At 42.2% G+C, this 71625-nt stretch overlaps 5 protein-coding genes across 6 annotated transcripts; all 5 read left to right on the forward strand.

Annotated features, from left to right (window-relative positions):
• The first annotated feature begins 1346 nt into the window (after window positions 1-1346).
• Window positions 1347-14572, forward strand: LOC308074956 (inositol-3-phosphate synthase 1-A-like). The gene is made up of 11 exons (XM_080414523.1): window positions 1347-1484; window positions 2413-2535; window positions 3481-3642; window positions 4627-4756; window positions 7706-7899; window positions 8910-9059; window positions 10401-10616; window positions 11312-11476; window positions 11737-11850; window positions 13444-13661; window positions 14051-14572. Exons 2-11 carry the CDS (start codon window positions 2422-2424, stop codon window positions 14229-14231), a joined length of 1644 nt encoding a protein of 547 aa, XP_080270649.1. The 5' UTR covers window positions 1347-1484; window positions 2413-2421; the 3' UTR covers window positions 14232-14572.
• A 1004-nt stretch (window positions 14573-15576) lies between these two features.
• On the forward strand, window positions 15577-18212 carry tpgs1 (tubulin polyglutamylase complex subunit 1). The gene is made up of 2 exons (XM_080415226.1): window positions 15577-15907; window positions 16845-18212. The coding sequence occupies exons 1-2, from the start codon at window positions 15585-15587 to the stop codon at window positions 17497-17499; spliced, it is 978 nt and encodes a 325-aa protein (XP_080271352.1). The 5' UTR covers window positions 15577-15584; the 3' UTR covers window positions 17500-18212.
• A 918-nt stretch (window positions 18213-19130) lies between these two features.
• On the forward strand, window positions 19131-22304 carry LOC308074489 (uncharacterized protein). Its single transcript, XM_080413941.1, has 4 exons — window positions 19131-19388; window positions 20027-20575; window positions 20733-20893; window positions 21404-22304. Exons 1-4 carry the CDS (start codon window positions 19224-19226, stop codon window positions 21825-21827), a joined length of 1299 nt encoding a protein of 432 aa, XP_080270067.1. The 5' UTR covers window positions 19131-19223; the 3' UTR covers window positions 21828-22304.
• Window positions 22305-24220: 1916 nt separating this feature from the next.
• LOC308074332 (guanine nucleotide-binding protein subunit alpha-11) lies at window positions 24221-59061 on the forward strand. 2 transcript variants are annotated; one of them, XM_080413744.1, is made up of 7 exons: window positions 24221-25133; window positions 42007-42191; window positions 44431-44585; window positions 46495-46623; window positions 50868-50997; window positions 51579-51732; window positions 53954-59061. In XM_080413744.1, exons 1-7 carry the CDS (start codon window positions 24998-25000, stop codon window positions 54142-54144), a joined length of 1080 nt encoding a protein of 359 aa, XP_080269870.1. In that variant the 5' UTR covers window positions 24221-24997; the 3' UTR covers window positions 54145-59061. The 2 variants fall into 2 exon arrangements, with proteins under 2 accessions (XP_080269870.1, XP_080269869.1); XM_080413743.1 differs by lacking the exon at window positions 46495-46623 and adding an exon at window positions 47849-47977.
• Window positions 59062-61990: 2929 nt separating this feature from the next.
• Window positions 61991-69758, forward strand: LOC308075314 (TLE family member 5-like). Its single transcript, XM_080415110.1, has 7 exons — window positions 61991-62365; window positions 65045-65142; window positions 65503-65566; window positions 67194-67238; window positions 67874-67936; window positions 68437-68511; window positions 68902-69758. Exons 1-7 carry the CDS (start codon window positions 62339-62341, stop codon window positions 69139-69141), a joined length of 612 nt encoding a protein of 203 aa, XP_080271236.1. The 5' UTR covers window positions 61991-62338; the 3' UTR covers window positions 69142-69758.
• The last annotated feature ends 1867 nt before the right edge of the window (window positions 69759-71625 follow it).

The raw sequence follows: 71625 nt of genomic DNA on the forward strand, positions 1-71625 counted from the left end.
ACACACACACACACACACACACACACACACACACACACACACACACACACACATACACACACACACACACACACACACACACACACACACACACACACACACACACACACACACATATTACCTCACACCCCGGGGCCCATACCCCATCTTCCTAGCAGTTCATACCTGAAAGCCCCCCTATACCGCACAAACAAACCATACTTTAGCATGGGGTCAAGTGCCTTTCTGTCTCGGTTCAGAGGTATGTAGAATTCTGGGCTGTCTGTTAAGTCTGTTTACTGATGAGTCAGAAGATTAGAGACTCTGAATGGTTGATGAAGTCCTCAGGCACATTTCTATTTGTGGTGTGGAATCTGCATCTGCGAGCATTCTTCCCTTATTAAATAGAACTTGGGTAAAATTATCTAAATTTTAGAAGTAGACCTAAATCTAAAGGATTCATCTTTATTTAAATCTTAATATCAAGTGTATGCCGAGTTTGGCCCAACATTCATAATGTTATTGTCCTACTTCAGAGCTGTGGAGGACACTAAAAAACTCATTGCTTTTTTTTTATTTAGCCTCGGCTAAATGATTGATAAAATGTTAACAAATTATGGATTTAGATGAGAGAGTACTGCACGTGGCCAGTTGGGGGAACGGTCATTGCGTCGAGAGGCAAGCATGCAGCCAATACACAACAACGATTGCGCAACACAATGGGAAACGGACATAGGAAACGGTACGTTGGGAAAAATAAATAAATAAATAGACAAGTCGATCGCAATAGTGTCTCCCAAATAGTGGGGGGATATTCAAGCCCTTTTGCGCTTAAGCCCCATTTGAAAATAGCCGATCTAGCCTACAAGCTTTTCATATCAAGATTTTATTTATTCGACATTTGAGCCACGGACCACCATTTGATAGTATAGCGGAGTGAGAGGTTCGTAATGGGGCTATCTCCCCTAAACTTTAAATAAATACAGGATAAATATTTTGTTATTGTTGGATTAGGATACGATTTTGTCCACAATTCCATGCTGTATTGATGTTGGTACCGATGCCATAGGAGAGAAGTTGATCAAACATAACAATTATTTAATTAAGTAATGCAGATGTTTAACATTAATTTAACTCGCGTAAAATGAAACATTTTCATTTCATTTTACGCTCTGAAGAAAGATATACCTAATAAGGGCCCATTTTGGTTTCCAACTCTCCATCATTTAGCTGGGGACCACTTGGAACCCCCTCAAGGACCACTGGTGGTCCCCGGACCAGTGGTGGAGAACCACTGTCTTGTAATAAGACACTCCTATCAGCCTTGGACCAGGATAGAGGAGTAGAGGAAGATCAGCGCAGCACTCCTCTTCTTGCTTTCTATTCAGATGCTGAGGCTCAGGGGACGAACAACAAGTGTACACTTTCTGCGAAGAGTTGGCCTACGGGGTATTATCAGCTTTATTTAGAGAACATTGTGTATCTTGCTGCATTTAGAAGAAAGGGTAAGCAAATACTCTCGTTTTACTTGTTTCTTGTGTAAACCTTTAACTACTAGGCCTATAGCCTATCTAACTACCTCCCGGCGTCAGTCTAACGAACAAATTCGTAAAGTAACTAAGTACATTTACTCAAGTACTGTACTTATAAGTACAATTTTTCACTTAACTGGAGTATTTCCAATTTTCTGGTAGGTAGCCTACTTTTACTTCTACTCCATCTCAGATGCAAACATTGTACTTTTACTGCACTACGATTATTTGCAAGGGCCTTACTTTGTAGATTTTGATTATTATTACAAAACATAGATAACCACATCAGCCTTATATATAGCCTACATTTCGGCCATTTGAAAATAGCCGATCTACAAGATCTCAATGCGTCGCCATGCAACACATTGTGAGCTTATATCTGCTAATGTCAGATTTGAAAACTTGTGGACATGGACATTCTGCACAATGAGTAGGCCTACTTTCTAGTTTTGGTACTTTAAGTACATTTTGATGATGCCAATACTTTTGTACTTTTACTCAAGTATACTTTAAATTCCGGACTTTTACTTTTAACAGGGTATTTCTACAATGCAGTTTTGTGTTGATACTTTTACTTAAGTAAGAAATGTGAGTATTTTTTCCACCATTGCAGTGCAGTGGTTAGTGTATAGCCTATAACCTATTCGCTATAACCATCCTCTTAATCCATTTTTTTTTTACCATGAATAATTTGTTGGAAGAGTGCATCTAGCCTACTGAATAGCCTGCTCTACACAGTAGGTTATACCATGACTAACGTGTGGAAGCTGCCAATTTTTTCACGACATTATGGAAATTAAATCAACATTACAATTGCAGGTTTGTTCTGACTGCAGTCAGGTTGATCTGACCCGCTGGTGCGTTGACCTGTTTTTAAATCCTCTTTTTTATCTCTTTGCAGACTGCAGCCATGTCAGAGAACATTCACATCAACAGTTCTAATGTCAGATACACAGACACACACATTGAAGCTCAGTACTCCTACCATACTACAGCGGTACACAGAGATGGGAACAACATCACAGTAAGTCACTATTAGGGCCTATATGTAGGGTTGCGAACTACCTGAAATTCAAATAAGGGACACCCAGAAAAATCTCACTGTGTATATGTACAGTTTTTGTATATTAGCCTATGTTAACCACTTGAACCCCAGCATCCACATTCTGGTGGGAAAATTAGCCATAAATAGCAGATCTGTTGTGTTGCGATGTGTTGTGTGCTTGTAGATGGGCTATTTTTGGCCAAGACAAGAGATTTTAGTGTGTAGAGTATAGAAAAAATATGTCCAAGGTTCTCAAAAAAAAAAAAGGTCTCCCTGTAAATAATGTTTTCATCCACAGCACCCCTGAATTGTTACAAACCCTTTCACGAGGAAAACTTGAGAGAATATCAGTTTCCATTAGGACAGATTGAACTTTATACTTGACATTTAACCACTTGAACCCCAGCATCCCTATTCCGGGGGGAGCATTGGCCAAAAATAGCCAATCGATTGGCTATTTTTGGCAAGGAGACTTGGTGTACTGTAGATCAAAAAAGAAAGCACAAAGTATAGTGCAACCCTGTTTTACTAAGTATAGAGGGTTTAAGTGGTCACGACACCCACTTTGAGAAACCCTGGTAGGCTACTATGTATATGAGCTGTTTGAGCTTGTAAGATGTGTGTCATTGATTAATTCCCCCAAATAAGGAACAAAGTGTGTTCAATAAGGGTCTTTTAGTTTCCAAATAAGGGACGATTCCGTATTTCAACCCTGCCCTGCCTACATGCAAGCATGCATTTATGAAATCGCACTCTCACACATGTGAGCGCGCGCATGCACACACACACACACACACACACACACACACACACACACACACACACACACACACACACACACACACACACACACACACACACACACACACACACACACACACACACACACACAGAGAGATTCACATTTGAATCTTCTTGTTTCAGATAACCCCGACCACCAGCGAGGTGACATTCCACACAGAGCGCCATGTGCCCCGACTGGGTGTCATGCTGGTGGGCTGGGGGGGAAACAATGGGACGACAGTCACTGCTGCCGTACTGGCCAACAGACTGGGCCTCACCTGGAGGACCAAGACTGGAGAAAAGGTGTGAGGAGAGAGCGACACACACACATGCAAGCAGTGTGTGTTGGACAGTAACTAAGTACATTTGTTTTGTACTTGAGTACTGTAACTAAGTAAAACATTTTGAGTATTTATTAACCCATTAAGACCTGAGGTTCCGATTCCGATTCTACAGACCCCCATCGGACCCCCATCTCAAAATATTTTGTGCCAGGGACCCCCAGAAGCAAAGATTTGAGTTAAAAATTTTTGCTTGAAAAAATATATATATTCAAAGATTTGCAAAATGTTCAAGATGTTCAAGCACCGAGTGCCGCATTACGAGCTTGTAGATCTGCTATTTTTGAACAGCCAAAGTATACCCATTACCTGTGAAATACATTACCTGTATTTCACAGGTAATGGGTAGAGATTCGCGGCTAATGTTCCGCGGGTACGGGTATAGCTTGGGCCAGAATAGAGCGGTGGTATGCGCCTTAACCACTAGGCCATCGGTGTCCCGAAATGATTGATATCTTATTGACTAAAAAGTTTAATTTGCCATTTGCTTCTTCTGCTGTGCACTTACATTTTTGGTTGTTGAAATCAATTAACTTTTTACATGTTGTTTAATATGGTATGATAATTTAATAGACTACTGTTTGGGAATTCCACCCTGCAGCGCCAGAGAGGAGAAATCTCATTAATATCTTTGACATGCTGACAGGTCCACTAGACCGTTTGGAGCTTAATTGACTCTAGGTCTTCACATCTTTACCTTAAATGGCCATTGTTACTTCTCTTTCTCAGCTATGCAGCGTTCACTTAAATCTGAGTGTTAAATTGACAGATGTTTTTTCTGCGCAGCTTTCTTCAACTTCATTGTCTTCCCCTTGATATAAAATATGAATAATTTGTTAAAATGATAATAAACATATAACATATGATGGGTGATGATTCAACTGAGAGTAGAGTGGTTGTTATTGTAACCTTTTCCCTTTTCCTTCCATTCTTCCACATTCTTTAGAGAGCAAACTATTTTGGCTCACTTCTGCAGGCGTCTACTGTTTGTCTGGGGTCAGGGCCGGAGGGAGAGGTCAACGTGCCCTTTCGTGACCTCCTGCCTATGGTGCACCCTGATGATATCACCTTTGACGGTATGGGTGATCCTACACAGCCAGCATGAAGTCTGACCTTTCACCCGTTAACTGATAAGTGGCAACGTGGGTGAGGTGATATATGTGTGAGAGAGAGAGAGAGAGAGAGAGAGAGCGAGAGAGAGAGAGAGAGAGAGAGAATCTCCCTTAGACAGCCAGAGAGGTCAGAGTTGTCTTTTTACATAATGTTGGTCATTCCTTAGGAGAAGGGTTGGGAAATATTAGCTCATAGAGCAGTGGTTCCCCTAGGGAGCCAAAGGCCCTGGTTGCCCCAGGTACGATTCCAGGCCAGCAAATGTGTCAAATGAAATGAAATATGTCCCTGAGCAAGACTCTTAACCCCTAATTGCTCGCAGGCCCTCATTGGAAACAAGACTGCAAGGACTTTCATGAATGGACCTGTTAAAGGAATTATCCTTATCCTTATCCCAAACTAGTGAACATTGCAAGCTCACAGTGTGTTGCGAGCTTGTAGATCTGCTATTTTCACTCCTTCTTAAAAGTTTTTTTAATTTATGGAATGTTGCATAATGTATTCTTAAAGCTACAATCGGAAAGTTTCATTTCAGTCAGACAACTCTTGGATTAGATTAGAATATATATTTATTGAGCATACTTGAGCATAGATATATGAAGCATATAAGAAGCATATATGAAGCATAGTTTGGCGTCAGGGCTCTGAGTCTATTAATTCCCTGTAAGCATGAACATTTTAATAAATGTTACATGCCAAATAGAATTTACAGGGAATGAATAAAGACCCCCATGGGGATCTAGAAACAGAGCCTACAGGTGAATGCCGGGGAGGCGGTGGGATAAGAATATTCATGGTGAGCAGCATACGCAGGTAAGCGAAGGCAGCAGATGTCAGCAGAGGAGCAACAGCTGCAGCGCGTCAGCACGTCAGCGCAGCCAGACAGAGAAGCCAGAATGAGCAGGTAGGCAGAGCAGTATATATGACCATCCAGATCAGGAGAAGAGTGCATGTGACTGGTCACCTGATCGGGATGGCGCGCTCCCTTGAGTTGCCTGCCTGAACTAGCTCCGCGAGCTGCGCCTCATGTCCTAGCCGGGATTCGAGCCTGGGCCTCCCGCGTGGGAAACCAACCTTCCATCGCTCGGTCAAGTGGGCATCTCCACTTGGCCACTTGACCGTGCTTCAGGCAGTACTACTTGTCAACCAGTAGGTATGGAGACCACTTCCAACCACTGCAGATAAACAAGTTATATTGTATGAACATACTCTATCATGCACATTGGTTAAAATAACGTTTATTCATTGACTATTTGAACCCTACCATCCCTTTTCTGGGCATATCATAAAAGGTGAACATTCTGCAAAAATAGCTCACAACACGTTGCAATGCGACACGTTGTGAGCTTATATAGATCAGCTATTTTATTTGGTGTCGAGGGAAAAAAGGAGTGGGCCATATATAGGCCCCTGGGGTACACCGGTCAACAAAGTAGATCGGGTTTAATTGGTGACAATAACTTCTGGTGGGTAGCTTTAATTCTTTAAATCTTGTGCCAGTTATTAAGGACAAAGCTGGGAAAATAAATAGCATTGATAATTACAGACCCATTGCTTTAGCTAGTATACTCTCTAAAGTATTGGAGAAAATCCTGTTGGACAGACTGGATAGGTATATTACCACAGCTGACAACCAGTTTGGATTTAAAAGGAAACATGGCACTGATATGTGTATTTTTGCTTTAAAGGACATTATTGCAAAATATAGAAGCCAGAATTCCACCATGTTTCTTTGTTTTATTGATGCTTCTAGGGCATTTGACCGGTTGAATCATTTCAAGTTATTTGACAAAATGTGCCAAAGAGGGGTACCCAAGTACATTATAAGGATACTAGCCTTTTGGTATGCACACCAGACTATGCAGGTGAAGTGGGGAAATACTGTGTCCGAACATTTCTATGTTGGTAATGGTGTTAAGCAAGGGGGGATTTTGTCTCCACTATTATTTAATTTATACATGGATGGGTTGTCTAGGAAACTGAACCAGTGTAAAACTGGATGTGTCATAGGTGACTCTGTAGTCAATCACCTTATGTATGCAGATGATTTGATTATCTATTCCCCGTACAGTGCAGGCTTACAACAGCTTCTCAGGGTTTGCTCCCAGTATGGCATTGATTTTAATATAAAATATAATGCCAAGAAGAGTAGCATCATGATCGTGCGAAGTAAAGATGATAAAAAGGCAGTATTTCCTAATTTTATTCTCAGTAGCAACATACTACTTGTGTGCAGTGAGATTAAGTACCTAGGACACTGTATATCCGATGATCTCTCTGATGACAAAGACATCCATAGACAAAGATGCAAATTGTATGCCCAGGCAAACATACTAATGTGGAAATTTCACAAATGCTCTGTACATGTCAAGGTTTCACTCTTTAAAGCATTCTGTACACCATTGTATACGGCTCACTTATGGAGTAACTACAAAGCTAGCAGCATGCGAAAACTAAAAGTAGCATATAATGATGCTCTACGGTTGCTGGTAAGGGTACCAAGATGGCACAGTGCCAGCCAGCTGTTTGTAAACCTGGGGGTACCTACATGTCAAGCCCTGTTAAGAAATTTAATGTACAAATTCATATGTCGTCTTGAAAAGTCTGACAATCATGTTATTAAGATTTTAATTAACCCTGTCAAAAGTTCTACTCGGTACTCCTCCACGATATGGAGACATTGGCGTAACAGCCTCTACGGACGTTGAAAAGCTGTAGTTGGACTGTTTTTATGTGTTTTTCTTTTATTTCTTTTTATTTTATTTTATGTTTTTATTGCTTTTACTGTGTGATTGTCATGTTTTGCTATATGGACCCTGAGTCTGAAATAAAGATTGAATTGAATTGAATTGAATTGAATTGAATTGAATTGTTTTTTCATTTTTTTTGTGTGTGTGTGCATGCTTTATTATTAGGATGGGACATCTCATCGTTGGACCTGGGTCGTGCGATGGAGAGAGCTGCAGTGCTTGACTGGTCAGTGCAGGAGCAGCTCCGTCCTCTCATGTGCTGCCTGAGACCCAGGGCTTCCATCTATATCCCAGAATTCATTGCGGCTAACCAAGAGAGCCGAGCTGACAATGTGCTCACAGGGACCATGGCTGAGCAGGTTAGCCTCAAGTCTCTGTGTCATGTTTTAAAGGGACATTTTGCCGATTTTGTATCAAACCCCTATTTCTATCTAGGTCTAGGACCCATAAACATGATCCTGGTGTGTTTTTTGTGTTTTATCTGTATTTTTTGATTTTTATCCATATCCTCAGAGACTATGAGTCAAATGACTCATAGTCTCTTTATCTCACCTTATTTCCTGACTACAATGTAGACCACACCCCCACGCAGACTCCCCTCCCCACAAGGAAGGGCAGTGCCCCAAAGCATTATGGTCATTGTAGTAATGCAGCAGTCCAGTCAAACCCCAGTCAAACACACAGACTTCTATATTTTTCTGGCCATAGGGTGCAAATTTCAATTTTTTTCTACTGTTATCTACTACAAATATTATTAACATTGAGTGACTGTAAGTTCTTCCAGGAGTGAAATGCTCCTTTAACGGCGTAACTTCGCACCATGGCCTTATGGTCTAGCCTACCATCTACAGGTCCCGAGATTAGCTGCTCACAGACAGATGGACAGACAGACAGACTCACAGGACCGAAAACAATCCCCGCCCCCGGCCGTTCCGGCCTGGTGGAGATAAAAAATAATCATGTTATCTCAACCTCAAGCGTTGCCTGCAGTTATAAATTATAATCCAGGATGCACAAATTACCCACACCCTCGAACCTACACATAGCCTCCCTGTGTCCACAGTAGCTACACAGATTCAGATGCATGTACACATCCCAGGGCAATTTATAATATTTCAAATATAATCACACATTGTTTCAAAGTGAGAGATGAGAGGCTGCCAATGTTTATGAAAGTTCTCAACAGATTCATGGACAACAAATTGAATGCCAATGCCAATTTCAGAAATTACACTATAAGTCCCGCAACCAAGATGTGTTTGAGGGAGATGTTTTTTCCCATAAGACGAGAATTTGAGGATGAGTAAGGAGGCAAAAGAAATGATGTTCCTTTGTGTGGTGTTCACTCTAACTACCTCTTCGTCTCTAGATGGAACAGATCAGAGATGACATTAGAGACTTCCGGCGGTCAAGCAGTGTGGACAAAGTCATCGTCTTGTGGACCGCCAACACTGAACGCTTCTGTAGCATCATCCCCGGGGTCAATGACACAGCTCAGAACCTGTTGGCTGCCATTAAGGTAACCACTAAAGTATACGTACTGTGTACTGTATACCCCCCCCCCCATCTTTTTATAGTCCCTGTCACTGCCAGCCAACCCCTACTGTTGGTCTGGGGAGAGTGTAGACAACCACATCTCCTCTGATTCACATGGAGTCGCTAGTCACTTCTTTTCACCTGACAGTGAGGGCATAACGCATGCAGAGGAACACACTATCTCTGTTATACCCAGTTCTGCTCCCTGCTGAACAAGCCCATTGACCAACCTGTAGAAGTTGCTAGCCTGGGTGGGAAGCCCTCCCCCTCCCCTGCTGGCCTCCCACCCACGAACATGGCCAGTTGTGTTTGTTGGAACGCCTGGCCAAGCCAGAGGGAGGCACTGCGGAGGAATCAAACCCCAGTCTCCATGGTGGTGGAGATCAAATCTAGCTCTTGACCTGTGTTATATGTTACTTCCTTGCTCTCTACAACTCTTTCCTATTTCTCTCCACTGTACTGTAAAATAGATCAGCAAACAATGAAAAGGTGTATACAAGAGTTATACAAGCAAAAGCTTTCTTCCCATGACATTCAAGGGCTACAGGTGTAATGGGAAACAAGACTAAATTATGTCAATGCCTAGCGGTTATGAGCTACCCATTCTACTTTAATCTCAAACTAATTCTAGGAACCAGTAATCCTACATCACATTGTGTGATTAATAAAGCTTAAAGGATAAAAAGATTACTCTTCCTAACACTTTACTGTGGGCACACGCACGCACGCACGCACGCACGCACGCACGCACGCACGCACGCACGCACGCACGCACGCACGCACGCACGCACGCACGCACGCACGCGCCACACACACACTCACTCACTCACTCACACACACACACACACACACACACACACACACACACACACACACACACACACACACACACACACACACACACACACACACACACACACACACACACACACACACACTAATTCAAAACTCACCGCAGGCCTGAAATAGTCGTCTGTTTCTAATCTCTGATGGTGGAGAATGAAATTATGATTTGCTCTCGCGCTAGTGTTTATTTTATCTCCAGTCTGCAGTACACCTGTTGTACTGCTGTCAGCATTGATGATGTCTTTCAGGTGTATTACCTTCGCCAAATCCCATAACTTTACATAATCACCACAGACTATGCTACAGTTGTGCTACAGAGATAGTGTAAAGACTGTCCTGGGAGAAACATGTCGCCTTGCATGCCTGGTGGTCTCTCTGCTCTGTGTTCAACTAATGAGACAGACAGGTGTTGTCAAGTTCTGCCACAATTATAAGTTTAATAGGAATAAACGCTGGTTGTTTCCTTATATCTTCAAAGTCTGGTGCAGAGGTTTCTCCTTCCACACTGTTCGCGGTGGCCAGTATACTGGAGGGCTGCGCGTACATCAATGGGGCCCCGCAGAACACCTTTGTCCCTGGGGCTGTGGAGCTGGCGGTGCAGAGAGGGGTGTTCATTGGTGGGGATGACTTCAAGTCCGGTCAAACAAAGATCAAGTCAGTGCTGGTGGACTTCCTGGTCAGCGCAGGTATCAAGGTGAGAGGAGATCTAATCATTTAACATGATTTGATAATTTAACATAAATCTAACATTGTGTCATTGTGTTACATGACACAATGACTATGGCAGAGATGAGCATTTTATGCAGGAGGCATTCCCTACATGGCACCATATCTGTGGTGAAAATTAATGATAAAATCAATTTTACTTCGGTATCAGATAATTACTCTGACTAGTATCAGATAATTACGCTGCTTCTAATGCAGGGGTTCTCAAACTTTTTTATACCACAACCCATTTTATGGGGGAATTTTATTGGCGACCCCACTCTTTATTTATAGTGCAATTTCAAAGTGGAAATAAAGAATATCTTAAAATAAAAGCATACTTTGCTGGCCTTATATATGAATATGTATTAGAAAATGAAATTACAGCAGTAAGCCTATCTTATCAATGAAATTAATTAATATTGTAGCGATCGCAACTCGCCCCCACGTGAGTTTTCTTGACGCAGCTGACACTTGTGTGTGTTGTCTTTCCTGTGTGCTGCTGGTTCTCTGTATGTTGGAGCTGTATGTGTGTATGAGGAGTCAAATGGTCGTCTTTGACGCTGGTCACGACGAGTCGACGACCCCACTTTTTCCCGTTTCTCGATTAAAATAGTCGAGGTTGGTGATTGTGATGGTATGTACTCACTGACTTGAGATTTGAGTTTCCTGTCTCCACAACAGCCTACCTCCATTGTGAGTTACAATCACCTTGGCAACAATGATGGGAAGAACCTTTCGGCTCCGCTGCAGTTCCGCTCCAAGGAGATCTCCAAGAGCAATGTGGTGGATGACATGGTTCAGTCCAACCCCATCTTGTACCAGCCTGGAGAGAAACCTGACCACTGTGTGAGTTTCTGCGCACTTTCTTCACGTGCGTGCGTGCGTGCGTGCGTGCGTGCGTGCGTGCGTGCGTGCGTGCGTGCGTGCGTGCGTGCGTGCGTGCGTGCGTGCGTGCGTGCGTGCGTGCGTGCGTGCGTGCGTGCGTGCGTGCGTGCGTGCGTGCGTGCGTGCGTGCGTGTGTGCGTGCGTGCGTGCGTGCGTGTGCACTTGGGGTGCAGGTAGGTAGTACCTACCGGCCTAACTAACAGATAATGGAATGTTTACAGGTGGTGATTAAGTATGTCCCCTATGTCGGAGACAGCAAGCGTGCCATGGATGAATACACCTCTGAAATCATGATGGGAGGGACCAACACCATTGTACTGCACAACACCTGTGAGGTTAGTTGTCACTAAATGTTCACACGTCTACGAATGTAGAAGTACATTTGTATTTATCCGTGAAATGTGCGCATACAGCATTTAAACTACTGATGAATTTCCAACTTGAATGCATTGGTGCCATCCCGTTATAATATATAATCTTCAGTCAAGTTTCCAATCTTTGATGCTAATGCACTTATACGGGCACCTCATATAATTGAGGAATTACCCACTGACCTCCGTTTTTGCAGCTCATTCACATGGGAGTAAGCCAATTCTGAAATGTGCTTAAATGTACCACTGTTTTGTCAGAGTGAGGTAATAGGTGAGCCATAAGAGCAAGACAATTCTAGGCATTGGACACATGATTAAACTAATTAGTGAATGGGGTGAACCCCACTACTTATGAGAATGTACAACTGACGTGTTGTATCGTGTGAGTTTGGAATAGGCACTATGGGTATTAAAGCCCTATTCACAGAGGACTAGTATCACCTGGGGACCTCGTAATTGTGTGCAGTGCATTTGCACGAGATAAGCGAAGACTGTGTTATACTCACATTTACTTTCCAAATTAGAGACCTGGTCCATTCGCAGAGGATTAAGATTGCAGATAACCTCCGCAATTATTACTAATTCCCATTGGTCACCAGGTAATTCTAGCACTGTGTGAATAGGGTTTTAAGATGGCAACTCTCTGTATGAAACAGAAGTCTGGGGAAGAGCCTTTTTGCTCATTCTAGTCTAGAAGATATTAAAAAATCCACCGGAGGTTTTTGGTGTGTAGATTATTCTGTTTCAATTTCATTAGGTATGTCTTGATCCAGCACCCATCCGATTGGGTATCGTCTTTTTTATTGTTTATCCGTGAACCGCACTTTCAGCATTAATTTGAGGAGATTATTCATAACCACATAGTCTGGGGAAAAAAATATTTGGTGGTCCTGCTCGGGTGCCCATCCATAAAAGAGAGAAGTGTGCACTGAAATTTCTGCATTAATGTCACCACTACATCCATTTAAAATGCTGGAAGATGGAAACTGCACATTAAAAGGCAAATTACAGCTAAAATAACTTTTTAGCTGTTTTGATTGAGGATAATTCCTTTTAACAGGTCGTTCATGAAAGTCCTTGCGGTCTTGTTTCCAATGAGAACCTGTGAGCAATTGGGGTTAAGAGTCTTGCTCAGGGACAAATTTCATATCATCGGCACATATGCTGGGATAGCCTGGAATCGAACCTGGGGCAACCAGGGCCTCTGGTTCCCTAGGCGGGCTCACTAACCACTCAGCTATGGCCGCCCCTAATATAGGGGACCTCTATCTGCACAGAATTATAGTAGGTAATTGCTGTTGGAATTTTTACTTGACAAATTACAGACATGGCAGTTTCACTCTGGACAAAAATGACAAACAACTTATTACACATTACTGGATGTCCCCAGTTATTGTTAGTCCTGTATGAATAGGGCTTAGTTTCAGTACCAAACCCATTGTATTTCACATGCTTTTCAATGTGATATTAAAGGCAATCTTACTGCCTTATGTACTGCATTCTCAAAAGTTCTGCCACATTTTCACACTCACTCACTACTGTACCTTTTGTCCTAAGGACTCACTGCTAGCCAGTCCAATCATTCTGGACCTGGTGATTCTGACTGAGCTGTGTCAGCGGATCACCATCCGTCCCCAGGGGGAGGAGGACTTCCAGTCCTTCCACAGTGTCCTGGCCCTGCTTTCCTTCCTCCTCAAGGCTCCCCTAGTCCCCGCCGGGGCCCCGTTGGTCAACGCTTTCTTCCGTCAGAGAGCCTGCATAGAGAACATAATGAGGTTGGAGACAGCACTACTGTGGGGTGCTGGGTTTACTCTAGATGCATATACTGTAGGCTAACTGCTTTTCCCTGCGGCTTACAGTATATAGACCGCCAGTGTACCAAATAAATCTAAATATCTATTTTATTGTGTTATTATAAAACTTTTTTAAGATGACGTTTTTGGCATTTTTGCTTTGTTTAGGGAAGACAGCGAGTGAGACAGTCAATTAAGGGAAGAGAGGGGGTGATTAATGTGGGTCCAAAGCTAGACATAGGAAACTATATGTGGTAGAGTGGTAGAAGATGATGATAGAGATGATTTCAGGAACCATGTCTAAGGTGACACACATTTGAATTTCTCATCATATAGGCTAATGCGGATTGCCTCCTTTTTGTTGGTTCCAGAGCATGCCTCGGACTTCCCCCACAGAGCAACATGCACCTTGAGCACAAGCTGCAAAGAAGCTTCCTGCCTCATCACAGCAAACTCATCCATGGTGTCAAGAAAGAAAAGGCCCTCAGCAACGGCAATCTACCTCAGGAGAATGGAGTTGGTGTACATGTCATTGAGGCGACAAAAGTATAATCACTGCAGATGACCTTACTTGCCCTTGATAGAAAGCTAAAGTGCAATTATATCGTCTCTCATGGCAAAAGTTAACGTTCTGCATGTCATGACAACTGAATCTGTCTGTCTGTCTGTCTGTCTGTCTCTAGTTGTCTTCTATAAGTGACTGTTACAAAAATATTTAGTAAGACTTGGTCTGTGTTTATTAGAATGATATATTTTTGCACAGGATAGGCAGTTATAACATATATGAAAAAACAAATAAGCAAAAACCATTAGTCTAAACTAGGCCTACTTGAATATTCTGTGATATCAGCAATGGCATTTATAGTTGATAATAAACTTTATTTGCTTAATGACTTTTTGTAATTGTTTGTAGCCTACTTTGTGCTTGCTAGTTTGCTTTACACACGCACACATGCAGGCGCGCGCGCATTCGTCAGACAGCGTCCTTAGCAACCAGCAGCCAACAAGCAGGGATAAAGTTATCCCTTTTTCTACATCCTCTTAGATCTTATCATCATATCGATTTGGATACGGAGTCATACGTTTATTCGACACTTGTGTTTGATTGATTGATTGATTGAAATTTTTATTAGGCAAAATAATGTAAAACAACACAGTTACATTTATAATGCTTTTGTCTAAAAGGTCCGGCCAAAAAAGTCCTTGCGGACTTGTTTCCGTTGGGGTCCTTGAGTTAATTTCATAGACATATATAGTAGTAGCAACCAAACAGTTCAAAAATCAACATGAAAATACAGAATCCAGTGGTGTAAAGTAACTACATGTACTCAAGTACTTAAGTACAATTTTGAGCTATTTTTACTTTACTGGAGTATTTCCAGTTTTCAGTACTTTTATTTCTACTCCACTACATCTCAGAGGCAAATATTGTACTTTTACTCCATACAATTATTTGGACATTTTAGTTACTCCCACTTTGTAGATTTGAATTATTATTACAAAACATGCATTAATACTTTATCCCTATATACTTCGGCTATTTGAAAATGTATATACAATACATACATGTATTGTGAAACGGGACATTCTGCATAATGAGTACTACTTTTACTTTTGGTAAGTACATTTTGATGCCAATACTTTTGTACTTTTACTCAAGTACATTTTAAATTCCAGACTTTTCCTTGTAACAGAGTATTTCTGCATTGCAGTAGATCGCAGATACTTTTACTTAAGTAAAAAAAATGTGAGTATACACTGCATCCACCTCTGTCTGGGAAACGACTACATTTTCCGAACGGCCGGGTTCAGTAGAGGTATGATGAACCACTTCCGTTGTCGTTTCTTCCCAGCAGCAGCAGCAGCAGCAGCAGCAGCATCATCATCATCATCATCATCATAGCAATGGCGGAGAAGCGCAGGTCCGGCGTTACTTCGGCGATGATGATGTCTGAAGTCAAGACGACCAAATCAGAAACCGAGAGGGACGTTCTCTCGCACATGGGTGTGGGGGAGCTGCTTCGCGGAGCGCTGCTGAAGCTGGTGGAGTCCAGATCGGACGACCCCATTGGGTTTTTAGCCGACCACTTTTGCAACCTCGCCTCTGTGACAGAGAACGGGACGGTTGGTGGGTGCAGGGACGGAGATCAGCCGAACGGCGGCGCACGAGAGCAGCAGTATCTCAACAGGGCATTGTGGCACCTGCGGCTGGCGCATCACTCGCAAAGGTCTGTTCAAATGTGGACGTACCGTAGACTGATTTACATTTCGTCATACAACGACATATAGCCTAAGTTGAGCTTTAATTAATGTGCTGAACACCATATGTGCAGACATGTCATTTTAAAGAAAAACGCAATAGGCTACATCCTGATTTATAGATATTAAAACCATAGGCCTATTTAATCTCATGTGGCTGTAGACAACATATTTTTTAAAGCAAGCATACTCCATAGGCATAGGCTATGTGTGACTGTATGGTGGTGGTGGTGGTGATGATGATGAACTACCCTGAAGCATCTAGTCCAGAGGTCTTCAACAGGGGGTCCGCGACCCCTAGGGGGTCCGTGGAGGTACTGCAGGGGGTCCGCGAAATTGTTGTTTGATTAAACAATATTTTTGTTTGGGAAAAAAAAAAAAAACTATATTTTTTCCAAAAATGTCAAATTGTCTTTAAACATAACATGAATCCATAGCAAACAGATAAATGGAGGCACAATGCACAATAACATGGTATGTTTATACATATTTTGTAGAGAGTTTTTATTTTGCACACCTACTGGGGCAGGTGCGTAGGAGCAGGCAATATAAAACAATTTTATACATAAATATACAATATATGTGGTAGCCCCCCTACCCTACGAGGTAGGGGGTCCCTGCTCCATCTACCCATCAGTTTGGGGGTCCCTGGCCTGAAAAGGTTGAAGACCCCTGTCTGTTGTACTCTGCAGAATTCTGAGATTCAATTTAATTTCTGAGACTGTAGAAATGGACCCATAACTATACATTTTTACATAGATAGATTTTGCTGTGTATAGTGCACTGTAGTCCAACATTTTGACGATTAAAAACTGACAAAAGGGGCAATGTTAGCAGTGAAAGGCTGTTTCTTACTAGACACCCCTATGATTTATTGTACTTTTATTTCTCATTCATTATCTCAAGATCTGCCTTCAGCAATAATGTGCGTGTGGCCTATGACATCCTGGCTCAGACTGGTCCCCAGAGACGGCTAAGTGTGGCTCCTGAGGGCCCTGATGGCCCCGATGTCTCCAGTACTAACAGCCCCACAGGTGGTGGGGTAAGAGGTGGCCTCTACTCCCAGACACTCCAGTGCTTGTGCAGTGAAGGCGGAGTCCCTGCATCTACCTCTGCTCCTCTCCTCCGACGCCTCCACTGCCAAGACCATGAAGCCGTCCCCTACGATGTCTTCCGTCACGGTGTGCTCACGTGCGCTGTGTTCTCAGACTATATACGCCAGGCACAGAGACTTTATGCTGAGGTGTGTTGCCCTGATGAGGAGCCTGCGGGTCGGGCACTTTGCGTGGCTGTACTGGGGACCCTCCAGGAAGCTCTGGAGACCTCCCAGGGCTGTGATACGAACCGCAGTGCTAATGCTAACACTAAAGCCAATCCCTGTCTGGAGACTAACCTGAAGGCGAACCGCTATCTGGAGGCCAGTGCTAAAATATCTCCCTGCAAGCTGGCCCAGGCAATGGCTGAGGCCCAGACAGGGGGGGCAGGTGGAAATATGGATGCAAAAGAGTTTGAGAATGCTGCGGCAGAGCTCTTTATCACCAGAGTTAGAGTTGTGTCATAGTCTTAATTTTACTATGTATTCTCATCACTTACAGTTTAACTAGTAAAAAGGGCCCTGCGAGTGTTTGGCCCCATCCTAAGTGACCCCCCCCCCCCCCTTACTGGCCCAGGCCCCCCCAACATAATTCCCCCCTATACCCTGTACCCCCCATCTCCCCCACCTCCATACCCCCACTCCCACAACTCCCCATAGGGAGTTATTTTTTTTTATTTATATTGTATTTATGAAAATAATAAACAAGCATTTAATGGAATTATGCATCCATCCAATTCCCATAAAGTTAAGCTTAATTTGGGCAACTTTTCATCATTTCAAAAAGAGGGGAACAATAGCACAGCCTGCCCCAGTTATGAGACAGAACATTGGCGAGAAACAATATGTAAATGTGACATTAATGTACAGATTCATAAGGATGCGTTAAAGAAGATGAACTGAAAATGCATTTGCTAGTGTGGAACTGAAAACATGATATAATATGTTTATTGGTTAATATGTTTATTATAAAAAAATATTAAACATATAATTATTATAAAGATATATAATATGTTTGTAATATGTAACATATAAAAGTCCAGACAAATATTGTATGAGTTTGCAGAGTAATTTGTTGTTAATGCTGTTGCTCCTGCTTGTACATTGGTGGTTGTACATTGGTAACACAAGCCAGAGTTTTTAATGCTGTCTCTAACTTTGGGAGCGTAGTTCACTATATATTGTCCAGGGTCATTAAAAAAACATTATGTAAATGTGTAGACTGAGTGGCATTGCCCTTTAATTGGCTAAGTTGAACATGTATTGAACCTAACCCCAATTTACACAAAGCAGCTGGATGCCAGAAAATAAGTGGTGGGGGGGATAATAAATGAATAAATAAATAAAATAAAAGCCTTCTATCCTTTTTAATGGGCTATAAAGCTGTCAGAGATGAGACTCTGGAGAGTTTTTTTTCCATAATAAATCAAAGCCCCCAAAGACGTAAACATAAGGCCTACAAGAGCTTAATTCCAATTATCACTGTGAACCCACATACTGCTTTAAAAATGATGACTAACCCTCCAGTATTTCCTGACTCTTTTTTTGTTTGTTTTTTGTTAAGAGTGACGTGATGTGGAGAATAGCCATATATGGTCAGTGTGCCTATGAGCTTCAGGCAGTAGGTTACTAATTGACAACCAGTAGGTGGCCCCAGCACCATGGTCTAAATGTGTCAATGTAAGAGTAGTAGAGAGACCACCTCCAACCACTTCAGAAGTACTAGCTATTTGAATTAACATACAGATTGTTTAGAATAAAAAAATAGTCTATTCATTAAAATGAGCTCTGGTTTGCAGCATTAAATATAATGTTACCCCCAATCCATGCAACCCTTGATGCTGAGGTATGACCCAGCCAGGCGGCCAGGGAATTGAACTCTGACCTCCCAATCTCAGGGCGGATACTCTATCCACAAGGCCTCTGAGCTGGTTTGTTAGTAGTTTACTTGATATGCTCCCTAGTATATAGAGCATAAAAATAAAGATCTTGTAATACTTTCATGTCTATGATGTGATTCCAGCCGCTAGGTGGCAGCACCACACTTTGGGATTATGGGTGAGTCCAACAGACAAATAAGAACAGCGGAAATCAACCATCAGCAAACCAGTTAACATGTCAACAAAGCGCTTGCTATTAGTCACCGTTGGGCCATAAATACATGTTTAGATTGCTGCCACTTGGTAAACGAAATGGAAACAGAAGACAGGCTTCGGTCTCTAATGTTCCTAACGACTTATCTGCTCCTGAAACGTAGAAGAGATGTAAACAATGCTAACATTCAGAGACGCAATGAGATAGAACGTCGCATCCGCCATAGACAGTACTTCTTCCAGAGACAGAGGAGGATGCTCATGGTGAGTGAGCCAATGCTCTCTCTCTCTCTCTCTCTCTCTCTCTCTCTCTCTCTCTCTCTCTCTCTCTCTCTTATTAAAGTGAATTACGTGATAATATATATAATATATATACTGATAGTAACCATTGCTAAAGAGGGGTCTCCCAGCTCTATAGTAAACAGAAAAAGGATTTACAGTTTAGAATAGGATACCACTTTTATCCATTCAGGAGAAATAACTCATAAGGGATACAGGAAATAAACCATGGGACAAACAGGTGAAATTGGACATGATGACACAAAGAAATGAGCAGACACAGATTGGACGAAATTGGCAACCCACCTGGATTTTTTTTCTTTCTGTTTATTAAAGAGCTGGGGAGACAGGGAGACCCCTGTTACTGAACAAATAACAAACACGCTATAGAGCAACGATTACTATCAGAATAGCTTTAACTTTTTCACCAAACATTTTTAACTCAAAAATATCACTTTTAATTTGTTTTACCCATGGATCAATCCTTTACACCCATTCATTTGCATTTCTTCATCCATAGGAGCCTAACAACATTGCCTTCTATACAACTGTAAGGAACTAGTGCATCTACTTTACTGTATAAGTTGATAGATCACAGCTTCGTGTTTTTTTTCTGTCCCAAGGTGATGATAGCCGGAGGGCTTCACTCCAATGTCCGCATCCGCACCCGGCCGTGGACCAACACTCAAAGCACTGATTGGTGGGAGCGGGTGGTGATGACAGAGTTCCAGCCTTCCGATTGGCTGGATAAGTTCCGTATGAGCAAGGAGACTTTCTTCTATCTGTGTGAAAAACTCAGGCCCCGTCTCGCTCGACAGGACACCAGCTTCCGTCTGGCATTACCTGTGGAGAAACGTGTTGCCGTCGCTCTGTGGCGACTGGCGTCTAACATTGAGTACCGCACTATTAGCAGCCTGTTTGGTGTGGGTAAATCCACTGTGTGTAGGTGTGTCAGAGACTTATGTCATGCCATCGTGGCACTTCTCAGCCCGGTGTACTTACGGCCCCCCAATGAACAGGAGCTTGAAGATTCAGCCCAGTTCTTCCTCTCCCGCTGGGGTTTCCCTCACTGTGTGGCTGCTGTGGCCACACTGCACACAGCCATCATCACACCATCAGCCAACGTGTCTGACTATGCTAACCCTGCTGGCTGGCTCTCAGTGCTGTCTCAGGTGAGAGAGGACACACCCCTAATGACCATATTCACACGGCCGCTGGGGTGGTCAAAAGTTTACCTCAACACATGTCTTGACATAGTCTTTGTTTGTTAGCCTTTATCCAGTCATGTAATTTGACAGATTATAGCTTTCTGTCCCTCTGATGGTTCAGGTATCTGTCAATGGACTGGGGCAGTTCTGGGATGTGTGTGCCAGTTTCCCTGGTGGTACAGAGCCCGCAGACATCCTGCAAAACTCAACACTGTGGGCAACAGCCTCAGAGGGCGGACTGAGCCCTGACCCTCCCCGTCTCTTCAATGGCAAACCACTCAGGTATGGTTAAGGGTTTTTACATTTAAAGAACAATTGCCCAGGTGGGAATTATTTAAAAAAAAATCTGCTATTTAGAAAAATTTGAGTGATAATTGAATGTATGATCTAGTTAGCATGAGGTTGTTTTTTTCAAAATTGACTTTTAATATTTACTGAGCCTTCTGAAAGTGATAAAAACAGTTTCCTGCCACCTGCCACAGGTTAATACAATTTTAGGGCATGGCCCATATTGGATAAAGATGCTATATCTTGTGAACGCAAGGTCAGATTTTCATGAAACTTAGTTGGAATAATTGGCATGGTGTTTCTTCTTGGGCACATGTCCTATTGGCTTTTTCTGCTTGGATCCCGCTCTTTACCACCTGTGGCTACGTTACGTGTCAAACCTTCATGTATATTGTATACATTATACAAAAATGTATTAGCACAGTAGTGTTTAATTAAACCTTACTGGTCATAATTATTGTGCCGTATCCACTGAGCTCACTGATGGTTGACTGGCCTGTTCAGGTACGTCCTTCTGGGGGAGACTTGCTATCCCCTTCAGAGCTGGCTGATGACAGCCTATCCTGAGGGGAGGAAGGTCGACAAAGAAGCACTGGCAGAGCCACAGCGGAAATTTAACCAGCGGGTCACCAGAGTGCTAAACGTGGCAGAGGAGGCATTGCTGAGGCTGAGGGCACGCTGGCAGTGCCTGAGCAAGAGGAACGACTGTGGACTGGACGTGGTGCCCACAATGATCCTGGCCTGCTGCATTCTGCACAATGTGTGTGAGTCCCATGAGGACGCCTTCCGTGCCGAATGGCAAGAAGAGGTAGCGCAGGCAGAGAACCCACAACCCACGCACAAGCAGGACCTCTCCCCCTGCCCCGATCAGACCCAGGCAGAGGAAGTCAGACAGCTCTATTGTGCATATTTTCAGCAGGAGGACTGAATTAGACACCAGACTGTAATTCAGGACTCAGGTTATTACCTAAAAAGATGAGATTCCGGCACACTGGCTGGGCCTCATTCAGGAAACTCTTCTTAAATTTCTACTCTATTGTAAAAACAGATCTACAAGCGGACAACGCTTCACAACAGGTTGTCAGCTTGTAGATCTGGTGTTTGTGGAAAATGTTTCCCTTGCAGGATGGAGTATAAGCTAAGTTTTTGTCAGATTGAAATAAAAGTGTTACTCTAATGTGTAAATAAAAAGAAAGGTCCAATCTGACAGTCATATACAGGTCAGGTGTGAAAACGTAGGCTGCACTTTTAAGGACTAACATTGTTACTTTAAATTATTGTACTGTTTCTGGTGCCTGCTGTGCTGATCTATATGACTCAGTGTAATCTTCTGTCAAGGCAGTGTTTGAACATTCTTATTTAATGTGTTATTGTGCCTTTTGGTATAAATTTATAACGAAAAGTTTGAGGTCGCTGGTTTTCTGATCCTTTCTTTTCAGGTGTATTGGTGTATACTGGCCTGGGTGCCCTGCAATCTGAGTTCCTATACGCTATTTTCACGGGGGCCTTGAATTCTTGGCAAAACATAAATTGCATCGCGTGCAATCACGCATAGAGTACTGTACACCATGTTGATTACTCATCTGCTCCAACGAACTTCTTGAATGAATGTTCTATGCTTTTGATCAAGTTGACGCGACAGCGGAAATGACATGCAATTACAGCACATGCCCAGGAGATGTCGGTAGCATTACAGTAGGTCTACCTGGCAAACACTGTTCAGAGTGTACTAATGATATTTGTCTTGTGTAAGGGTGGACTTGTGCTTTTATTGTACTGCATCGGATTAATTCACTTAGTGAAATGTATTCTGAGTATAAGAACTGATTATACATAATAGAATAGAACTCGACAATTATTAGCCTAAAGATGGCCCTATACTCTACACAATAAAAGCCGTGTCAAATGTGGGTGTAACGCTAGCTCACGTTGAAAAGATGGAAAGACATTGTGCAATCAGCATTGGATTTAAAACAATTATCTACATTCTTCAACTCAGGGCAGGGGACTACGTGCGTCGTAGCTAGGATGCCAAATTACAGAACATCGGCGCCGCCCATCCATACAATGTTGGTTATCCAACTTGAGTTCCCTGGGAGCCCACCCCGAGGACATAACATAACTCGTTCATTCAAATAGCTTTGTCAGATTTCATGCAAACCCCTTGCCAGTCAGTTGCTCACTACCACCCGCCTTGGCATCGCACTATAGCCACTTACATTATGCACAACAACGTGCCACCGACGAATAATTTGATCTTGATCTATCTATCAATAAATAGTCATAAGAAGATCACTACTCTTTTATATATATATTTTTTTCCCCGCACGGTAATAATTTCGGGGCTAAAATATTTAAAGCATTCAACATTACAGAATGGGATTTCTGCTTCAATCACTGCGGGCTGAGCTGCGTCAGATGAACCACAGTTGGCCACAGAAAGAGCGGAAGTGGGTCAATAATGTTTTCAAAATTAAAACGTGTGTGTGCAGTGGTATAAAGTAACTAAGTACATGTACAATTTTGAGGTATTTTTACTTTACTGGAGTACTTCGAATTTAATACCTTTACTTCTACTCCACTATACATCTCAGATCCAAATATTGTACATTTACTCCACTACAATTATTTGAAAACTTTAGTTACTAGCTACTTTGAAGATTTTGATTATTATTTAAAAACATACATTACCTACTTCAGCCCTGTATACATTTAGGCCATTTGAAAATAGCCGATCTACAAGCTCACAATGTATCTTGACTCGCGATGCAATGCATTGGGAGCTTGTAGATCTGCTATTTTCAAAAGATTTTAATACATTTTATACATTCGAGAACTTGGCACATTCTGCATAATGAGTACTTTCTAGTTTCTACTTTTGGTAGCCTACTTTCAGTACATTTTGAAACCAATACGATTGATTGATTGATTGATTGATTTATAGATAGATAGATTGATTGATTGATTGAATACTTTATTTAGAAAGACATGGTAAAAGTAGGCTACATGGAAGTACAATTCACAATACAAGGTCCTCTAAACTTGATCGCTCATAAAAGCACTTATAGCTTACTTGACTTTTACTCAAGTACATTTTTAATACAGGACTTTCACTTGTCACAGAGTATTTCTACATTGCAGTATTGATACTTTTACTAAAGTAAACAAATTGAGTACTTTTTCCACCACTGTGTGCGTGCGTGCGTGCGTGAGAGATACTCATGCAACCCTGTGTCCTGATTTTGCACTTTATTTTGAAGGCTACAAGCGGAAGTGCTACATGTTCAGTAGCTAACTTGCCATAATGTGATTGCGGGCTGTGACACTTTTTGCGAAGGCGTTGTTGAGAGAGAGCTAACAGGCTGCTTCCATTCCTCCTACACTAACTTCATCAACATAACGTTAATGTAGTTAACCAAGCGGACAGAGACCACGGCGCGTGTATCTTCTCGCGGTGCAAAAACGCCTCAATTCAACGCTGAATTCATATGTACTATTTCGTTGTTTTTATATATAGAACCACAAGCTTCTTAAAACTAGGACTTGTGTTGTTTTTGGCTAGCTAACGTTGAAGACCCCGCACACAGAAATCCAACTGGTTCTCCTGCTTTGGATGTCGCGACACTGCAGTTTGAAACGCTTTTCTTTTCTGACTGATCACAGGGTCGGACTGAAAGGACAGAGCCGAACAGGAGGAGAACAGAGCAGCTACCGCAGCGGTGGCTCCTCCGTCGCATCTGCGATCATTCAACATTAGCTCCATCTGAGAAACGGGCGGACACAGAGCGTCTTGGGAGAGGCCCGTCCCTCCCCTCCTGTCTGAATCTCCCGTGATTTGCCGAGAACAGACGGCTTGAAGTCGCAGTTGTTCTCGGCTGGGGGACACAACTTCACAGCGAGGCCCCAGGCAGGAGGCTCCCCTCCCCCCAGTCCCACGATCCATCCATCCATCCAGCCCCGTAGCGACACCACCACCACCTCCTCCACCACCTCCTCCTCCACCGCCCTGAATCCGAAGCGAGGGCTCGGGATCTCGGGATAGATATCTCTCGGCGGACAGACGGCGTGTCGGGTCCCGTCCACAGCAGAGATACAGGGATGACTCTGGAGTCCATGATGGCTTGCTGCCTGAGCGAAGAGGCGAAGGAGTCCAAACGAATCAATGCAGAAATTGACAAGCAGCTCCGCCGAGACAAGCGAGACTCGAGGAGAGAGCTGAAATTACTTCTACTTGGTGAGTAACTCGGATGTTGTAGAGAATTATGTCATGCATGCCTTTTTCTGCCGTCTTGACGTCGTCATTACTGAGAACCAACCATTCTCAGGCCTTCTTGGCCAAGCTAGCAAATATGCTACTAGTTAACGTTGGCTAACTGGTAAGCTTAGTTTGTGAATGGCATGATGATTGAGGCGTTCATGTCTTTACACGTACAGCCAAGTTGGCTCCACGAATCCAGGGCTACAGATCCGTATTAAGGTTAGCCTATGCTTTGCATGTTGATGTGCGGAGAACCGCTCACTTGACACAAGTTACCACTGTCATCGTTTGCCAGCTACAGCATGCTAACCAGCTAACACATCTGGCTAGTTTTGACAATATTGGCCAGCTAACCAGTTGCCCAACTCAAAATACCCTGGTGGTTTATTGTCTTAACCTGGTGGATGTTAGTGATGATAGAAAACGACAACGTTAATGGAGAAGAGAGGCAAGAAGAGCACGGATTCTAGGTTGTGTGCTTACACTGTTGGTTGCTTTCGCCAGGTTGCATAACATTTGCAGAACTGGATGAAGCTCTCTCTCTCTGCACTTTATGCTCTGGTCTTGTGTGTGTACACTAGCTATGCCATAACAATGGTCCAGAATACTAGAACCCCCCCCCCCACACACACAAACACACACACACACACACACGCACACGCACACTCCACCCCAATGCAGGCTTATAAGACATTGATTAACATTTCATCAACCACAATGGGATACAATTAATTTGCATTAACACAAATGTATTTGCATCCCTTTCCTTCTACATGCCTTCATTCTCATGTAGGCATGTAGCTTGCTGGCGGCTAACTTTTAATTGGATGCACATGATGTGACCCATCTTCCTTTTTAATCATGATGTGGCCCCACTGTCTTTCTGAACCTGTAGCTAAGTGTAATTGTAATCGAGAAGGTAGTTATCTCTTTTGAGGACAATTAGAATTATCTAGGTTGCCTCCTTGGTTTCAAAACGTTTGCTCCAATTTCTTGCCCACCAAAAACAGCCCAGGTTATTTGACATGTGTGGCTTCTACTCCTTTCATTTCCCTGCTGACTACCTCGGCTCAGAGAAGTAGGCCACACCAGTGCTATACTGTAGACGTATGATTTGCTACCTTTTGTTATTCTGATCTTTTTAAATCATTTTAAATTAATTGTTTTCCACCTAACTACTTATTAGTCTTTCCCTTTCAAGCATGAATGACATATATTGGTAAATGTCCAGTCTAGTTGAAAGGAACAATTAATGATATTTTGTGATTTCAGGTAATGAATACTGATATCCTTCAAAAGCTTGATAGCTTAGCAAGACAGTACAATGGGCACAAGTGCTGATTAGGGTGACACGATTATTTGGGCCCAAGGCTGACAGGGGCTCTCAAGATGCTGTGTTTTAGCCTATTGATTTTACATTTTAATATGCTGTCATTTGGGTAAAAGAAACTCCTGTGATTATAGGAGTGGGAACTTGACGTACTTATTTGATTTTGACAGTAGAGTAAACTCGATAGAAAATTGCGTGTGTGTGTGTGTGTGTGAAAGAGAGACAAAGCTGCGATCAGTCATGCTGTAAATGGGCTATCCTAAGTGAGTTAAGGCTGTCAGTGGAAGCCTGGATAAGGACGTGTAAGGCAGGATTAGTCCAGGTCCTAATAGGCTTGGTTAAACACAGCAGCTGCTCAGACATTCAGATATCACTGACTCCTATTATCCCACAGTGTTACTCTTAAAGCCCCCCCAACTGCCTGTCTCTCATGTCGCTGGTGGACGAGGACAATCCCTTCTGTGGCTCGTTATGTACATCAACCACTGTCCTTCAAGGGTATTATACTGGAAACGGAAATTAAATTAATGGACCATACCTGTTTCACTACAAGTTATTGTCTACTTACAACTTGATTCACATATCGTACATAACATAGACCATTTTCCATAAATGACTTGCTTTTTTAGATTGGTTTTATGTTTATATTTGGCCTTACTCACCCCCAATTTACTGCTATTCATGTTAAAAAGGTGTGAGGGAAATCATTGAGACTTGAAACTTGGTAGTAAGCATAGGTAATGTGGTTTTGTGATAAAAAACAGTGCGGTTTATTTGCACTGAGATTGGTTCAAGATTCAATTCAAAAAGTGTTATTTGTCACTAACTCATACAAGTATGTGTAGTGAAATGTTGGTGTGACATGCTCTGCAGTCTGACTGTGCTAACAATATATAAAAACAAGATATAATAAAAGTAAAAACTTTAGCAGCAGTGAAATTATATAATATATAGTATAGCAAATAAGCAATAGATTGCTATATTATTATACAAGACAAATTTATCTGAAGAGGGATTTTAATGGTGCAGTGAGGCTTAGACATGTTGACTCAATTATCAAGGTGTTTTAATGACTGGAGAAAGAAGGAAATGTGGTCTAAGTTTATTTATGAAATTTGGTTGTGAAAGTTTTGAATAAACAATGACACATCGGCAGCAGTATGACTTAAGCTAACCTATATTTGGGGGAGAAAAAACAACCGTTCTTTGAGCAAGGCAATTTAAATGTATTGTACTGGACAGGGGAAACAAAGATTTTGAGTTGGACTCACTCTATCTATACCTCGCTAGCATGCAGTGCAGCCACTGTGGTCCTCAAGTGTATTGTAGAGGAGATGGGTGAGAAAGATTCAGTTGTATTTAAGGAAATAGATTCCTCTGTGGAAGGAATGGGAGTTGATCTGTTGCTATGTATACTATGTACAACATTGTGCAAATAAAGGAGAGGGAGATGTACTTGCTTCCACGCTATCTTTTCTCACAGTACAACCACCATTATCCTGCAGGGTTATTGAAGAGGAAGATCATTTCAGTTCTGTTGCTATCGACACCTCAGCCAAACCAAAGTGCATGTAGAGGGAAGGGGTGGAAGGTTGGGAAATTAACACCAGCCATCAGCCAAATGGAGGCAAATTTGTGCTGCGAGTGTTATGGCAAATGTCTCCTCTGCCAGCCACTTTGGCAGGTTTGGAAATACTTTACTGTTGTACAAATCCAGTCATCTAATTCAAAAGTCAGAATGTCTGGTGAATTTGTGAAACCAAAAGCTACTGTTTGGGTGGACAAAAACAACTTTGTTCCCGGGCCCTGGACTAGTTGTAAGCTTCAGCTATGCTTGGCGAAGTACAGTAGCTGCTCCTGGAGACCTCAGTGATAGACCATGGTCCGACTCCCAGAAGCTGCATCTTTATTGTCGTTGTGAATAAACCTTTATTACTCACACTGAAAGCTTAAGGCTAATTTAGAATTTGCCGCATGGCTGTGTCGTTCTGCAAAAATGACATAATTTCAACCAGAAAACGAAATCGGTTAAATATGTCATGTTTGTTGTATATACTAACTAATCCTTACAGTTCAGTTGTCAGGACCTCCTAGTGCCTGTACAGTTAACAGCTATGGTTGTTACAAATGCCTGTCACTCTTTTTTTTATTTTTTATCAATCATAACCCAGTCATCTGATGCTATGACCCGCTGCATTCTGCTAGATGAGGGATTTGTTATGGATTGATTAATGCAACTACTACTAACTAAGCACTGGTAATACTGCAAATACAAACTGTAACATAATGTAGCTCAGCTTGGTGACCAAAATATTTCTCTTACCGCCACTAGTACATTCTCCTAAATGTCCTCCTACTGTTCCTGCCAGGGGGTTTTCACTTTCAGGCCACACTTCAACAAAAGTGGGAGCTTGCAGAAATTATTTAGGCCCTTTAATGCCTCCATACCTATTTAACCCATTAAAACCGGGAAAGCATCCGTGTTCATTTTAGATTTTGTTCAAAAATAGAAGATCTACAAGCTCACAGCGTGTCACTTGTGCCACACTGCGAGCTTGTACATCTGCTATTTTTGAACATTTTTGAAAAAATCTTGAAAGTGTTAGAACTACTGATTTTTTTAGAAGGCATTTGTAGAATCGGGCCTCAGGTCTTAATGGGTTAATGTTAGGCAGAGGCATGAGTCTCCGGTGAATTTAAAGTTATGGTAATTACGGTTTTATATTCTGATTTTTACAGCAAAACTTTTACTGTTACAAGTTTTACAGAAGCTTTGCACGTGTAGCCAGAAACGATTAGGCCAACCCTGCCAGGGCTGCAGCGGTGCCCATGGTCTGGCTGCTGGCTGATTCTGAGGGCCATATCAGGCCATACAGACAGCCTCCTGCACCATGACCGCTGGTTTGCCTCTACTTGGTCAAAACATAGAAGGCCCGGGAGCTGTGGCCTTTGCTGCATTGGGTAAATGAACTGCTGGAGCGAACGGATGGTCAGTAAAGTGAGAGGCAAGGGCAGACACTCTAGGGTTTCCCAAAAAATGCTGACTGAGGAATACTTGTAGCTCAATTTGATGTACCCAATTGGCACGTGCCTTTTTCATTAAAAATGTGTCTTGAGCAGTGGAGTGTCCAGTCAAAAAGCGATCACTAAAACATCCCTTGAAGACGTAGCATGGCATTGCTCTGTCATTTGAGGAATTAGTGGATTTCAGAGAGTATTAGAGAACCGGGACTTATTTGAGGGGCGAAAAATATATCCAAGTATCCAGTAGCTTAAATGTTGTTATTGGCTGCTTGCTTGGTAGCACATCTTTCTTCAGGCAGCGGTGCTTGTGGGCCGTGATTTAGCTTTGTTCTTCTTGTCTCAAAACAGGCTGTGTTTTAATGCATAAGCATTAAAGGTTTTGCATTAAAGGTTTTGTCAATGGCCAAATCATAACTGATTGGAGTGATTGCTGATCATCTTTTGTAAATGGATGGAGCAGATGTTTGTGTTGCGCCAACCCTTGTTACCTGGTCCAGAAACCTTTTGGTGGAATTACATCTGTTTGAACCAGGAAGACTGTCGGGGTTAAACTGAGGTGCTTATTGCTGACCTTCCCTCTTCTGCCAAGTCTTCTTCTTTTGATCATATAAGGCAATGTGGACCTCTTAGCTGCTGCTTAGTGGTTTGTTCTGTGGTGTGCACGTGTCTTGTGTGTGCATGTGCATATTCTTAATGTCAGTTAATATCAGAGTGCCAGGGAGATGCTCCTAGTCATTACCAAAATCATTTTGTAATTGTCAGACCTGATGCTGGTAAATGGAGCGAGTGTTGCACAAAAGACAGTTGGAACGCTTTGTTGATATTCTGTATACGGGGCGGTCACGTTTGTCTTCTTTTTGGCGTTTTAATTTATGTTGAATCTCCCTACAGGCCTACAATAGAAAGTTTATGAGATCTGGTTGCCTCTGTCATGTCATATGAACTCTTGTTCATAATCATATCCCATCCCCGGAATACGTTGCTGTCATGAGGTAATGACACAATCCTGAAATACACAAACAAATGTGATGCCATCCCGTCAGTTATTATTGTCAGTAGCACTGTTCCTTGAGAACGTGCTTCAATGGAACAATTCTGATTCTTTCCGTCAGAAATTTTGAACATGGTCAAAACGGTTATTACATCTCCATCTCTACAGCACTACTACTCCTGTGAAAACTAGTATTTTTAGCCTACATTACCAGATTAGAGTGTCTTAGTATGGCAGCATGCACTGTATGCAACCATAGGCTAGTTATTGGTCTGTGAGGCTATGGTACATTTTGATACAGTAGTAGGGTTTAAAAATCTGAGTCAATTTCTTTAGATAATCATTCATTCTAATTGAGTTTTGTGGAGTGCTGGCTTTCATGTCATCAGTCTTGAAACAGAAGTAAACTGAACACACACACGCGCACACACGCACGCACACGCGAACGCGAACAGTCGCATGCACACACATTTATAGAACATGGGGTGTATCCATCCAGCCTCACTTTTGGCGCTGAAGTAGTGGCTCATACAGCGAGCCTACGTCTCTTCCAGGTTACAGTGAATTCACACACATTATACGTAAGTGTCTTTTACACAGTTGATCATATTACACACATGTCTGCCTATGAACAAGAACACACACACATACTCTCTTTCTCACATCCCTAAATGGGGTCATTTGTGGCTCTCTGGAGAAATGGGGGTGAATGAGGCTACATGGTGACTGTCCCACATACTGCTGTTACCCTGGTCCCCAGACAGGACTGGGGACATAGACGCTTTCTATTATGCTATGTTGCCGCCATAGACTTTCTGTTTCACCAACATATACTCGGCCTTCTTTCTACTTGGGTAGCTTGTTCCTGTTTTCTCCTACCAATTCTGAGTGCCCGCCAAAAGTCCACACTTATGTTCTTAAACTTAAACCCTATATCATTTGTGCAAGCTCTGGGCTTGTAGATCTGCTATTTTCACAGAATCTTTGGCTATTTTTGCAGAATGTTCGCCTATATGACTTGCTTTCCCAGAATAGGGATGTCCCACTCCCCCCAAACATTTCCAACCCCTTCTGTTCTTCTTCATGCTTGTTAGGTGTGGTCACTGGTCATGCTTGTTTTTATCATCCGTTAGTCTATTATTTTGTCTTTTTTTTTTACATCATCCGATCACCAAAAAGCATTAAGTGCGATGGGCAGATGCACAAAAATGATTGCTGCACAGACACATTGCTGTACAGACACATTGTGAGCGTGTCTTCAGAACCACATATGGAAGTAGCGGGGCTCACATTGTGATCTAAATTCTACATATTCTGGACACAGTCCAGCCACAATGCGCATATGAGCCATGTAAAGAGATTAAAAAGAGCAGGGAATGGGGGATACGGATAAGTAAATAAACGTAGTCGCCAGAGATTAATCGGGATGGTATTTTTCAGGCCAAGTGTGTATGAAAATAAAATGTGATGCTGAAGAGCAAATCTCAAACATTGCATTATAAGGAAAAGTGCCACCACAAGCAAACAAGACCATACTGTCCTTCAAGCTGCTGTTGCTTAGTTGGTATCAGCATAGCATAGACTAAAGAATAAAGATACTGTGCTGCTGGCTCCAGCCCTGTTGTAAGGCCAGTATTTGATTTGCTGCTCACCCACACCCACTCAAACAGAGCAGCACTCAGCGCATACTCAGTGACGAACAGACAAAGCCATGCTAAGGTGGTCAAATTAAGGTGTGTGTGTGTGTGTGTGTGTGTGTGTGTGTGGGTGTGTGTGAGAGAGAGAGGGAGGCGCATGCCATGCATACAGTATAGAGTGTATATGTAATTTCCAGCTCTCTCACACCCACGCACATTGAGCAGTGCTCTCAACACATGCAGAGAGACATCCAGCGCATAGCAGTGCGTTTTGCCCAGATACAGACGGCAAGCAACACTAGCTTGACGAGCCGAAATAGAACTGAGAGAGAGTCTCTCCTGTGTGTTTATGTGCACGTGTCTGTATGCGTGTGTCTGAAGTCTCCTCTTACTCTTAACTCTCACTCTGTGTGTGTGCGGGAGCGAGGGAGGAAGTGGGCCATTGCTGTGGAGGTAACATCCATGCCTAGAGGTAGACCATAGGATCTTTGTGTGTCCACAGTTGGGTAGACAGCTGGTGTGTATGTGTTGTGTAGCTCTAGGCTGTCTTCGCTCAAACTCGTCGCTTTGTGTATCTTTAACCCCCGTACGTTTTGGTGAAGGCCTGAACTGTATATTAGACCCGTTACTGCCCGATGAGAGTACTCTGATAGAAGTCAGCCACCTAAAAAAAAAGACAAACCTTACCAGTGCTATTCATATACATTTTGTTCACTGGGCTGAGATTTGATTTTCCTTATGTTGGCTGAACTGTTCCAATAAGGCTGAGCCGTGAAAGGGCCGGTCATAAACCCAGAGATAAGCCGGCACAGTTTATCCCAATGGACCGTTTGCATTTGCATGCAGTTTAACAATGATGCAAATACCCACCTCAGGATTTCCCTGCCTCCACAAAAGCAGCCTTGCACAGGGAGGCAAGCGTAACGGAGATAAAACTAGTAATGTGTCAAGACAGAAAAGATGAACAAAAAAAAACACCATTGTTAAGAAAACTTCCACACAGTAAAATCCTCAGTGTTCCCGGCCCAGGACTAGTTGTAAGCTCCAGCTACGCTTGGAGGAGTAAAGTTGCTGCTCCTGGAGAGCTCAGTGATAGTCCCAGGAGCTCCAATGGACCCTTACCATTTGTACATAGTCAGATAGGGCTGGGCAATTAACCAGCAATATATCAAACTGGTATTTAGAACCAATAATTTTTCTTATATGAATGAATCAACCAAACAAAATTATAATAGATTTTCTATAATTGACTAAATCGTTTAGTCTGATTAACCCCTTTAACCCTGCATTTTACTTGGTTGTACGAAAATAGCAAAAATAGCTGCGCGTTGTGACTGAGCTTGCAGATCTGCTATTTTCACTATTGTTTTTGTAAAATAATCTCTCATTAATCATAATCGAGGCAAAAGTTTGAAATAATTGTGATATTGATGTGAAGTCATATCATGAGCAGGTATCCCCATTGTAGTGCTGTAAAAGATACAGATATGGATTCAGAACAACAAATTGCTTTGTAACAATTCCAGAGGGCAGAGCTAAGCCTCTGTGCACAGCCGAGTTTCCCCCGGAAGTACTGGCCGTGTGACCCTGAGCCCTGATGTGGTGCAACCCCAGGGCCCAGCTTGAGTTTTACATTGAGGCTAATACGCAAGAGACAGTTCATATGAATGGCCTGTAGTTTAGCTGTTTTACCCCTGCTGGTGTCAGAAAGAATTTATCTTAACACAAGCGGATGGGTTTTTGACAAACTTTAGACTAGATTTTCTTACCTTAATAAAAATTGTCATAAATACTATATACTTCCAGTCGCTAGTTTAAAGTCTCCTTTCAATCATCATGATATGCGTTTTGGTAAACTATGGTCCCATTTATTTTAAAATTGATGATAAAGTAAGTTATGCTCTAGGAGGGGCGGGATGATTTGATTGACAAGCTACACAACCAATAATGGTCTGGTGTCATTCTGCAGGAATCAGGATATGATGTGATATTGAAAGATGGCAGATTTGAAATTGCTGAACAATCGTCTTCATTTACGGTCTGTAGAGTCTAGGGGCGTAACGCTGTCCATTCTTTTTATACAGTCTATGGGTGCAACATGGCATGATACTGTAACAATCTGGCCAGTCTGATGCATGCTTGTGTCCCATGCATGCATATATATAGAATGTCTGTCTATATAATATATATGCACGCCACGCACACATGCTAATATGGCAATCTGGGTCCAACCATATCTGCCACACTAGTGTCATGAGCTGACATGTTCCATAAAGGCTTGTGAAAGCTCGCCGGGCAATAGAGTGTACAGGTGAAGAATTTTACCTGTCATCTTGGAGGCATCCCCAGTGGCTCTGCCTACATGAATGAGGGTCCATGTAATGGCATCAATCTTGGTTCAAATCTGGCTGAAAAAGCAGACTTGCCCACCTCACTAAACCTCTACTGATGCGTCGCGAGACAATTAAAAATGTGTTCAAATGTGTGACGATTTAACACATTCATTGCCAGGTATTGATTATTTAATTATCAACTTATTTTGAGTCTTTTTGACAATCCAGCGATCTTAATTTTTTTGGTATTGTATATGTATATCGCGTCTTTGGCAGTGAAGCGTTGGATTTGAGATGATGCAATATTGCATCCTTGGCAGTCAATGTGTTAAATGGGTGAATACATTGTTTTTTTTCCGATACTCTTTATGTTTTGACTTATGAGTTCTCTTGTTAACTGCATGTACGCACGTGTATGCATGTCGTACTGCAGAGTATAAATTGGACTTTAGTAGTAAAGTTGTAAACGCAGCAGTGCACTGTGTATACAGTTTATGACTGTGAATAAAATGCTACTGTTAGAACTTATATGTTTCTGATCTGGTGGAAGTGGAATGTCCGCGTCACTCCGCAAGCAGTGCCAGGACAGAGCCCCACAGCTCAAACCATGCTGTGTTTGTTTTGGGACGGTCCCTCCGGTTTCATTTCGAACTGGCTGGTGGGAATGGTGGTTATAACAGATCGCTGTAATGACCAGATAACTACCACTGATGTCACCAAATAGACTACAGAAATGAACGTTACATACATGTTGATGAACCTGACCTGAAAATAGCAGGTCATCTACAACCTCACAATTTTTAATGTGCGACACCGTCGATGACAGAGAATACATTGATCATAACCTGACCCATTCTTTAATTTGATACAGAAAAGATGGGATAAACAGAAATCTGTATTTTCTCTTTTTTCTCTGAGAAATAATTATAATGATTTATAATTTATCTGGACTCATTTTGTAAAAAAAAAGAATCTTGAGAAACTATTGTGAATAGTATCGAGTTGTGGGTTGAATGAATCGTTACCTACAGTTGCCACTGTGCCAAATTTCTTGTGAGCTTGTAGATCGGCTATTTTTGCACGACACCCGTAGTTTGATGAAGTATAAAAGAGGATAGTTTGGATTTGTCTGCATTTAACACCAACTTAAGGTGAGTTAAATGTTAATAAGCAAAATGAAAAGCAGGCTGCAGGAATTCAAGGGCTTGTACTACTTTGGGGGATGAGTAATAGATAATGGTATCTGTATAAAAATGGAATGCAGCATTTGAGTCATCACAAAGCTTAAATGCATATATGGAGAACAACAGTGGTCTTAGAATGGATTTAAATAAACATTGTGTGTGTGTGTGTGTGTGTGTGTGTGTATGTATGTATGTACAGTGTGTATATATATACACATACACACAATATACTGCTTTTTTATTTTACTTATGTGTTTTACATGATTACACTGGCTTTTCTTCAGCCCATTCCGTAGTGTTTTCTCGGTTTGGGTCGATATAGTACCCAATGTTAGCATGTGGGCGGTGTTACCCAGCACTGTTGCTTTGAAGGCATCTGAGCCCGCTGTCTATTCTTTATCTCTGTCTTCTTTTCTCTCTGTCATCTCTGGCGCTCTCCTCTCCGTCATCTCTGACTCTCCGTCTTCACGTTTCAGTTGTTTTCTCTGTCTCTACCTCTCTCCATTCTTTTTCTCTCTTCTTTTCTTTCTCCATCTGTCTCTCGCTGTTAGCCGGAGAGGAAAGCGTTATCAGGGCCCAAATGGTGTGCGAGCTATTAAAAGATTGACCTCCTTTTTGTAGGTCATCACTAGAAAAAGAATGGATATTCTAGTTATGAATATCCAAAATTCTTGACAGATAGGTGGATAAGAATAGTGTTGCGGGGGGTTGGAGGGGGTGTTGGGGATGGAGGAGACGAGCGGGGTGGAGGGAAGGGTTTCTGTGACTACTAGGGATGGGGTTCGAGAACCGGAATGGTTATAGAATTAGAATCATGAACTCTCAAGAATCTACGTTGAGTTTATCAATTCCTTTAATCAATGCCGGCATGTAAAGATGAGCACTGTCATTTATTTTGAGATGTTCACAAATGTTATTAGACATGCATGCTGTTTTTTTAATACCGTTTCTACATTGTGGTCAAGCTCAGAGTTAAAATAGTTGAAAACCTGTGTAGGCCAACTTTCTCCACGGAAAATGTATCCGGAATCACTAAGGGAATCGATAAAGAATCGGACCAGTAAGCAGAATCGCTAATGGCATTGGTATCATTGGTTTTAGTGATTGTGGGTTAGGCTCGTGAATCAGGATGGGGGGGGGGGGGGGGGTAGATGGAAGGCAGGAGGAGGAAAGCAAGACAGAGGCTGGTAGTGTGCTGTATTGTGGGGGTGGGGGGCGACAGTAAGGGAGAGGGAGAAAAGAGTGGATCTTGTGACAGGGTCACGAGAAATAAATCAGACATTTTAGTTGGGAGCGAGCGGTCCATCTCTCTTCGCAGAGGCAGCCTGCAGTCACCGTCAGGCCGCTGCCGCCGACAGACACAGCAGCTCCTCGGCACAAATAATACGCTCTGCTCCTCCACTTTACTGTTGCTATTGTCTGCAAGGCAATTGCAGGTTGTTTTATTTATTTATTTTTTATGAAGCATAATGCTCACTGCGGTGCATTTACACAGCCACTACTATCCTTCACAAAAAAGAAAACGTGCCACGAGTGGGGTTTAAAGATCAGACTTAATTCAGTAGGTTCATCTTGGTTCAGTTGTCCAAATGTGACATTTGTGGTAAGAGATGTTGTATCGGGTCTATGTAGATGTTCTACATTAACACTATGGGCAGACAGATTGTTGGAAAGAGTGAAAGAAAAGCCTCTTTTCTTAAATATTGTCCTCTTTCTTGCCCTGGCTGGCACTTATTCTCTTACTTGATGGCTCAAGGATCCGGATATTGCCGTGGCATTGAATGATCACAATTCTAGGGATTTAAGTTGATTACAGGTGCACTTGTTATAAGTTGCTCTTGATAGAATCAGCTAAATTAATGTAAATGCTTACAATGTAAAAGGAAAGTAGGAAAGTCTGTTTGCTCTCTCTCTCTCTCCAATAATTGGTTGTTGGAAGTGGAACCCCTGCTCTTGACCTTAGACCAGCTTTCCTAATTCTCTCTCTCTCTCGCTCTCTCTCTCTCTCCCCCCTCTGAATGGCTCTGGGGAGAGAGGGCCGTTCTTCTCTGTTATAGAGAGAGATGAAGAGCACAGAGCCAGCCTGAGGGCCCTGCAGTTATATTTACTATCCGCTAGGAAAGTGGAAGAGGAGGGGTGGATGAGAAGGGATGGGGGCACGGGAATGAAAAAAGATAGAGGGAGACAGGGGAGGGGTTGCTATGGTAATGGTAATATGGCCGCTCTTCAAAAACCTTGAATGTAGGTGGTGTGTGTGTCTTTCTTACTTTGTCCTGCCTATCTTTCCCTCTCTGTTAATAGATATTATGGATCTGTGTTGGAGTCCATTTGATTTGGTGTAACAATGTGAAGAAGTCTGTAAACGGCAGCAGATTTTTGGCTTGAGGGAGGTGTTTCCAGGCATGCCAGGCAGAAATGGGTTGCGTGAAATGTGGGTTAGGCCCGCCAGCCACCTCAGCAAGTTGGGATTTATTCGGCAAGCACTGTAGATCTAAATGGTGCCATGATTAAAATGGGGTGGGAGGTGTTCATTACTCTGTTGTGAAGGGATCTTCTTTGCGTTAGCTTAAAGGTTCTATGACATCTTTTTCAAATTTTTCATGTTTTTTTGGGGGTTTTATGACGTCAATTACACCCAAAACTTTGAACATTCAGTGGATTTTCTGTGGTCTGGGGTTTTCTGAATAATTAGGCTGAAAAGTAATCTGTGATTGGCCCTTGGACTGTGAGGTCACGGTCCATTATTCCCACCCACTCTCCTCCTCGCCCCTCCCCTCCCCCATCCTTTCCTTTGGGGGGCGGGGGCGGAGCAGAGCCGATGATTGACAGGCAAAATCCCTCAACAGCGACACCCGCATGACAAACACTTTTAATGTGTTGTAAAACTGAATGTCATGAAAGCTTTAAGATCACGACGGTAAATAAGACATAAATGTGGACAGAAAAGATAAGAGACATGCAGCTAGTGCTGGCCCCAAATTCATTTATTAGGGTTCGGACATTCGGTGGTGTTTCCGAATGAAGCGTTCAAACGTTCGTTTTATTTATTGTAAAAAAAAAAAGGCCCTGTCCGTGTGGCGTGTGTGTCACTGTGCACAGCTAATCTCGGACACCGCTGACCAATCGGTGTCAAACTTTGCATGCACACTCCCAGTAGGCCAAGCTGGTTACTCCACCCCATTCTTTTCTAATAGGCCTCATGATGGCGCTTTTTTGAGACTTTATAACAGTAGGTAGTACGGAGACATTTTCATTGTCATAATCATCAGTAATCACCGTTTGTCATCTTCTTTTAATGGAGTCCTGCCCTGTCATTAGCAGCACTGCAAGCAATGCTAAGCTAACTAGCGTCACTTGCGGTCTGTGCTAAATCCCCCTCGATAGTATGATGATCAGTTAATCTATGTTTGCTCCTTCGATTCAATCTGTCGACCACTCCCGGATATACAGTATATCCATTCCTGTACATTAAACTTACACATCACCATTCTTCCCACAGTACTGGTTTATATTTACTGCTCTGTGCTCACATACTGTACAGTACATGCACACACAGACCATTTTCGTATCCTCTATTGGTTCGGATGGCTTGCAAAGTGCAGTGTGAGCAGGCCACGCAAGTTGTGAGCCAGAAAATAAATAAATAAATAACCAAATATCCAAACGTTTTAATAGAAATCCAAACCACAATATAATAAACATTCGGACGTTCAGGGCCAGCCCTTCATGCTGCACAGATCAGAACCCAGACAGGACATGGCAGTCAACAAATGTACGGATTGACCTACCTGGGTGCCACTGCTTCAGAGACTGATTCTATTCAACTCCTTAACCATGTGTTTGTGTTAGGTCTGGAAACGCACCACAAGTTAGACGTCATGTGGTGGTCCCAATAAGGACCTGGACGAAAGAAGAGAGGGAGACTAATGGCACGCACTGTCTCATAACATAATGCATAACGGCAATCCCTTGTGTTACCTTTAGGGCAAGGCAACCGGCATCTAGTAAATCCCCCAGTGTACTGCAGTGCAACTTATCCAATCATTGATGACCGTCTCCTCCTTCTCTGGAGACAAGAGACCCCCCCCCCATGGTTTTGTGACAACTGAAAGAGTCAGAGGGGGGCAAAGGATTATGTCATCAGTACTGGGGCTATTTGAAGGAGGGTATGCGCTGGGTTTCCTAGCTTACTAGTTTAGTTTAGTGAACAGCCCCCAGAGTGCTGCTCTTTAAGGCCCGTTCAAAGTCCCTAGATGGGTCTGAAACGTGCGTCAGGGGGTGAGGGATTCGGTCCGTTCTTTACGGACACATGCATAGTTGCTCACGTTATTTAGGGGTTATTTTATTTATTTTATATTTGTATATTTTTTTATACAGGCGTAATACACCTATTCATCCACTAGATGGCAGTTGCGAGAGGATGTACTGTACCCATAATGTTGCCATGTCTGCTTATTATAAGCGACTTTGGGCTTATTTTTCTGTAAAGTTGCTTGTAAACAAACAAGCAATTTTTTATTGGTGGTTGCGGTTTTATTTGGGCTTGTTTCTAAAGTGTAGTTGCTTATTTGGGCCAATTATTATTTAAACCAGTTATATTGTAGATCTGCTATTTTCCTGTGATGTGGCCTAGTCGATTATTTTGGGCTTGTTTTCATAGACCTGGTTGCTTATTTCTCTCAGAAAACCTGGCAACAGCGCAGCTAACAACATGAAGCTCAAGCTACCATTGTAGCATCTAGCCAAAACAACGCAATAAAAGACACAGACTAGTCCACAAACTAGACAAAAACAATGGTTGTCTACAAAACGTGAGTTTCGACCCCTACTGCACTGTGCTATATTATTTGTGTGTGTGTGTTTAACTTTAGGGAATGGCTGGGTTCATTTTGTCGCAAACCGTGGATCAACATCTAAGTAATTAAGTACATTTACTCAAGTACTTCCACCAACGTGGGTCTTTTTTTGGAGAAAGAGGGCCAGAGGAAAACTTTTTTTCCTTATACTTTCAACGGGCGCCAGTGGTACTACAGGCAACGTAGTGAACGTACACGTCGGCCTGACAGTGAATGTCGACTGCACGGAAGGAAATCCTGGAGCCGTAGGTGACGGAGGGGGAGACAAAAACGACAACGTAACGAGCGCCGTCGCTCGTTACGTGTCCTTACGTCCGACTATGAATGATACTTTACACTCAACCGGAAGTTTTGGTTAAAAGAAGACAACTATTAAAAGCCATGGGGGTTAGGGCTGGGCGATATGACTTCAAATCACTATCACGGTTATTTCACACTTTTGCCTCTATTCTGATAAATGAACAGAAAAAAGACGTCTCACAAGCTTGTAGATCAGCTATTTTTGCACAACGAAGTATAATACAGGGCTGTGGTTAAGACTAATCGATTTAAGAGTAAATATATATGAGAATTTGTTGTGTAGATTCGCTGATATACAAGAAATAAAAACATTTAAAAAAACGTTTTATTACTCAATCTTCCTTTTATTAATTTACAAGATATCTTTATCTTATGTGCAAAGTTAATGGTAATTCAACCAGTAGTTTACGAGTTGATCTGGTTGGCAAGTAAAGTTGGATGGACTGACCAACCAACGGACATAGCCATGCTGCAGATTGTCCCATTACATTCTCATAACCTACCTCAAAGTGGCAGCATTGTTTCTTACTCCTATTAATCATCAAGGGACTTGGTCAGTGCCTTGCCTATCATGTAGAATCCCTGCTGAATAAGAGCTTAGAACTGCTTGTTGTCATCATGCTGGTATTGTGGTGTTGACAAATAGCCCAGCACTTCACACTCTACCTCCGTCCATTGCAGTGGGTGAACATACTCACTTTCCAGAGAGGCATTTGTGCTCGAAATAGGAGTTTTTAAGAACGTCAATCTTCCTCAAATCGAGATGTCCTCCCCAAATTCCACATCATTCTGTCAGCCAGACAAACACTTCCCCTCTCCCCCGCTTTCTCTCCCCCCATCATCTCCTCCTTAGGCCTGAATGTCCTTGATCGACACATTATGTACTGCTCTCCCACAGTAAAAATAAAACTGATTGACTACTGGTTTTCTTCCCCGTTTTTTTTTGTTGCATTCCTTCAGTTCTGTTCATGCCGTCCTGTGTTCTCCTTTTGTACAGCTATCTTCTCTACTCGCTACATGGCTTCTTTGTCTGACTTCTCAGCTGTCTATATTCTCTGTGTGTGGAAACTTGTCAGTTCTCGCCTGGCTCGGGTATATCTTCCCATTATGTCCTGAGCTCTGTTTTGTGACAAAAAATATATATACTTCTGACACTCCATGTCCTCTTATGTTCTTCATGTGTGTCCTTGTCAGGTACGGGAGAGAGCGGGAAGAGCACGTTCATCAAGCAGATGAGGATCATCCATGGAACGGGCTACACAGACGAGGACAAGAGGGGCTTCATCCGGCTCGTCTACCAGAACATTTTCACCTCCATGCAGTCCATGATCCGCGCCACAGAGACCCTCAAGATCCCGTATAAATACGAACAGAACCGGGTGAGAGCTTGGCTTGACACACACGATAGAACTAGGAGAGGAAACACAATATTTTTTGTCCTGTTGCCACTGTAGCTAGTTCTTCCCAAAATCTGTCAGCCACTCTTCACTGTGCAAACCGCCAGCTCTGTTTTTGAAGAATATGATAAAAAGTGAATAAGAAAAGGAAAACTGAATGTGAATTATGTTAATGTCAGCATGCAGCAGCATTACCTAGACCTGACGGGGTGTTGATGCCCACCCTTTTTAGTATGACGTAAGAGCAAAATGGTCCGTGTGGGGATGTATTCGATAACCATGTCTCAAAATTAGCTTATGTTATCTTTCATTCATAACTAACTTGTACCTAAAAGTAACCCTGTACAATGTAAAGCAGAAGCTCCCATGATATTGTGCTTGTCTTTGTAATCGTTTGAGTTTAAATGGCACAATGAAAGCACTGTCTAGTGTCTACTAGAGCCCAACCGATACATTGGTCTCACCAATATATCGGTCATTTTTGTACTTTTTAGCTGACATCGTCCATTGTTTCACCGATGGCATGATGTTTTTTATCTTCATTAATTTACATTACTCTTGTCTTTTAGAACAGGCTACACAACCCGACGTTTGATCAACAACAAAATATAGATTGATAAATGTGACAAAATACAGTTATGATTAATAATTAATTAATATCCAGCAAGCAAGCAATAGAAATTAATAACAAACAAAATGCAAACAAATTAAAAGTTTAGGCTATCATTCAAAAAAGAGAAGTTTTGACCTCACCGCTTTGACGGACAAGAAATAATAATCCTTTTGCAAATAACATCCATGTTCTGTTCGTTTGTCAACAATGATCCAAATGGGAAGTTTTCAGCAGCTAGAATCAGACCGTTTGACATTGTTTGAGCCCCTCTTTTTGGTGTGCAAATTGCAAAACAGTTCCCTCGTTGGAAGTTAATTGTGTTCACCTGTTGTGCGCAACATGCTTAGATCCCCACCAGGCCAGGTTGCCTACCCAGGGCGCTCAGCTGGCGCAGTGGTAAAGTCACTGCCCACCACCACGAAGGTTGTGGGTTCGAATCCACCGTGGTACATCCAGCTTTGTCGGGCGTCTACACGAACATGGCCCGTGTTCGGGGGAGGGAAGCCGGGCTGGGATGGTGATATCGGTCATTGCACGTACTCTGCGGACTCACACAAAAATGTGTGTGGGGAGGAATTAATTGGCACAACGACTAAATTGGGGAGAAAAAGGGGTAAAAAATGATTGGCTACTCTAAAAAAATAAAATAAAAAAAAAGTTGCCTACCCAGGCCCGTGAAATGTATAGGCAGTCATAGAGTAGTAGCCAATTGGAATGGAATCTGCTCAAACTGACTGATATACTGATACAGAACCATATAGGCTATATATCGTTGCTGTTGGGTGGAAACCTATGTCCAAAACAATTTGAAATATTGAAAATACCCGATCTACAAGCTCAACGCATCGTATCTCAACGGGAGCTTGTAGATCTGCTATTTTCACTCTCTTATTGCGACACTCTTGTAATGATGAAATGGGGCATTCATTTATGACCCTCAACTGGTCTGCCTGTAGAAATATGGAGATTTGAGGTTTCTACCCGACGATATGTATGATTTAATTTACTTTTGATTTATTCATTAAAACATTGTATATATTTTTTTTTATATTTATTTGCTTGCTTTTTGTTTAAATGTTATCAACTTTAATAAAAATATACGTTTTTCAAATTGATTTGTAAACTTAACATTTTCGGACAATATATTGGTCAAAACATTGGTAATCGGTGGTCTAGGACTCTCCAAAATAGGTATCGAAATCTAAAATCTGGCATCGATCGGGCTCTACTGACTACAGCATTTGCCTCCTCCGGGCTCTCACTGCTTTTCTAAATGAGAAATGCTTGAGGACCATTTTCTCAGTTTTATTGCCTGAATCGGTTCATAAAGAATGTGATGTAGCCATCTTCAACTTTATGTCTATCAAAACGGATACGAATCTGGCGGAGGGAAACACTTTATCAGCCCCGTCTGATTAAACGGATGCTCATCATTGAAAAGTAACTGAAAATAGACACACAATGGATGAACCGCCCCTTTACACCTTTCTCCATCTCTCTCCCCTCTCTCCCCTATCTCCCTCATTCCTCTCCCCTGTCCATGCTTTCCTCATCTGTCTCTCCTTCTCTACTTCACTTGCTCCCTCTCTCCATCCCTATTATCCTCAGTCTAATGCCATGCTGGTGAAAGAGGTGGACATTGAGAAGATCAATGGCTTCGACCAGCCCTACATCACAGCCATCAAGACGCTGTGGGCTGACCCGGGTATACAGGAGGCCTACGACCGCCGCAGGGAGTACCAGCTCTCCGACTCCACCAAATAGTATGTCTGTGTGTGTCTGAGAGCGGCGAGACTGAAGCATGCTGTTTGTATGTGAGCGTTTCAACATCCAATAAACACAGTCTTGAGTGTGGGTAGATGTCTTGTGTCTACAGGACTGATGCATAGTTTTTGTGTGTGTGGGACAGGAGTTGAGGTGCATGAGTGTCTGTGTGCATATAAATCGTCCCAGTGAAATTGGGTGTGCATGCGGATGTAATGTAATATATGTCAAGGAGACCGAAGTGTTCTCAAGGAGAACCAGATTTCATAGTGTAATAGTTGGGGTGTGCTTGGCTGGCTTGGTGATGCTGCATCTATATGTATGGGGGTTGTGAACAGTGTCTCATGTTTGGTTTCACGAGTGACAATGATACCGTGAATTCCTATGCTATCTGGTAGAGTACTCAAAAACTAGTCTAATGGGTTAGATGGGTTCTCCTGTAACCAAAAGGTTGCAGGTTTGATCCCCACAATGATATGTCAGGCAGCAAAGTTTCCTTTCAGCATGATCGCAGTGAAGGCCTCCTGGCTCTGATAAGAGCATCCACTAAATGCCTAAAATGTGATGAAAGTTGTGGCTGGTGTTAATTGCCTAACACAAATGTGTACAGTGATAATTTATGCCATGAGTGCTTCTCACTTGAATTGCACTGATGACTCACGTTGTACTGACAAGTCAAATATTCATTGGAGTTATCAGTGCAATGTGACGCCGGGGCCCCTGAGAGCTGAGCTGATGGGAAGAATAAATGGAGAGAGGCGGAGCCTGAGAGTGCATGCAGAGTGCATGGTCTCTCACCCATTTAACACTCATAGCTAATTGAAAGCAGAACAGTGACTCACAAGTCACTGTCTTGCCTCTGACTTAGCTGCGGCATACATTTGTCATAAACGTGCCATTAGGACCTTTCAGATGTAGTGTCCACATGTACATGGCAATCAGATTTAGCTAATGTACCACTCTTTGTTGGAAGTGACCGCATCTTAGTTAAGTGAGGCACATTAATACACTGGACATGATACACAAAATCATGCCGGAGGCTAATTTAGCTGACAGAGTAAATCACTGGGTCACTGATTATCATAAACTTTTTATAAACATACAAATGGATTAGGTAGATCCAGATGTACCTGAAAGTATCATGTACCCTCATCATAAAAAATGTGCATCTCTAAGGGAGCAGGGAAAGTGTGACAAATTGGCTCATAGAAAATTAGAAATCATAGAACCAGAGTGTGTTTTCAACAGGTGCCAGCAGCTCCTTAATATGATTAGTATCTGTGATCTCACAAGGAACAAAAAGTGCATGGCCGTAATGCTCAGACCTCTGTCCAATAGCATTTGCAAATACTGTTGGTTTATTTTATTTGTCTGCTTATGTGCTCATGGGTGGGGGTTTGCAACAATAATCATTATTAGCACCAGGAATCAAATATTATACCCTTTTGTGATTGGGAAATTGACAGTCTCTGAATTGTCTTTATGTTAAAAAAAAAAAAAAAGCACCCGGTAGTATAGGCAAGTTAAAACAAATGCGAAGAATTATTCACAAATACCTTTACACCCAGGTCTGTTGCTTCCTAGTAGATCCAATGTGCTGGTCCAGGCTAAATGCCCAGGGACATTTGAAGTGCTCCACTCCCAGCACACTGCCCCCTGGTTGTGGTTTTGATGTATTACAGTGTAATGTTTTTCAATTGCTGTGCGTGTGTGCAGCGCGCACTCATGCATGTTAATGTGAGATGTGTAGGCTGTATGTTTGTGTGTGCCTTTATGTCATTGTTATGTCTAAGAGTGACTACAGTATGTATTTGTGTTTGCATGCAAGTCTCCAGAGCGTGAGTAAATGTAAAGCCTACATTTCGTCAATCTCAATGTTACCCTGCATTGTGCATGTGTGTTCTCCAGTTACCTTAGCGATATTGACCGCGTGACTGCGGAGGGGTACGTTCCCACCCAGCAGGACGTGCTGAGGGTCCGTGTTCCCACCACGGGCATCATAGAGTACCCCTTTGACTTGGAGAACGTCATCTTCAGGTACCTTCCCATGGTACCAGGACCACAGCCCCGCAGCAGCTAGAGGCTGGCCCAAACCACTGATGGCTGTCAGGAGTTATGGAGTTATATAACGGGCTTACTAGTAGTTGGTAGAGGACTGCCTCGCCCAGAGCTATTAACAGGGGGAGGGATTTTCTTTGAATTGAAGTATTGCCGTGTTGGTGGCACCAGTTGCCTCATAAGAAGTGCCGGCTGAAAATATGTAACCAAGCCCTAGACTCAGATTTCAAGTTAATTTGCTATAGACCTTGTCCCCCCCCCTGAATAGATCCCAGGTGTCCCACTGACGGAACATAATAGTTTTGCGATGTTCAAATCAGTAGGGTAACCTGACGGCAGTTCGGTGGTTTGCAGCCAGACTTTTGCAGACTTTCTGGGTGGCAAGATAGAGACCGAAGCTGGGCGCTCGCCACTCAGCGCTGGAGTGTGACGGCAGCTGCCACCAAGCACCAGATGGAGACGCATTGGACAGATATGTCAGAGATTCTCCAGGAAGTAATCTGAGTGCCATTATACAAGGAGAAATGCACTGAAAAGTTGAGGAGTTAAAACTGTTTGGAATTAGGGAAATTACTTGTCTTCCTGTAAATACGTAATAATATGCTTCCTGGATTCTTTGACATAATCTGTATAAATCCTCTTTATCTCATCCCAGGTGGTTTCTGTTTCTGCTGCATTGGCCACCTCAACTACTGTCACTGATGCCCCATCTCACCTTCTCTGTCTGCTTCAGACACACTCAAGACCTCATAAAGCACTCTCTCTGGGACGTGCACTCTCACAGCCAAGTCCTAGATAGTTTTTGCAAATTGAAAGATTTTCTCATTACCAACCGCCTAGAATGATTTTTGTGACCTCAGGTCATGTTGAAACTTGAGTGTCTATCATTGATAATTTGATGTTTAGAATAGATGATCTTTATGCGTACATGTAGCTGTAGCTACAGGCTAAACACAAATCTTGGAGAGTAGATGTGAAGGATTCAGGGATGTGATGAGGTGGTGGACCAGTGACACTAACAGCCTTGTGTTCCGATATACGGTGTTCTCACCGAAGCTTCTTCCACAGGACTGATCCACGCTTCCTGGAATGGCATGGGGGTTGTGGTAACTGCCTGTCACGCTTTATATAACTGTTGTTTCTGTCTTTTTTTCTCTTCCTATCTGTCTCTCTCTTTCCTCCTTCTCAACTGGTCTGTCTGTAGTTATCTTACCGATCTGGATCGTATCTCAGATTCCAACTATCTTCCCACCCAACAGGATGTGCTCAGGGTGCGCATCCCAACCACTGGAATCATAGAGTACCCCTTCGACTTGCAGAGCATCATTTTCAGGTAGAAAAGACGCCTCTATCGGCCTGAGACATTTTCAGTTCCTCTGTGTTACTAAGTCACCCCTAGGTTGCTCATCGAAGTCTTTAACCCGTAACTCATTGACTGTGTGTCTGTCTTCGCCCCAAATTATATGCATATTTTATGAACATTGTGTCTCCCCATGAATTTAGTTAAGCCTTGAGCTTGTCTGTACCCAGAGCCCACTCATCTTCCTCTCCGCTCCCTCCTCACCACACCAGACATTCACAGAAAAACATGCACACTTTGGCTATCACAGTTTTATAGCCTACAACCACGACTATGGCTCACACACACAACACACACACACACACCCTTGTGAGCCCAAAGTCCTACATTTTGGAGCCCAGTCTTTGTAAATGGGTCACCTCGCTCCTCTCCTCTCTCAACCGCCTCCTCCTTTCCTCCTCTCCTCCTTTCCTCTCTGGCTGGCAGAGAAAACGAGGTCGTCCTCTCCGTGGTGGAGTGTTATTTTGGGCAGCAGGTCCTGCAGGGCCCTGATTGGCCCCGGGTCTCTGTGGACTGCAGTGGACTGGGCCATTGCCAGGGGGCGCTCTTGCAAAGCGAAATTAGTGGATCAGATCTGTGCTGCTCGATGAGAGGCCCATCTTGCACCCCCACCAGAGGCTTTCACGTGCACATCTTGTAATGGGCAAAATACTGTACGCAAGGTTTATGGGGTTAGAGGCCATGTGAGGACATGCGACGCACACTTGCTTGAATAGAAAAGTAAATGGTTTTCAAGGATTTTACTGCATCAATTGTCACAGATTAACGCTTAATGAAACTGGGACCTAAATTCCCATACACGCGAAAGATGACCTTGCTCCCATTGCCGTGAATGAACAGGCTGAAAGGTTGTTGCTGGAATGCGTTTACGAAAGTGAAAGGTTGGGCGCCAAATATTTCTACACATCACGTGCAAGTGCGTCCTCTTTTGAAGTCCTGTTTATTTGTGAGATGAATCATTCTCAGCTCGTAGTGGCCAGATGACATAGGACCGCATCATTCTACCATCGGAGGGATCCCTTTACTAGAGGAGGTGCACTCTGTAATTGTTTCCTTTTCACCTCTTCTTTCCTGTGTCTTCCTTTTCTCCTACTTGTCAGTTTTCCTCTCTCTGTCTCCTGTACTTTCTGCTGTTCTTTTTCCCCCCTCTTCTTTTCTTGTCCTCCTCTCCATCTATTCTGTTTATCCTTTCGTCCTTCATCTTAGCCCCTCCTCCTTCTCTCTGACTATTTGTCTCCTCCACACGGGTTTGAACGGCTTCACGACTGCTCTAGTTCAATGCTTTATCATACACTTGCACCAGGAAAATGGCTGGTAGAGAAACGGATGCTTTATGATACTCCTCTTGCCCTATCGTGTGGTATGAATCAAGTAGAAGTTACTGCCTGGACTGATCTAGCATCTGATGTACAATTTAAACCCCTAATGTCATATTGGGAGGTTAAAAGAGAGCACCACTCAGTTTAAGAATTCCTATATGTTCCCTGTAGTCTAGGACCGTGATATATTTATAAGTATCCATAGTCTCTCACAAAGCAGGAACCTGGAACAATTTTGTGCTGACAGTAGGTGTGAAATCTTGGGCTACTCCATAGATATGAACAGTAGCGAAGATAGGATATTTTGTTGGGATATGGGTAAATGTTCTGTAGAACAGTGGTTCCCAAACTTTTTAGCTCGAGACCTTGAAGAGAAATTTGATGTCTCCCTGGGACCCACCCAAACTAGTGAGAATAGCAGATCCCCAAGCTCGCGACGCATTGTGAGCTTGTACATCTGTACCGCATTTCTTTGATTTTATGAATTTCTTTTGAAAAAGATTTGACTTTTTTTTATTTCAGCATTTATTTCTGATCCTTTTTGTAGGAAGCGAAAGAAAAGCGCTATTTACTCACGACCCATAAAAATTTGTCCGCGACCCACAAATGGGACTGTTTGGGAAACACTGCTATAAAATTCTGAGAATACTTCCATTTAGAAGCTCTTTAGAGTTTTAGAAACATTAACTGTCAGCAGATTAGCATTAGCACCAATACAGAGTCATAGCTGGGCTTTTATATTTTGTAGGGAGCTGTGGTATTGTTGTTTATGTAAATATTATTGGATTCTCCTGGACTTTATATGAATTCTTAAACTGGCATGTGTCACCCTTTCAATTGATCCTTCTGTAAAAAGGAAACTTACTGTATCTTTGTGGATGGTGACGGGCACAGCTTACTTCTTCACTTGCACCAGTTACATGTAACCTGTTTGTGTCTCCTGCTTGTCTTTGGACTTACCCGTTGCCACTGACAAAGCAAGAGTTCAACAAACTGTTCCAGTGTATCACTTTTCACATTACATTTGTGGAATGACCATGTTTGGAGAATGAATTTGTTTTGGCACTGCTCTAACTGTACTTTAGGTGTTGAATCCATCAGGTCTTCATCGTACAATAGAGTATGCTCTCTTAAGCTATGGACTTCAGGCCTAATTTTGTCCCCACATGATGGGTAAAAGAATGCTAGCATGAGTCTCGGTCCCAGATTGACCAGATTGACATCATTTGGGCCATGTTCTGATAATATTTAAGAATTGCTATGTTATCATATCAAGTGTAGTCAATATTGCTGGATTTGAAACAAAGCTACATTTAAACAAATGGACTGCACTGATGGATTCAAAACCGTAATCAGAAAGACATGACCTTATTTAACCATAGTCCAGGACTGTGCCACATTGTCTTTCTGATTTTGAATGTGTCTCTCATATATATATATAGATATATAAAAAACATACATTTAAATAACATGTTAATGACATTGTTGGTTTTCCTGGGATGTTCCACTTGTTCGCTCCTCTACGTCCTCCTCCCTCTCTTCAGGATGGTGGATGTGGGGGGTCAGAGGTCAGAGAGGAGGAAGTGGATCCATTGCTTTGAGAACGTCACCTCCATCATGTTCCTGGTGGCGCTCAGTGAGTACGACCAAGTACTGGTGGAGTCAGACAACGAGGTTCGTAAACGCATACTACACATTCTAGGGTTGCATTAGTCTCGCATAGCAAGACAATCTGAGATCTCCGCCTACCGATACATCATCCAAAGTGGGGGCTAGAACATGGACAAATCCTACACTGACAAACTTATGCCCACTTCTTTGAAAATCAAAAATATCACCACCCTAATAGGAAGGAACGCTCCTAAGTCTTTGAATTGTTTCTTCAGAGCTTTTTTTTTTTTAGATCTCTCAATTGTTTCCACACAGTTTTATTCTCTACATTGATTTTAGATGTCACCACCAGATGTATTGGTAGGCAGAGGTCTCCCATTATCTGGCTACGTGAGAACAAGGTTGCATAGTATTTTTTTCCCCCTTAAGATTTCCCTTGCCATATTATTATTATTATTATTATTATTATATGTGATACTTATTAGCTTTCCCCCGTTCTTCCTTTTGTGAGCATTTGAAAATACATCAGTATGAGGGCCAATTAAACACACATGCAGACATTGTATCCATGATATTTACCACAAAACAAGCTCAATGGCTTATTGTTCTTACCTCTCCCCCCCCCCCCCCCCCCTTCACTCCAGAATCGCATGGAGGAGAGTAAGGCCTTGTTCAGGACCATCATCACCTACCCATGGTTCCAGAACTCCTCTGTCATCCTCTTCCTCAACAAGAAAGACCTGCTGGAGGAGAAGATTTCATACTCACACTTGGTTGACTACTTCCCTGAGTTTGATGGTGAGAGTGTGTGTGTGTGTGTGTGTGTGTGCTCATTAGAATACGTGTACTGAATATGGGCTTAGAATTTAACACTCTGGGGAACCGTTCAGTACTTAACTATGATATTGCTTTGGCGCCCCAGTCCTAGTGATGAGGCGTCATACATTGGTAGCTGGCATCCAAGTCAGACAAAATGTAGAGCCTTCTCTGGTAACGGGCAAATCCACTAGGCCGATGGTTGGCCAATAATCGCACTATGCCATTGCGTAGTACTGTGCCGATACGACTCGCTCCGTGTACAGTAGCTGGGTGTGACAGCAATGTCCTTACATCCACATAGGAGAGTGCTAAACTGCTAATGCTGGAAAACTCTATTTCTGTTGTTGGCTGGTTCACCAGGCCACATGCGTACAGTTTATAACAGACTACATGTAATATTCCTAATTCCATAGTCGTAAAACTGGCTAGAATACATTGGAAAAACTGTTTTTATATTGTGGAGTTTTTATATCACACATTAAGGTAAACACTGCAAATCTCAGGGATAAAGTAAGAGATTTGCAGTACATTATCAAGGTTAGATTGGGGCACTACATTTTACTGACATTTTAACGGACATATACTCCAGGCTCCATACTAAGCTGTGTGTAGATACATTTGACCAGTCTGTGTACCACAACACTCCATGCACACACATTAACGAGCTCAAACAACCAAATATCATGAGACCTCATGCGTGCACTATAAATTCACACACAGTAGAGACCTAGTTTCAACCATGAGCCTTACCACAGCGGCCATGATGATGACACTATGCACTCTACATGCTATGTAGCTGCAATTATATACAACACTACATCCTACTGAATCCACTATGCCACATACAGCTGCTGGTCACTGCAGGCATGATCACACATTTGCACAGTTACAATTTTTGGGGGTTTGAAAATGGGCACACCAACTCTAGGCACATTAAGGTACAAACCCTAACTTTACAAATGAGTATGTAGCCTAATGTATCAATATTGTCACCAAAGAAAGGGGGTAAAACAGCCACACTTATCAGTCATGTTGAAAAACATCTTTCACTTCATGTCACTCTGTTGTCTCTTCACTGAGGTATACACTCATACACACAATGACTTCTGTTACATAATTTATAAATATCTGTTTGTTTTTTTGTCAATGAGTGCAACAGATCAGAACGCTGGTGTTGATTGGCAGTTAATTGCAAACTTTTCCCATTTCAAGTAATTTACCTATAATTATCTTTAAAAAGCAACACAGATATTCTAGATGTGTTGCCGCAAACACATGGAGAGTGTTTGTCATGATCAGTGAAAGCCCTTACATCAGATGAGTGCATGTCTGTTATTCAAAGGCCATCGGAGATCTGTTCAGGCTTTATGGGTCACTTTGTTTTCATTTTTCTTGAGTAGCCAATTGTTTTTAACCCCTTTTTTTTTCTCCCCAATTTAGTCATTATGCCAATTAAATCCTCCCCACATATTTAACACAGACCAGTTGTGTTCGTATAGACTCGCAACAAAGCCAGATGCGCTGCGGTGGATTCAAACTATGGTGGGAAGATACTTTACCACTGCACCACCCGAGCGCCGCTGTGGGGTCACTTCCTTTTGGTGTGGAGTACATGACAGCAGTTTCTTTCTTTTTTTAACCCATTAAGACCTGAGGCGATTATTAAAATAAATCTAAATCCTAACAGTTTTTGGAAAAAAATAAAATTAAACGTTTTTCAAGATTCATAGCGCGGCACCAAGTGCCGCGCTATGAGCTTGTATATCTGCTATTTTTGAATAGCCAAAGAAATCTAAAGTGACACAGATGCGTTCCAGGTCTTAATGGGTTAAGATTTATTTTTGGGCTTTTATGCCTTTTATTGATCGGACAGTAGGCTGATAGGAAATGGGGAGAGAGAGATGGGGAGTGACATGCAGCAAAGGACTTCAACCCGCGACACGCTGTCAGGCTACACTTGAGCCTAGGTGCCTGGACCGCTACGCCAGCGGTCCAGGCCATGACGGTAGTTTCTTGGAGCATGACTTGATTCCTGTATGTCCGTGTCCGTCTATATTCCGCGGTCTCTTTTTATGGTGTCGTGTGCGATCGTGTATTTAGCACATCTCGTCTTTATCTGTTCAATTACAGTGCAGCCCAGGGCAAAAGCTGACAGGCAAGACACCACTGATTTGCGGTTCCGTTTCATTCTCTCCGTTAGGTCCGCAGCGGGATGCCCAGGCGGCACGGGAGTTCATCCTGAAGATGTTTGTGGACTTAAACCCAGACAGCGACAAGATCATCTACTCCCACTTCACGTGTGCCACGGACACTGAGAACATCCGTTTTGTGTTTGCAGCTGTTAAAGACACCATCCTACAGCTCAACCTCAAAGAATACAACCTGGTCTGAGGGATCACGCACGACGCACACCTCTGCCCCCTCATTGCACAAACAACACACCTCTTTTACAGAGGGTGCGCTCGGTAACACACGCATCACATGGCATATGACGCCCGCATACATACACACCAAAAGAACCCTTCCTTTTTTCATCTAGTACAGTGGATTCACAGATACCCCCCCACCCCCACCCCCTCTCTTCTCCCACCTGCATACATCCTCCTGTCTGTCACCAAAGCTCGCCCTCTTCCTCCTACTCTCGGCAGCTTATTGTGTCAGAGTCCTGGTTCCACCCAAAGCTGGTCCATGTGTCAAATTTGGCCGGCAGCTGGCTCTGGCACACTGACCTGGCACACAGGCTGTGTCCCACAGGCTATATAGTGACTTTGGAGGGGATTTTGGTGTGTGTGTGTGTTGTGTGTGTGTGTGTGTGTGTGTGTGTGTGTGTTTGTGTGTATGTGTGTGTGTGTGCGCGCGTGTGCGTCTATGTATGTGTCTGGGGCAACAAGGACTAGTAAGGAGCTATGTATTGGTTAATTGTGGATTTAAGCCCCTGACCCTCTGGAGTTGAACCATGGTGGTGTGAGATGGGATCCTGAGATTCGTCTCCTTTTCTTGACCTCATGACGGTGTTTAAGGAAGTCAGCGCTGTATCTCCTTTAAGAAAAAACCCATGGACCTGAGATGCAGTACATAATGGAATTAATAATGCAACATTGGGCTTGAAGTCGAGGGGTGGGGGCAGCGTGACACAGACAGGATGTGATGTTGCACTCAGGAAGTTAGGCGGCGGGGCAAAGGATTCTGTCTCCATCTTGCATCTATGAATGTACCCTCCAACGTGAGCGTTGCAATCGCAAAAAAAAATGAAGAAAAAAATGAAATATATATTGTAAAGTAAATGCATATGTAATACACACGAAGACAAAAAGCACGAGAGGGAGAGGAAAACCTAATTGAAATCTCTGTTCATTGCTGAGATTTTTTAAACATTTTTAATGATAGTAACTTGTTGCTATGTCTACTTCTATTTAACAAATAATGGCAAATTTGAAAGTTGATAATAACAAAGGGTAAGAAAAATACAAAATCTTTAAAAATACGCAAAGAAAACTACAGAAAAATGTCTAAAAACAAGTAACCATAAATTTACTTGACTTAAGTATCCTTTACAGAATTATGTGGATTCTTTTATTTTTTTTACACTTAATCACATTGCTTCCCTCCTCCAGATGTTTTCGGTATGAAATCACAGAGACGATCTGTAACCTTCCGTATGACACTCACACCACCTGGTTCCACTAATACATGTGCACTCACACACAGTACACTACATTACACTAGGAGCGGATGACACTTGCCATTTGACAAATGTTCTGCTCTGATTACCATAGGTGGGTGCGGAGGGTAGCACAGGACCTGATATCATCAGTGTGTGTGGCAGCCCATTAAGTATGAATAGGGGGCCCATTCTAACTAATAGCCTGGGCAAAACGGAATGCAAAAAAGCTTTACTGACCAATCAGAACTGTCAGTTGTAAGTTAAACCTCATTCTGAGAAGACAATACAGGCAGCACAACACTGATGATGTCATGCCTCTTTCACTCTGCCGTCCAATCAGACGCACACCCTGACAGTGACGTGGTGACATCCATTATATCAACACGGGACGTGCTTCTGTTTACTTCTTTATTTCCCCTTTTTTTTTTTTTTTTACTGTATAGTCACTTTGTTTATAAAAATTTAAAAAAAGATTTTGCTTGCTGTTGAGTGATGAGAGGAGGTGAACTATGACCTTTCTTTCAGTCACTCTTAAGGTCTGCAAACGTTATTATTTGTGTATATTTATGTTTGTAAATACATATACACAGAAATGCTCCTGTACAAAAGGCTCTGTGGTACACCATCTTTGGCAAACAAAAAATCGACTTCTTTCAGTAGTGTACTGTTTGGTTTTCTTTTTGTTTGTTTTCTTATGAATTTACGGTAGTATTGATACTGTGATTATGGATTTTGTTCACTTGATTGATAGAGTACTACACACAGAGCTGTGTTGAGTATTGGGGGGGGGGGGGGGCTATAGATCCGGAGCAATAGTCGGAGAAAAAAGGTTCCACCCCACAAGAACCTTTCTTTTTTTAAGACCCTTAACAACTGCAACAGCTCCACAGTAACACTAACTAGGGCTGGTAAGATTTTTTTCTTTCACAATATGGTGACGAGATGATTTAAAAAAATATTAAGTATGTTTTTTTTAATTTATGTAATTTATGGACCAGGTTTGAAGGTGTTGATAATTTCACTGCTTTGACTCTGTCATGTTAAAGTGCTCCTTATCTCATGGGGGGAGCCTACTTGAGTCTAAACTGCTGTAAAAGACAAAAGAAACAAAAAAAAAGACGTCTGGTATAGTATGGACTTTTATCTCTACTTTCTATATTTCTCTTAAGACATTTCCAGTTGTACTTGCCATTACACCTCCATCTATGATAATACCACATGGTTTCTTTAGCGGCCCTCACATTGGTTTTGTTGGATGTTTAAAAAGAAGAAAAAAAAGCTTGTCTTTCCTCTTGGTTGATAGACGCAGCGCTGTAATGCATACATAGAAAATGTATCATACAAAAATTAAGTGGATTTTTATCAGTAATTGAAGGCTACATGATTCATGCTTGCTGTGTGTGTCTTTTTTCATTGTTAATTTGCAGTTTTTGTTTTATTTCCAATCTTGCTTTCATAGTGCCAGTGACGTGCAGATACCCTTTTAGGTCTTTGACCTTTTCTACAGGCGATGTATCCTCCATTGTCATTAAGGGCTATCACAGTTGCATCAGGCAGTCAGTGGGAGTGGAGTGCAGGACCACACAGAGACCCCAAGTCATCCACTGCTGCTTTTTATAGATGGACACTACTTAAGTGCTCTAAGACTTTTGGGCAGGATGCTATTGCAAAACCATTAGGTTGTGTACAGAGATTACACGCAAACCTTTTCTCTTTTCACGTAGCTCAACCTAGTCTCTGCATTAATGCACCCTAGCCTCCAGTGTTCCTTAATTCCCTCATTGCGTTGATTTCATGGTGTTGCATAGACTTGACCTCACGGAGTATGTAAACGCTAACTTCACTTAGGAGACACTACCATGACACCACAAAGTATTGCCCCCCCCCCACCCACCCACCCTCACCTCAGTGTTTGAGTCATAGATGTTGGCCAACAGAACTTGACTGCCAGTTGTCCTGCTAAAAATTTACACTAGTCTGATGCTGAACAAGCAGTCAGCTAGGAGGAGATGCCTGTCTGAGAGAGATTCTACAGTGTGTCAGTATTAAATTGGAATGGATGATGTGCCAGCATAAATACACAGGTGTTTTACTGTTTTTGCAGTAGTGTGAAAATGTACCTTGTGTGGACTGCTACTCACTTTTAATGGTGATGCACACACTGAGAAACATGACCGTGTTTCCCAGTCACCATCAATCACACTCAGCACTACAATTCCAAGGTACATAGTTAAGGGCTGACTGGCTGATTATTTGGGTTCATTGGTTTGGTACAGCCCTGTTGCACAATGTGTTGATAACTTATTTTTCTGTCACACTAAAGTATGAGCTGTAAAGAGACTACACTGTAAAATCCAGAGTGTTAATTTAACTGAGTGTACAAATAGACACACTCAGAGTTACAGTTCCATTTGGTTCTATTTGTACACTCTGAGTTAAATTAACTCTGGATGTTACTGTGTAGGTAATCTACATCAAACTTGATCCCCTTTTCATTCTTCAGTGGCATCATTGTCACCTTTTTCTTTTTGAGCACTGACCAGTGAAAAGACTGGACTATTTTTTGTTTTGTTGTTTTGTTCTTTCACTGTAACTGCCCATTTTTGTTTTGCCTTTTTAATTTGTGGTGCTGAAGGAAATTAAACTGAATGTTGAAGGCTGTTTTGGGGCCTGGCTAGCCCTTTACTAATACCTAGCATACTATGTGATCAATTGGTACCAATACCTAGGCTAGCATACCATCTGATCAATGGATGATTGGGTATGATACAACTTCCGATGGGTACTCTGAGGTATCCCAATTAGTGTAATCACGGTAGTTTTTTTTATAGATCAACATGGAATATTCAGAACTTCACGCTTTTTTTTGGGGGGGGGGGGCACCTTTTTAATTTTATTCCCTTCTTCCTCTTTGTATTATAAGAATACTTTACCGAAACACTATTGTATTGTAGGACCACTTGATTTTTTTTCTTTCTTTTATTTACTCTAATGAAACCTGATGGTCAAACGTGTAGTGATGTATAAAATGCTGTTGTTTTTTTTTTCTTTTCTTTATTTTGTATGTATACCAAATGTAAATGATGTATAATACTGAGTGTGCCAACCCCACTCTCTCTAGAGCCAGGCTCTCTTTTAAGTGCCAACGTTGTGGTGGTGATTACGAAAGGACTGCCGCCTGAGACGGTCTCCTTTAGAAAATATATATATAAATAAATAAAAAATAAAGACCACACACACACCAGAGACTAAACAAGAGATAGATGATTAAGTACACACAAAATACTTTATTCTGTATTTAAGATTAAAGATTTAAAAGATAATCTGCTGTTTTTTTTTTGTTTTTTTTTAAGAAATTGTAATTATAATTGCATGTGCTGTTTATTTTGTGTTGGAAGTGAGGGCTTGGATGTATTGATGCAATTGCATAAAGGGTTGTATCGGTTGGTTATTATCGAACATTGATTTACATTACTCTTGCCATATTTCTTTTTTATGTGTTTCATGTATTTGTTTCAACCACTGTTGCCTGATCCTCATTCAAACATGAACATGACTTATGATCATTGCCGCCTTCTAAGAGAGAAACATAATGACAAGGTATCTGTTTTAAATTGAAATAAATTTGTTCCTATACTTGCTGATGGTGTCTAAGTGTGTTTCATGGTTTATGTTTTAGTCGTTAGCTGCTTTGTTGATCGGTTAGTCTCTGCTTCCTCCGGGGAGAAATATTTTTTTAGAGGTAACTAATATCAAATCAAACTTTATTTATAGATCACGTTTACATACAACCAGAGATTGCCCAAAGTGCTGCATAGCAAGAACAAAACATCAGAATTTACAATATGGACAAATAATCCAGTACATTGAAGCATCTTTATGCTTTCCTCTTGTCTTCCATGGTCGTAGCTATGTAAAAGAAACAGGGATTCGATTTTTCAGGATGTCATGTCAGGTGAACAACAATGTTGTTTGGACTCCATATGATAAACTGCTGAGGTTAAACACAAGATGCAACATTGGGGTGGTGCGTGTCATGCACTTGGATAAACTGCAGTGTGACATAAATTACATGGCCTTCAGTCTGTAGAGTCTAAATAAATCATGTAAATTCAGAGTTGCCAGTGCAGCAAACTGGAAACCCATTCGGTAAAAAATATATATATTTGTTTTTTCTTTTACTCTGGGGTCGCCACCTCCTTTTTTGTGTAGAAACAGGAACTCGGTTTGGCTCCTCCCCTTTCTTAGTCCACTTCCTCACGGGTGGTTCTGTGTTTATTCCTAGGCTACTAACGACAACATTACGTGTTTAGGGCAGTGGTGCTGACAGAATCTGTTGAGAGATTATTAGTGCAGTGACAAGGACACATGCCACTTCCAGCTAACCAATACGAAATATCTCAGGATCCATATATGGACATGATATGACACCACAGAGTCACAGACAGACACTCTTCTAGATGGCGCTGCCTCCTACAGAGCCATGCTGTAAAAACTGCATGGCCTCCATGTTGATCTTGGATCTCATACTTCATGTGGCCAGTATAGGATGTCAGTAGTACTATGATGTCAGTCATCTCCACATTTGAGCAAAGTTTCAGCCCAATCTGACTTCCTCTGACTTCCAGTATGCACGCAAAGTTTAGCACCTATTGGTCCAGTGTTGTCTGAGATTAGATGCGCACAAACAGACAGACACACACACACACACACACACACACACACACACACACACACACACACACACACACACACGCACGCACACACAAACGGACAGGGGGAAAAACATAATCTCCACATGAGATAATGAGGATTATGAGTCATACATAAATCCAATACAGGGTAGAGCCGTTCAATGTGGACGGTGTGCAGATGTGTTTCAGTGTCATAGGAGACCATAGAAGCCAAGGACAGACTGCCAGAAGGCGCAGGCCAGTCCAGATACACTCCTACTCTGTTGGAGTCAGAGGTCGACCGACTGCATTTGTCCTCCAATTTTGATGGACACACCGTAACCTACGTGTTACACTTACCATCGAGACCATCTAAACTCCAGGACTTGTCATTTATGTCCAAATCATCCAAATGTCACCACCTGTCCTCTCCCGTTCTTCTGGATGTTACTGCTATAGACTCCACTCCAGTCTGCAGTGGTGTCCAGTCAGGTCAGGCCCTCTCTACTCAGAACCTACCTGTAGCCAGATGTCAAATATGTCTGGGTAATGAGGATAAGCCTAAATTAGTTAGTCAGTGCATGTCAGAGTTACGGACCTGTAAGGGTCCATTTGGAACACTCTCAAGGAACGTCTTTGTCGCACTTGATTGATTTAATGATTGAAAACTTCATTTAGCAGTTTGCAAAAAAAGCACAGAAAAGTACAGTTCAATACAAAGGGATGCTAAATAGGATTAAACCCAAGAAAGCACTATGGCTTGTTTCCATTCATTGGGGTCCTGTGTATTCAATTAATCGAAACATTTAGTGACAGATATACAATACTATGCAAAAACATCATATAAATGAGTAGTAATAAAAAAGAAAAACATGTTGGGGGGGGGGGGGGGGGGGGGTGAAGGAGAGTAAGGATTCACACTGTTTTATGACTGTTGGTAGGGCATTCCACATTTTGGTGGCATAGCAGTAGAACTAATTTAACCCCTTGTTTGAGCCAAATCTGGGTTGAACGTGATTTGTGGAGCTCCCTCTGGGTGTTTGTGGACATCTTTGACGTTTGTGAAGTAGTTTGACAGGTACATGTACATGGGTGTCTTTGTGGTGTAGTGTATCTTGCAGACCAGGCCCATTGCGAGTTGCTGTATTCTGTCCTCTCCTCTGAGCCATCCCACCCGAGCAAAAATGAGCAGGGGGTTAGATGAGTTGTAGGTGTGAGGCCAAAGCAGTAGCCTGACCTGACAGAAGTGTCCTACACCGCCAGTGGTGGAAAGTAACTAAGTACATTTACTCAAGTACTGTACTTAAGTACAATGTTGAGGTATTTGTACTTTACTTGAGTATTTCCAATTTCTAGTACTTTTACTTCTACTCCACTACATCTCAGAGGCAAATATTGTACTTTTACTCCACTACAATTATTTGAAAACTTTAGTTACTTGTTACTTTGTAGATATAAATTGTTACGTTATAAAACATACATTAATCACTTTAGCCCTATTTTATACCTAGGCTATTTGAAAATAGCCGATCTACAAGACGCGTTGTGAGCTTGTAGATCTGCTATTTTCAAACATTTTAGTACTTTTACTTTTGGTACTTTAAGTACATTTTGATACCAATACTTTTGTACTTTTACTCAAGTACATTTTGAGTACCGGACTTTTACTTGTAACAGAGTATTTCTATATTGCAGTATTGATACTTTTACTTAAGTAAAACATTCGAGTACTTTTTTCCACCACTGGTTTGTAGGTGTGAGGCCAAAGCAGAAGCCTGACCACTTCTGTCCTACACCGCACGGGGGCGCCCGTTTCTCGACGGCCGGGTTTATCCAGCGAGAAGAGTCGCTCTTCTTTCGAGACAGAGGAATGTCAGGGGCTCATATGTCAACATCCAGGATCCCTCCAGAGGCGTTTTCTAAATAACCCGATGGCCCTTCTCCTTTGATGACGCTTTAATCTTTGTTATCTCCGGGGGGAACGGCGTTCTTTTTCTTTTTTTTTTAATTTACACCGCGAAGATCGTTAGACTACAACATTGTCGCTGCGGTGTTACTATAGCTTGACGCTATTTCAACGATGACAGAGTGAAAACACAACACAGCCCCCCCCCCTCTTTTAGCTTTACAGTCATTTTTAAAAGAAAGCCGAGAGAGAGTCAGTTAGCTTTAGCTTAAAGTGTTGCCCGTGTCTGTCGGAGCCATAGAGCAGTTCTAATAGGGAAACACGGTGAAATCCATTGTTGACATGATGTTTCCACAATCAAGACACTCGGTAAGTCGAGAGCACTTTAAGACTTTGGTCCAGGTTTGTAGATGAAGCGAAAGCGAGTTGTAGCTAAGTTGTTGCTAACGCTGTGCTGTGGGATCTCCCACAGCAGCGTTAGCAACAACTTAGCACAGGGCTAGCGTCTCTCTAGTAGGATCTACTGTCTCTTTGCCGCTGACTCTAGTTTATTTAAACAAGGAACACACATTAAAAAAACAAACGAATAAAGGATGTTATCTGCAACGGCGGCTAGCTAATTGTGAGTTAAAGCCACCCCATCCATCCAATCCAGTTTACTGTAACTATCATGTTTGCTAACAATAGTTAAACGACGTTAGCTTTTTAGGTCAGCGTCATAATTTTAGGGGCAAAGGGCAAACGTGCCCCTCTAACCCATTGAGACCTGAAGCCGATTCTACATGTCTCCTAAATCTCAACTTTTTTCTGAAAAACGTATGTTTCTATATCAGTGGTGCTCAATCTTTTTCACGTCAAGGACCCCCAAAAGTATATGTATTTGGTCGCGGACCCCCATCAAAATGTTTTGTTCCAGGGACCCCCAGAAGCAAAGATTTGAGTTAAAAATGTTCGCTTAAAAATATATATATATTCAAAGATTTGCACACATTTTCAGGAATTTTCAAAAATAGCAGATCTACAAGCTCGTAGCGCGGCACTCGGTGCCGCGCTATGAGCTTGTAGATCTGCTATTTTTGAATAGCCCAAAGTGTAAAATAATGCTTTTTTGCTCAAATCTAAAAATGACACAGTTCCAGGTCTTAATGGGTTAATTGCTTCCCCGGTTTCATGACCCCCCCCCCCCTTCCCACGTTGTAGACAAAGATCCACACACACCTCCTTTAAAGGGGAGAATAGAACCATTTTTGCGTTATTATGACTGAATTTTGTTTGCACGCATTTGTGTGTGTGTATATATATATAGCGTGTCACCCGATGATAACTTGAGAAAGAATACAACTGCCAGGAAGAGGCCTATTAATGTGGTACAGAAAATACTGTATATCATACTGTATGGTTGGTTGATTGATTGAATGAATACTTTATTAGACAGAAATGCAAACGGCACGAGTACAGTCATACACTTGGGCTTAAAGGATAACATAAAAAAAAGTCCTGTGGACTTGTTTCCATTGAGGTCCTATGTATTCAATTCATGGTGTGTATATCAGTGTCCACCACTGATGATGTTATCTGGTTTCAAAACAGTTTAGGGGGCTAATGGGGAGTTTCATGGTATTCTGAGTCAGGAGTTTGCACTGTGCTTTGTGGAGCATGACATTTGTATATATATCACAGCATTGCAGTTTTGCATTTTATGCTTACACTGTGGAGGCAGAGATTTGACCACTGTGTGTGTGTGTGTGTGTGTGTGTGTGTGAAGCAGGGCACCTCTTTCTCGGTAGTCTCATAATCCCACTGCCCTTGTGCCACTTGTTTAGAGAGTAATAAGGTTTAGGAGACCAGATTAAACCCTGGATTACTGCTTTGGTCTGGCAGTTATGCGTGTCGTCCATCTCTGTACCTAACCAGACTGATTCCATCAACTAAATACCTCTCGCATATGGTCAGCACTTTAATCTAGCCTTGTGTAAACACGGCATTTCTTGAAAGAGCCCTGTGGATGGTTTTGCAGTGACAGTGAGTCGTTTCCTACTGGCCAGGACAAAAGCAATGCCTGTTAAAGAACACTCTGGTTGTTTAGGTTAGTATTGAATGATTAAGGTACTTTTGATCCTCTCCATCCCTAAGTAGCTAAGTTGGCAGATCTCGCGCTCTCTCCAATACTGTATCCTCTCCCCACTCTCTGTTTCTACTCTCTCTCTTCTATGCCGCATCTATCTTGTCTCTCTTACTGTTTCCGGTCTCTCTTTCACTCCCGGACAAGCTCACATCCCTATGTAGCAATCTACATCTTTTCTATCCTCTGCCGTTACTAAACATCCAAAATACACACATGCCCTCATCTTCAGCCTAGCATTACCTAAAACACTCCTATTCAGCCCTGGCCGGTGCCAGGTAATGTTCGTTTAACTTGCTTTATTTGTGGGTAAAATTGGTTAGGTAAGGTTGGGATGGGAAAGTCATGTTCCAGACCTATATAAGCAATGAGTCAGAATCCACGTATCATGGCTTCCATACCATATGCTGGGGGGCTTCTCTGGGAAAAGCTAGAGATAAGCTTTTATGAACCAAGATCCTTGTGTGATGCCTATTTTTAGAGTCCGACCGATTCCAGAATTTTGAGTACGATCTCGATTTCGGGGAGTCCTAGACCACCAATTACCCATTTTGACCAATATTCTGTCAAAAAGTGCAACTTTGAAAAACTTTCAAAGATTTTATATTACATTATGTTCTATTTGAGAACATTTAACTAGAATTTATTTCATTTAAATTTAAACACGTACGCCCTATTTTTAAAAAACAAATTAGTTTTTTCACTAAGAATGACAGGCCTAAAATAGGCATGGCAGTTTGAAAGTCGGGACACATCGGCTGCACAATTGCCCGTACCGATGTCGTGAGAAAAAATGAAATAAGATTGAGATATCGTTCGGGCTCTACTTATTTTCATCCGGGTTACAGTCGGGTATCGGCATTAGACTAATGCGTGTGCCTTCGATTACATTACATTCAAATTGTTGTTTTGCTATTCTCATCCAGGCATCTTCTCAGTCCAGTCAGCCTCTCAAGTTCACCACCTCAGACTCCTGTGACCGCATCAAGGATGAGTTCCAGTTTCTCCAAGCACAGTACCACAGGTATTTATTTACTGCATGCAAACTCACTCAAATGTAGTAAAACAAATCTTCATTTGAACCTAATAAGTCGAATTAACTTGTATGATGATGATGTTTTTGTTATCCTAATGCCAGATTTATACTTGGTTGCGCAACATCGGCACAAAACTAAGTATAAATCACCCTTTAATGCCCTTAATCTAAGATTAAGCACAACAAAAACACATGTCAGTTGTCCCCTTTTTTTAATAGGCCTGCAATATGTAATCCTCTTAAGTTTATAAACATGTCCAAAGTTGCAGTATCAGAAAATGACTCTTGCACACAAGGTGAAGATATTCCTAAAGATAAAGTTCTTGTGCTTGTCTTCTTTGGAATCAGTTTGAAGTTGGAGTGTGATAAACTGGCCAGTGAGAAGTCTGAGATGCAACGTCACTACATCATGGTGAGTGATATTGTACTTGGTTGGTTTTATCTGTTTGATATATACTATATTGATGAAAACAGTGGCTCTGTTGGAGGCAAGCTGTCTAGAAGAGGTGTGTGTATGTGTGTTTGTGTATCTGGAGCTAATCTTGCAAACTGCTGGGCCGATCAGCACCGCATTTCTTGTGCACGCTGCCGGTAGGCATATGTTTTATATTTTAAATATTGAACTCTAATTTTATAATGGAAGATTGTGGGCTCGGATCAGGCTGAAACCTTGCCCAGATTAGGAGTCATGCGTCATAGATATGTCATAGATACTGTCACAGGTCCACATGTAAGCCACACCGCTCCTACTGTATGTGGATCTTGATTTCCACGTGATCCATATGATTATTACTGTCCGAATCAGGTCTCACTTGAGAATGAGAACTCGGGTCTCAAATGAGATTACCTGTATTATAAATCAAGTTTAAATAAAATAAAAATCTGATTTAGTTTTTCTGTTATGGTCTTTTGGAGTGATTTTGGTTGTCTTTTGTTTGATCTCCAGTTTTATTGTTGGGCAGGGTACACTGTCAAATCCTGATTTTATTCTGTACCGTGCAAACACTGATCTCATTTTCATACTTGTGAATGATAGAAGTACTAAAGTATTAACACATTGACTGCCGGGAATTAATTAGTTAATTCATCCACCACTAGTGATGTGCGGGTCGGGTTTTTTCATGACCCGCCCCGCCCCAACCCGCGACGGAACGCGACCCGCCTCAACCCGCCCCGCGAACCCATATATAAATCTATGGCTCAACCCGCCCCGCGACCCGCGGTGGGAATATATATATATATTATATAGCGCTCTTTTAAGTACCCAAAATCCCTTTAAATGTCTACAGTAGCACAACATTGTCATGGGCTGAATAAACAAGCATGTTGGTCAAAATAGGGTTTTTTTTTTTTTTTTTCGTGGAGAGCGGCTGACCCGCTCACCCTCAGCCCGCATAATTTTCTCTGAAATCCTGACTCGACCTACCCGCGCCGCGGGTTGACCCGCGGGTCCCGCGGGTTACGGGTCGACCCGCTCATCACTATCCACCACCGTCAGCGTTTTTACTAATCTTCCGAGACGCACAGAATTGTCTTTTCAAAGATGTAAACATCAGATGTCTGGGGGGAGGATGAGGGTCTCTTCTATATCATCCGGAAAAGAAAAATTGTAACCGCAATCTTCCGTTATTTAGTTACCAGCAGTTGAATATAGCTTGTTTTCACCAAAAACGCAATCTGGGAAAAGTCAGAGATAAATGTATTTTTATAAATCTGATAACGTTAGTCCGGACGGGCTGGGATTTGTTTAGATCACGTGATTTCCAGGTGTATTCTTCTTCGGGAGTCCCAGGATCAGTCCCAGGTTGCGGAAGAGCGCCCTCTATCGTAATCACTGAAGAGTCTAACTGACGTCTGTAGACGTCCATGGCAGTCAAGCGTTGAATTTGAAATGACTTCTATAGACGTTAATGGCAGTCAATGTCGTAAAACAATGGTTTGTGTTTTAGCAGTGGTGGCAATTGTCTTGCTGTGGTGGTCCACCACTGCTAAATGAATATGTGACTTTTGTCTTCTTTTTCTCCCTGCGCTTACTCTAGTATTATGAGATGTCCTACGGGCTGAACATTGAAATGCACAAACAGGTAAACTTTAATGACTGTTTCTTCTCTAATGTAGCCATGTCATCTTTTTTGTTCCTTTCAAGATGTAGACTAATGTCTCTGTCATTCAGTGTAAGTTGGGTAATTTATCACATACACACAACTTTTGCCTTATTTATTCATAAAGAAAATACCATTTGATCATCACTTTAGTAGAAATAATTGATTAACATTACTGTCAACAAGGAACTGCCCCCAAAATGGTAGTTCCAACAGGATGGGGATGCACTTGGCTGAAAACATGCAGCCATTCTGTGAACCGCCGAAGGTCGCAGTTTTCTGTATTGTCATGTGTTTTGATTCTTTTGCGCTCCAGTGGCACTTCACCGTAAATTTGACCAAACATTTGCAGCATCCCTGTTTGGCAGTCGAGTTTCGTCCATGTTTGACATGATGAGTTACCTCAGTAGCGAGGTCGCTGGTGGTGACGGTTCAGTGTGTGATGGCGCTTTAACTGAGCTGGCAAATTAGTGCAAGCGTATCACTCTCTCTGTCTGTCTATCACCCTCTCACATAGGGCAAATAAAGGCTGTATTAGGAATAATACAAGTTATCAACTCTTTGTCTTGGGTTTAGTATTCTGCTGTTCTTAACCTGTTATTCTGTCTGTTTTGCAGGCAGAAATAGTGAAGAGACTGAATGGAATCTGTGCCCAGGTTCTCCCCTACCTATCACAGGAGGTAATTTTGTTTTAGTCATTTCAGTCATTTAGTCACAGTCATTTAGCTGGCGCTGTTATATACAGCAAATGACAGTGAGTGAGCAGGTAGAAGTCATCATCTCTCTACGGCAGACCTCCACACACACACGCACGCACGCACGCACGCGGCAGTGGCTCAGGGGTAGAGTGGCCGGGTAGAGTTAACTGGAAACCGCAAGGTTCCCAGTTCGATCCCGGGCTGGGGCGCTCCCCCAGAGTTAGTGTCGAAGTGTCCTTGAGCAAGACGCTGAACCCATAATTGCTCCCAATGAGCAGGTTGGCGCCTTGCATGGTTTCCTCCGCCATCGGTGTATGAATGTGTGTGTGAATGGGTAAATGGCACAATCAATGTAAAGCGCTTTGGATAAAAGCACTATATATTTGCACACACACACACACACACACACACACACACACACACACACATATGATGCGTGCATGTCAGTGTGGTTCATTTTATTGTGTGTTCTTGTGTTCTAGCATCAGCAGCAGGTTTTGGGTGCCATAGAGAGAGCCAAACAAGTCACACCCCCTGAGATGAATTCCATCATACGGGTAAGGTGGTTGTTTACATTTTGTCAAATGTTTTTAAAATGTTACCAAATCTATCTGATCTTTAAAATGCAACATAATTTAATGTAATTCTGACCAAGGAATAACACAAGGCACAATTTTATTTAGCATGTTGGCTTACCTATATCCAAAGCACGTTTCAAGACTGTAATGACACTGTAATGAAATGAATCAAACAGTCCTGCGAGACCACATTTGTGGTCCTTTTTTAAAGGTCTGTTATCATTTGTTGTATTGTTAAATATTATTTTACATTACACCATAAACACACATAACATGCAGACATGTTTATATGTATCCATGTACAGCATCTATTTTCATGTGCATATACGTAACATCTGTGCTCACATGTGTGCATCTTGTTTTTTCCAGCAACAGCTCCAGGTGCACCAGCTGTCCCAGCTCCAGGGCCTGGCTCTGCCCATGACATCGTTGCCCCTGGGTTTCACCCCTCCAAGCATGCCTGCGGTGTCCTCCAGCTCCGGCCTGCTTTCCCTCTCTTCCATCCTGGCCAACCACTCCCATGCCCAGGCCCAGCTGGCTAAGGAGGACAAGGCCAGAGAAGCTGCGGAAAGGGAGCAGAGAGAAGAGGACGGGGAGAAGTCAGATTAGTCCAAACTGAACGACTGGGAGGGAGGGATGTGGGTGGTGAGACGAGCAGAGGAGAAGGAGAGGTGGGGATGTTAGCTTAAGTTGTGATGGATACAAGTCATGGTTCGCTCTCTGTAGAGGGGTGTGGTGTGGTGTGTGTGTGTGTGTGTGTGTGTCTGGGGCGGGGGTGTTAAGGGTGGAAAGTAATCATGATGACATCAAGTTGCACTGGGTGTTGAAATGATCTAGGTAAACTGTTCCTTGAAGTGGGCTTTGGCAGGTGTGAAAGTGGAGGACCAGTTCAGGTGCTCGGATGATGAATGACTGCGAGAACGAGAGTGAGGGTGGGCGGGCGGGGGGTTGGGTTCCATCATATGTAGAGGTAATAGACTCAGTTCAGGCTTCTAGACTTAAAATAGATGCTTATTTTAGTGTGAGCCACTGTTGTTAGGCTTGACTGAAATTTAGAGTGAGGCGTGAGCTTTAAGGTTGAATGTCAGCAGCAGTTTCTCTCAGCATGGTCCTGCCTCTTGAAGTGAAATCACATGTTCCTTGCGCTTTATTCACAAGCCCCGCACTTGATTTTGTTTTGGGTTTTTTGTACCAGTAATCAATATATAAAATCAGTTTGTATATGATTATTTGTTTTTTTGTTTTTGTCCAGTGTCTTTTGTCTGGCCTCTCCTCCTGTACCAGTGGTACTTCCTGGTGGCTAAATGCAATGAGGAGTATTAGCCCATGCAATTCAACTCTCTTTATCTCTTTTCCCCACTTTATCCATCTTTGTTTAGTAATATACTAGCTCCACCAATCAACCCTTTTCTCTCGATATTTCGATTACATTTTTTAACTGTCCGAAATTACAATGGGACATGCTGTAAACAAATCACTCATCAAATGCATTTAGACTAAAGTTTGCCCTCTAGTGTTGATTTGTATTCATATCCAAAACTAAATTAATGTAGGAGTTCAGCTATGATGTACCTCAATCCTATGTCAGTGGGGAAATCTTTTTTTCTTCCCCATTGTGAAACCATAGCAAGAAAAAAAAGCATAGTATTCCACGGTGCATTTCTGTTAATTTGTGTTTGATTTAAGAGAGTTACCCACCCAATATAATGTGGTCCTCAAATGTAACTATGTTTAACATTTTGGAAATTGAATTACTTTTTTCTTGTTCCTTGAATTTAACAACAGGCTAATTAAACATTGGAAATGTTTGTGTGCATGCTGGAATGAATGTAATGGTGGGAAAAAGGCACCATTTGTATTTTCCCCAGACCCTACTCCTGCCCCTACCCCCTACCTTTCCAGTGTAACTGATCAAGATGAACTTGAATAGGACCTGTCTTAAAAATAGAGATGGATATAAAAGATGGACGGCCATGGGTTTTTTCTGAGTACTGTATTCCTGTAAGTTATAGTACTTTTGTTCGTACTATCGATCAGCCTGTCTTTCCTATCATTGGTTTAACTTGTGAATGTCAAGGGAAGCTCCTTCCTCTCACTGTCCCCTGGTTTTGATGAAATACAGGTTCCATCGGTGACTTGCTAAAGCTCTATAAGCAAGGGCAAACACATTGGTTCCTCAATTAAGAATAGCAGGCTTCTTTCATGAAAGGTTCTTGCACCCATATATACAGTATATATATTGTACTTATGACTTAATCCAAGTTGTAACTACTGATTAATGACATATATATATACAGTATCTTGTTGCCAGTTGGAACAAGGTATAGATTTTTCAGCACTCGGTGACATACAGTACTGTACCAGAAGAGAAAATCAGTTACTGTAATTATGAGGTTTAATTCTATAGATGAAATTTAGTTTTCTTTTTTTTTATGATTATAGTTGGTTTTGAAATTGCAATAGGTAAATAAAAAACAAAAACACTTTTCTAGTTCCCCGTTTTTTGTTTGGTAAATGGCATCCACCTTGTGAGCAGCAGATGGCAGTAACATGCTTTTCATCCACTAAACCACTTGGTCCTCGTTATACTGTCATAACCAAAAGCTGTAGTACCTAAAAGAAAGGTGCATGTATGCCTGTTCCATTATATGAGTGTTTAACCTTCATGCATCCAATGCATTCTGTCTGTCTTTGTCGACTGTGTGTTAGTGATTGTCAGGCTGATAGTTGCTCGGTATATTCCACTGTAATTTGAGTGCTCTACAGAGCATTAGCAACCCACCTGTATGTCTAATGAGTGTGTCATGTTGGATTGTGAGATGAGAGTTCCTACCTTTCTTTGTATTAACTTCAAAAAGCACTTGGGCTGCGTCTCAATATACTCACCAGCTCTTCTGGCTTTCTTTCCTTCTGTGCTAGCCGTTGAGTGATACTTTTCTTTTTCTCTTTTTCAAAAACTGGAAACAGTAGCCCGGCTCAACAAAATGAAATAGTGACTTGTTATAATTGTGTCATTGACAAGGAATATGTTTAGGCTATGAGGCTGTATTAGTGCATGTTGAGTGCTGGGTGTTTTGGTTTATTTGTTGTTCC

This window comes from Gymnoscopelus braueri, assembly GCF_963280865.1.
Source record: "Gymnoscopelus braueri genome assembly, chromosome: 19".
Classification (NCBI taxonomy): Eukaryota; Metazoa; Chordata; class Actinopteri; order Myctophiformes; family Myctophidae; genus Gymnoscopelus; species Gymnoscopelus braueri.

Coding starts and splice junctions, on each gene's coding strand:
- LOC308074332 (XM_080413744.1), top strand. CDS start 24,998: ATGACTCTGGAGTCCATGATGGCTTGCTGCCTGAGCGAAGAGGCGAAG. Junction 50,998..51,578: donor TGGTGGAGTCAGACAACGAG/GTTCGTAAACGC, acceptor CCTTCACTCCAG/AATCGCATGGAGGAGAGTAA. Junction 51,733..53,953: donor CTACTTCCCTGAGTTTGATG/GTGAGAGTGTGT, acceptor TCTCTCCGTTAG/GTCCGCAGCGGGATGCCCAG.
- tpgs1 (XM_080415226.1), top strand. CDS start 15,585: ATGGCGGAGAAGCGCAGGTCCGGCGTTACTTCGGCGATGATGATGTCT. Junction 15,908..16,844: donor CTGGCGCATCACTCGCAAAG/GTCTGTTCAAAT, acceptor CATTATCTCAAG/ATCTGCCTTCAGCAATAATG.
- LOC308074956 (XM_080414523.1), top strand. CDS start 2,422: ATGTCAGAGAACATTCACATCAACAGTTCTAATGTCAGATACACAGAC. Junction 3,643..4,626: donor GGACCAAGACTGGAGAAAAG/GTGTGAGGAGAG, acceptor CACATTCTTTAG/AGAGCAAACTATTTTGGCTC. Junction 9,060..10,400: donor ACCTGTTGGCTGCCATTAAG/GTAACCACTAAA, acceptor ATATCTTCAAAG/TCTGGTGCAGAGGTTTCTCC.
- LOC308075314 (XM_080415110.1), top strand. CDS start 62,339: ATGATGTTTCCACAATCAAGACACTCG. Junction 65,143..65,502: donor CTCCAAGCACAGTACCACAG/GTATTTATTTAC, acceptor CTTTGGAATCAG/TTTGAAGTTGGAGTGTGATA. Junction 67,239..67,873: donor ACATTGAAATGCACAAACAG/GTAAACTTTAAT, acceptor TCTGTTTTGCAG/GCAGAAATAGTGAAGAGACT.
- LOC308074489 (XM_080413941.1), top strand. CDS start 19,224: ATGGAAACAGAAGACAGGCTTCGGTCTCTAATGTTCCTAACGACTTAT. Junction 20,576..20,732: donor GGCTCTCAGTGCTGTCTCAG/GTGAGAGAGGAC, acceptor CTGATGGTTCAG/GTATCTGTCAATGGACTGGG. Junction 20,894..21,403: donor TTCAATGGCAAACCACTCAG/GTATGGTTAAGG, acceptor TGGCCTGTTCAG/GTACGTCCTTCTGGGGGAGA.